Raw genomic sequence first — 72089 nt, 5'->3', positions numbered from 1 at the left:
TTTAGTATTTAATTCCGATGCAATTTCTGTGTTTCATCGTCACTAAGGAGGTCCAAGGGATACAGTAAACCTGAAGTGAAGCATCGGAATCTATAACGAGAGTCACAGGAATGGTTCAAAACATAGACAGTAGGAAGAGTCAGTCTTCTTGTACTTAAGTCGGCATTGTACTTTTTTTTATTTAATTCCGATGCAATTTCTGTGTTTCATCGTAAATAAGAAGGTGGAAGGGATACAGTAAACATATAGTGAAGCATCGGAATCTAAAACTGGTCTCACAGGAAATGTTCACAACATAGTCAGTTAGAAGAGTCAGTCTTCAAGTACTTCAGTTGGCATTGTGCCGTTTGTATGTAATTCCGATGCAATTTCTGTGTTTCATCGTCAATAAGAATGTCAGAGGGATACAGTAAACCTGAAGCGAAGCATCGGAATCTATAACTAGTGTCACAGGAATGGTTCAAAACACAGACAGAAGGTAGATTAAGTCTTCTTGTACTTAAGTCGGCATTGTGCCTTTTCTATTTAATTCAAATGCAATTTCTGTGTTTCGTCGTCAATACGAAAGTCAGAGGGATACAGTAAACCTGAAGTGAAGCATCGGAATCTATATCTAGTGTCACAGGAAAGGTTCAAAACATTGACAGTAAGAAGAGTCAGTCTTCTTGGACATGAGTCGGCATTTTGCCTTTTCTATTTAATTCCGATGCAATTTCTGTGTTTCGTCGTCAATGAGAAGGTCCGAGGGATACAATAAACCAGAAGTGAAGCATCGTTATCTATAACTAGTGTCTCAGAAAAGGTTCAGAACATAGGCTGTAAGAAGAGTCAGTCGTATTGTACTTAAGTCGGCGTTGTGCCTTTTGTATTTAATTGCGATCCAATTTCTGTGTTTCATCGTCAATAAGAAGGTCCAAGGGATACAGTAAACCTGAAGTGAAGCATCGGAATCTATAACTAGAGTCACAGGAATGGTTCAAAACATAGACATTAGGAAGAGTCAGTCTTTTTGTACTTAAGTCGGCATTGTGCCTTTCCTATTTAATTCCAATGCAATTTCTGTGTTTCGTCGTCAATAAGAAGGTCAGAGGGATACTGTAAACCTGAAGTAAACCATCGGAATCTATAATTAGTGTCACAGGAATGGTTCAAAACATAGACAGTAAGAAGAGTCAGTTTTCTTGTACTTAATTCGGCATTTTGCCTTTTGTATTTAATTCCGATGCAATTTCTGTGTTTCATCGTCAATAAGAAGGTCAGAGGGATACAGTAAACCTGAAGTGAAGCATCGGAATGTGTAACTAGTATGTCAGGAATGGTTCAAAACTTAGACCGTAAGAAGAGTCAGTTTTCTTGTACTTAAGTCGGCATTGTGCCTTTTCTATTTTATTCCGATGCAATTTCTGTGTTTCATCGTCGATAAGAACGTCCAAGGGATACAGTAAACATATAGTGAAGCATCGAAATGTAAAACTGGTCTCACAGGAAATGTTGAAATCATAGTCAGTAGGAGGAATCAATCTTCATGTACTGAAGTCGGCATTGTGCCTTTTGTATTTAATTCTGATGCAATTTCTGTGTTTCATCGTCAATAAGAAGGTCCAAGGGATACAGTAAACATATAGTGAAGCATCGGAATCTAAAACTGGTCTCACAGAAAATGTTCAAAACACAAACAGTAAGAAGACTCAGTCTTCTTGTACTTTAGTCGGCATTGTGCGTCTTGTATTTAATTCCGATGCAATTTCTGTGTTTCATCGTCAATAAGAAGCTCCAAGGAATACAGTAAACATATAGTGAAGCATCGGAATCTAAAACTGGTCTCACAGGAAGTGTTCAAAAGATGGTCAGTAAGAAGAGTCAGTCTTGTTGTACTTAAGTCGACATTGTGCCTTTTGTATTTAATTCCGATGCAATTTCTGTGTTTCATCGTCAATAAGAAGGTCCAAGGTATACAGTAAACATATAGTGAAGCATCAGAATCTAAAACTGGTCTCACAGGAAATGTTCAAAGCATAGTCAGTAAGAAGAGTCAGTCTTCTTGTACTTAAGTCGGCATTGTGCCTTTTATATTTAATTCCGATGCAATTTCTGTGTTTCATCGTTAATATGGAAGGTCCATGGGATACAGTAAAACTGAAATGAAGCATCGGATTCTAAAACTGGTATCACAGGAAAGGTTCAAAACATAGACAGTAAGAAGAGTTAGGTTTTTTGTACTTAAGTCAGCATTGTGTATTTTCCATTTAATTTTGATTCAATTTCTGTGTTTCGTCGTCAGTAAGAAGGTCCAAGGGATACAGTAACCCTAATGTGAAGCATCGGAATCTGAAACCGGTCTCACAGGAAAGCTTTATAACATAGACAGTAAGAAGAGACAGTCTACTTGTACTTGAGTAGGCATTGTGCCTTGTCTATTTAATTCCGATGCAATTTCTGTCTTTCTTCGTCAATAAGAAGGTCAGAGGGATACAGAAAACCTGAAGTGAAGCACCGGAATCTATAACTAGTGTCACAGGAATGGTTCAAAACATAGACAGTAAGAAGAGTCAGTCTTCTTGTACTAAAGTTGGCATTGTGCCTTTTCTATTTAATTCCGATGCAATTTCATTGTTTCGACGTCAATAAAAAGGTCCATGGGATACAGTAAACCTGAAGTGAAGCATCGGAATATAAAACCGGTCTCACAGGAAAGGTTCAAAACATAGTCAGTAAGAAGAGTCAGTCTTCTTGTACTTAAGTTGGCATTGTGCCTTTTCTATTTAATACCGATGCAATTTCTGTGTTTCGTCGTCAATAAGAAGGACCAAGGGATACAGTAAACCTGAAGTGAAGCATCGGAATCTATAACGAGTGTCACAGGAATGGTTCAAAACATAGAGAGTAGGAAGAGTTAGTCTTCTTGAACTTAAGTCGGCATTGTGCCTTTTCTATTTAATTCCGATGCAATTTCTGTATTTCATCGTCAAAAAGAAGGTCAGAGGGATACAGTAAACCTGAAGTGAAGCATCAGAATCTATAACTAGTGTCACAGTAATGGTTAAAACATAGACAGTAGGAAGAGTCAGTCATTAGTACTTAAGTCGGCATTGTGTCTTTTGTATTTCATCCCGATGCAATTTCTGTGTTTCGTCGTCAATATAAAGGTCCAAGGGATACAGTAGACCTGAAGTGAAGCATCGGAATCTATATCTAGTGTCACAGGAATGGTATAAAACATAGACACGGAAGAGTCAGTCTTCTTGTACTTAAGTCGGCATTTTGCCTTTTCTATTTAATTCCGATGCTATATCTGTGTTTCGTCGTCAATAAGAAGGTCCAAGGGATACATTAAACCTGAAGTGAAGCATCGGAATCTACAAGAAGTGTCACAGAAAAGGTTCGAAACATATACAGTAAGAAGAGTCAGTCTTATTGTACTTAAGTCGGCGTTGTGCCTTTTGTATTTAATTCCGATGCATTTCCTGTGTTTCATCGTCACTATGAAGGTCCAAGGGATACAGTAAACCTGAAGTGAAACATCGTAATCTATAACTAGAATCACAGGAATGGTTCAAAACATAGACAGTAGGAAGATTCAGTCTCCTTGTACTTAAGTCGGCATTGTGCTTTGTTTATTTAATTCCGATGCAATTTCTGTGTTTCATCGTAAATAAGAAGGTGCAAGGGATACAGTAAACATATAGTGAAGCATCGGAATCTAAAACTGGTCTCACAGGAAATGTTCACAACATAGTCAGTAAGAAGAGTCAGTCTTCATGTACTTCAGTTGTGCATTGTTCCGTTTGTATGTAATTTCGATGCAATTTCTGTGTTTCGTCGTCAATAAGAATTTCAGAGGGATACAGTAAACCTGAAGCGAAGCATCGGAATCTATAACTAGTGTCACAGGAATGGTTCAAAACATAGACAGTAGGAAGATTCAGTCTTCTTGTACTTAAGTCGGCATTGTGCCTTTTCTATTCAATTCAAATGCAATTTCTGTGTTTCGTCGTCAATACGAGGGTCAGAGGGATACAGTAAACCTGAAGTGAAGCATCGGAATCTATATCTGGTGTCACAGGAAAAGTTCAAAACATAGACAGTAAGAAGAGTCAGTCTTCTTGGACATGAGTCGGCATTTTGCCTTTTCTATTTAATTCCGATGCAATTTCTGTGTTTCGTCGTCAATGAGAAGGTCCAAGGGATACAGTAAACCAGAAGTGAAGCATCGGAATCTATAACTAGTGTCTTAGAAAAGGTTCAAACATAGACTGTAAGAAGAGTCAGTCGTATTGTACTTAAGTCGGCATTGTGCCTTTTGTATTTAATTCCGATCCAATTTCTGTGTTTCATCGTCAATTAGAAGGTCCAAGGCATACAGTAAACCTGAAGTGAAGCATCGGAATCTATAACTAGAGTCACAGGAATAGTTCAAAACATAGACAGTAGGAAGAGTCAGTCTTCTTGTACTTAAGTCGGCATTGTGCCTTTTCTATTTAATTCCGATGCAATTTCTATGTTTCGTCGTCAATAAGAAGGTCAGAGTAATACAGTATACCTGAAGTAAAGCATCGGAATCTATAATTAGTGTCACAGGAATGCTTCAAAACATAGACAGTAAGAAGAGTCAGTCTTCTTGTACTTAATTCGGCATTGTGCCTTTTGTATTTAATTCCGATGCAATTTCTGTGTTTCATCGTCACTAAGAAGGTCCAAGGGATACAGTAAACCTGAAGTGAAGCAACGTAATCTATAACTAGAATCACAGGAATGGTTCAAAACATAGACAGTAGGAAGATTCAGTCTTCTTGTACTTAAGTCGGCATTGTGCTTTGTTTATTTAATTCCGATGCAATTTCTGTGTTTCATCGTGAATAAGAAGGTGCAAGGGATACAGTAAACATATAGTGAAGCATCGGAATCTAAAACTGGTCTCACAGGAAATGTTCACAGCATAGTTAGTAAGAAGAGTCAGTCTTCATGTACTTCAGTTGAGCATTGTTCCGTTTGTATGTAATTCCGATGCAATTTCTGTGTTTCATTGTCAATAAGAATTTCAGAGGGATACAGTAAACCTGAAGCGAAGCATCGGAATCTATAACCAGTGTCACAGGAATGGTTCAAAACATAGACAGTAGGAAGATTCAGTCTTTTTGTACTTAAGTCGGCATTGTGCCTTTTCTATTCCATTCAAATGCAATTTCTGTGTTTCGTCGTCAGTACGAAGGTCAGAGGGATACAGTAAACCTGATGTGAAGCATCGGAATCTATAACTAGTGTCTCAGGAATGGTTCAAATCATAAACAGTAGGAAGAGTCAGTCTTCTTTACTTAAGTCGGCATTGTGCCTTTTCTATTTAATTCCGATGCAATATCTGTGTTTCATCGTCAATAAGAAGGTCCAAGGGAAATAGTAAACATATAGTGAAGCATCGGAATCTTAAACTGGTCTCACAGGGAATGTTCAAAACATAGTCAGTAAGAAGAGTCGGTCTTCTTGTACTTAAGTCGGCAATGTGACTCTTCTATTTAATTCCGATGCAATTTCTGTTTTTCGTCGTCAATAAGAAGGTCCATGGGATACAGTAAACCTGAAGTGAAGCAACGGAATCTAAAACCGGTCTCACAGGAAAGGCTCAAATCATAGAGAGTAAGAAGAGCCAGTCATCTTGTATTTCAGTCGGCATTGTGCGTTTGTATTTAAATCCGATGCAATTTCTGTGTTTCATCGTCAATAAGAAGGTCACAGGGATACAGTAAACCTGAAGTGAAGCATCGGAGTCTACAACTAGTGTCACAGGAATGGATAAAACATAGACAGTAGGAAGAGTCAGCCTTCTTGTACTTAAGTCGGCACAGTGCCGTTTGTATTTACTTCCGATGCAATTTCTGTGTTTCATCGTCAATAAGAATGTCAGAGGGATACAGTAAACCTGAAGCGAAGCTCGGAATCTGTAACTAGTGTCACAGGAATGGTTCAAAACATAGACAGTAGGAAGATTCAGTCTGCTGGTACATGTGTCGGCATTGTGCATTTTGTATTTAGTTCCGATGCAATTGCTGTGTTTCATCGTCAATAAGAAGGTCAGAGGCATACAGTAAACCTGAAGTGAAGCATCGGAATCTATAACTAGTGTCACAGGAATGGTTAAAACATAGACAGTAGGAAGAGTCAGTCTTCTTGTACTTAAGTCGGCATTGTGATATAAGCATTTAATTCCGATGCAATTTCTGTGTTTCATCGTCAATAAGAAGGTCCAAGGGATACAGTAAACATATAGTAAAGCATCGGAATCTAAAACTGGACTCACAGTAATGTTTAAATCATAGTCAGTAAGAAGAGTCGGTCCCCTTATACTTAAGTCGGCATTGTGCCTTTTGTATTTAATTCCGATGCAATTTCTGTATTTCATCGTCAACAAGAGGGTCCAAGGGATACAGTAAAAAAATTGCGAGCATCCGAATCAAAAACTGGTCTCACAGGAAATGTTCAAATCATAGTCAGTAAGAAGAGTCAATCTTCTTGTACTTATGTCGGCATTGTGCCTTTTCTATTTAATTCCGATGCAATTTCTGTGTTTCGTCGACATTAAGGTCCATGGGATACAGTAATCCTGAAGTGAAGCATCGGAATCTATAACCAGTCTCACAGGAAAGGTTCAAAACACAGTGAGTAAGAAGTGCCAGTCATCTTGTATTTGAGTCGGCATTGTGCCTTTTGTATTTAATTCCGATGCAATTACTGTGTTTCATCGTCAATAAGAAGGTCAGAGGGATATAGTAAACCTGAAGTGAAGCATCGGAATCTATAACTAGTGTCACAGGAATGGTTAAAACATAGACAGTAGGAAGAGTCAGTCTTCTTGTACTTAAGTCGGCATTGTGCCTTTTGTATTTAATCCCGATTCAATTTCTGCGTTTCGTCGTCAATTAGAAGGTCAGAGAGATACAGTAAACCTGAAGTAAGGCATCGGAATCTATAATTAGTGTCACAGGAATGGTTCAAAACATAGACAGTAAGAAGAGTCAGTCTTCTTGTACTTAATTCGGCATTGTGCCTTTTGTATTTGATTTTGATGCAATTTCTGTGTGACATCATCGATAAGATGGTCAGAGGGATACAGTAAACCTTAAGTGAAGCATCGAAATCCATAACTAGTGTCACAGGAATGGTTCGAAACAAAGACAGTGAGAAGAGTCAGTTTTCTTGTACTTAAGTCGGCATTTTGCCTTTTGTGTTTAATTCCGATGCTATTTCTGTGTTTCGTCGTCAATATGAAGGTCCAAGGGATACATTAAACCTCAAGTGAAGCATCGGAATCTAAAACTGGTCTCACAGAAAATGTTCAAAACATAATCAGTAAGAAGACTCAGTCTTCTTGTACTTAAGTCGACATTGTGCGTCTTGTATTTAATTCCGATGCAATATCTGTGTTTCATCGTCAATAAGAAGCTCCAAGGTATACAGTAAACATATAGTGAAGCATCGGAATCTAAAACTAGTCTCAAAGGAAGTGTTCAAAAGATGGTCAGTAAGAGGAGTCAGTCTTGTTGTACATAAGTCGGCATTGTGCCTTTTGTGTTTAATTCCGATGTAATTTCTGTGTTTCATCGTCAATAAGATGGTCCAAGGGATACAGTAAACATATAGTGAAGCATCAGAATCTAAATCTGGTTTCACAGGATATGTTCAAATCATAGTCAGTAAGAAGAGTCAGTCTTCTTGTATATAAGTCGGCATATTGCCTTTTATATTTAATTCCGATGCAAATTCTGTGTTTCATCGTCAATAAGAAGGTCAGAGGGATACAGAAAACCTGAAGTGAAGCATCGGAATCTATATCTAGTGTCACAGGAAAGGTTCAAAACATAGACAGTAAGAAGAGTCAGTCTTCTTGGACATGTGTCGGCATTTTCCCTTTTCTATTTAATTCCGATGCAATTTCTGTGTTTCGTCGTCAATGAGAAGGTCCAAGGGATACAGTAAACCAGAAGTGAAGCATCGGAATCTATAACTAGTGTCTCAGAAAAGGTTCAAATCATAGACTGTAAGAAGAGTCAGTCGTATTGTACTTAAGTCGGCATTGTGCCTTTTGTATTTAATTCCGATCCAATTTCTGTGTTTCATTGTCAATAAGGAGGTCCAAGGGATACAGTAAACCTGAAGTGAAGCATCGGAATCTATAACTAGAGTCACAGAAATGGTTAAAAACATAGACAGTAGGAAGAGTCAGTCTTCTTGTACTAAAGTCGGCATTGTTCCTTTTCTACTTAATTCCGATGCATTTTCTATGTTTTGTCGTCAATAAGAAGGTCAGAGGGATACAGTAAACCAGAAGTAAAGCATCGGAATCTATAATTAGTGTCACAGGAATGGTTCAAAACATAGACAGTAAGAAGAGTCAGTCTTCTTGTACTTGATTCGGCATTGTGCCTTTTGTATTTAATTCCGAAGCTATTTCTGTGTTTCATCGTCAGTACGATGGTCAGAGAGATACAGTAAACCTGAAGTGAATCATCGGAATCTGTAACTAGTGTCACAGGAATGGTTCAAAACATAGACAGTAAGAAGAGTCAGTTTTCTTGTACTTAATTCGGCATTGTGCCTTTGTATTTAATTCCGATACAATTTCTGTGTTTCATCGTCAATAAGAAGGTCAGAGCGATACAGTAAACCTGAAGTGAAGCATCGGAATCTAAAACTAGTGTCACAGGAATGGTTCAAAACATACACAGCAAGAAGAGTCAGTCTTGTTGTACTTAAGTCGGCATTGTGCCTTCTGTATTTAATTCCGATGCAATTTCAGTGTTTCGTCGTCAATAAGAAGGTGCAAGGGATACAGTAAACATATAGTGAAGCATCTGAACCTAAAACGGGTCTCACAGGAAATGTTCAAAACATAGTCAGTAACAAGAGTCAGTCTTCTTGTACTTAAGTCAGCATTGTGCCTTTTCTATTTAATTCCGATGCAATTTCTGTGTTTCGACGTCAATAAGAAGGTCCAGGGGATACAGTGAACCTGAAGTGAAGTATCGGAATCTATAACTAGTGTCACAGGAATGGTTCAAAATATAGACAGTAAGAAGATTTAGTCTACTTGTACTTAAGTCGGCACTGTGCATTTTCTGTTTAATTCCGATGCAATATCTGTGTTTCATCGTCAATAAGAAGGTCCATGGGAAATAGTAAACATATAGTGAAGCATCGGAATCTAAAACTGGTCTCACAGGGAATGTTCAAAACATAGTCAGTAAGAAGAGTCGGTCTTCTTGTACTTAAGTCGGCAATATGACTTTTCTATTTAATTCCGATGCAATTTCTGTTTTTCGTCGTCAATAAGAAGGTCCATGGGATACAGTAAACCTGAAGTGAAGCAACGGAATCAAAAACCGGTCTCACAGGAAAGGCTCAAATCATAGAGAGTAAGAAGAGCCAGTCATCTTGTATTTGAGTCGGCATTGTGCGTTTGTATTTAAATCCGATGAAATTTCTGTGTTTCATCGTCAATAAGAAGGTCAAAGGGATACAGTAAACCTGAAGTGAAGCATCGGAGTCTACAACTAGTGTCACAGGAATGGTTAAAACATAGACAGTAGGAAGAGTCAGTCTTCTTGTACTTAAGTCGGCATTGTGCCTTTTCTATTTATTTCCGATGCAAATTCTGTGTTTCATCGTCAGTAAGAAGGTCCAAAGGATACAGTAAACCTGAAGTGAAGCTTCGGAATCTATAACTAGTGTCACAGGAATGGTTTAAAACATAGACAGTAAGAAGTGTGAGTCTTCTTGTACTTAAGTCGGTATTGTGGCTTTTGTAGTTATTTCCGATGCAATTTCTGTGTTTCATCGTCAATAACAAGGTCCAAGGGATACAGTAAACCTGAAGTGAAGCATCGGAATCTATAACTAGTGTCACAGTAATGGTTCAAAACATAGACAGTAAGAAGAGTCTGTCTTCTTGCACTTAAGTCGGCATTGTGCCTTTTGTATTTAATTCCGATGCAATTTCTGTGTTTCTTCGTCAATAAGAAGGTGCAAGGGATACAGTAAACATATAGTGAAGCATCGGAATCTAAAACTGGTCTCACAGGAAAAGTTCAAATCATAGTCAGTAAGAAGAGTCAGTCTTCTTATACTTAAGTCGGCATTGTGCCTTTTGTATTTAATTCCGATGCACTTTCTGTGTTTCATCATCAATAAGAAGGTCCAAGGGATACAGTAAACATATAGTGAAGCATCGGAATCTAAAACTGGTCTCACAGGAAAAGTTCAAATCATAGTCAGTAAGAAGAGTCCGTCTTCTTATACTTAAGTCGGCATTGTGCCTTTTTTATGTTATTACGATGCAATTTCTGTGTTTCATCGTCAGCAAGAACGTCCAAGAGATACAGTAAACATATAGTGAAGCATCGGAATCTAAAACTGGCCTCACAGGAAATGTTTAAATCATAGTCAGTAAGAAGAGTCAGTCTTTTTGTACTTATGTCGGCATTGTGCCTTTTCTATTTAATTCAGATGCAATTTCTGTGTTTCGTCGTCAATAAAGAGGTCCAAGGTATACAGTAATCCTGAAGTGAAGCATCGGAATCTAAAACCGGTCTCACAGGAAAGGTTCAAAACATAGAGAGTAAGTAGAGCCAGTCATCTTGTATTTGAGTCGGCACTGTGCCATTTGTATTTAATTCCGATGTAATTTCTGTGTTTCATCGTCAATAAGAAGGTCAGAGGGATGCAGTAAACTTGAAGTGAAACATCGGAATCTATAACTAGTGTCACAGGAATGGTTAAAACATAGACAGTAGGAAGAGTCAGTCTTCTTAAACTTAAGTCGGCATTGTGCCTTTTGTATTTAATCTTGATTCTATTACTGTGTTTCGTCGTCAATAAGAAAGTCCAAAGGATACAGTAAACCTGAAGTGAAGCATCGGAATCTATAACTAGTGTCACAGGAGTGGTTCAAAACATAGACAGTAAGAAGAGTCAGTCTTCTTGTACTTAAGTCTGCATTGTGCCTTTTGTCTTTAATTGCGATGCTATTTCTGTGTTTCATCGTCGATAAGAAGGTCCAAGGGATACAGTACACCTAAAGTGAAGCATCGGAATCTATAACTAAAGTCAATGGAATTTCTCAAAACATAGACAGTAAGAAGAGTCAGTCTTCTTGTACTTAAGTCGGCATTGTGCCTTTTCTATTTAATTCCGATGCTATTTCAGTGTTTTGTCGTCAATACGAAGGTAAGAGGGATACAATAAACCTGATGTGAAGCATCGGAATCTATATCTAGTGTCACAGGAAAGGTTCAAAAAATAGACAGTAAGAAGAGTCAGTCTTCTTGTACATAGTCGGCATTGTGCCTTTTGTATTTAATTACGATGCAATTACTGTGTTTCATCGTCAATAAGAAGGTCAGAGGGATACAGTAAATCTGAAGTGAAGCATCGGAATCTATAACTAGTGTCACAGGAATGGTTCAAATCATACACAGCATGAAGAATCGGTCTTCTTGTGCTTAAGTCGGCACTGTGCCCTTTGTATTTAATTCCGATGGAATTTCTGTGTTTCATCGTCAGAAAGGAGGTCCAAGGGATACAGTAAACATATAGTGAAGCATCGGAATCTAAAACTGGTCTCACAGGAAATGTTCAAATCATAGTCAGTAAGATGAGTCAGTATTGTTGTACTTATGTCGGCATTGTGCCTTTTCTATTTAATTCCAATGCAATTTCTGTGTTTCGTCGTCAATAAGAAGGTCAGAGGGATACAGTAACCCTGAAGTGAAGCATTGGAATCTAAAACCGGTCCCACAGGAAAGGTTCAAAGCATAGAGAGTAAGAAGAGCCAGTCATCTTGTATTTGAGATGGCATTGTGCCTTTTGTATTTGATTCCGTTGCAATTTCTGTGTTTCATCGTCTATAAGAAGGTCAGAGGGATACAGTAAACCTGAAGTGAAGCATCGGAATCTATAACTAGTGTCACAGGAATGGTTAAACCATAGACAGTAGGAAGAGTCAGGCTTCCTGTACTTAAGTCGACATTGTGCCTTTTGTATTTAATCCCGATGCAATTTCTGTGTTTCGTCGTCAATGAGAAGGTCCAAGGGATACAGTAAACCTGAAGTGATGCATCGGAATCCATAACTAGTGTCACAGCTATGGTTCAAAACATAGACAGTCGGAAGAGTCAGTCGTCTTGTACTTAAGTCGGCATTGTGCTTTTTGTATTTAATTCCGATGCAATTTCTGTATTTCATCGTCAATAACAAGGTCCAAGGGATACAGTAAACCTGAAGTGAAGCATCGGAATCCATAACTAGTGTCACAGAATTGGTTCAAAACATAGACAGTAAGAAGAGTCAGTCCTCGTGTACTTAAGTCGGCACTGTGCCGTGTGTATTTAATTCCGATGCAATTTCTGTGTTTCATCGTCAATAAGAATGTCAGAGGGTTACAGTAAACCTGTAGTGAAGCATCGGAATCTATAACTAGTGTCACAGGAATGGTTCAAAACATAGACAGTAGGAAGAGTCAGTCTTCTTGTACTTAAGTCGGCATTGTGCCTTTTTTATTTGATTCCGATGCAATTTCTGTGTTTCGTCGTCAATAAGAATGTCCAAGGGATACAGTAAACCTGAAGTGGAGCATCGGAATCTATATCTAGTGTCACAGGAATGGTTCTAAACATAGACACGGAAGAGTCAGTCTTCTTATACTTAAGTCGGCATTGTGCCTTTTCTATTTAATTCCGTCGCAATATCTGTGTTTCGTCGTATATAAGAAGGTCCAAGAGATACAGCAAACCTGAAGTGAAGCATCGGAATCTGTAACTAGTATCAGAGAAAAGGTTCAAAACATAGACAGTAAGAAGAGTCAGTCTTCTTGTACTTAAGTCTGCATTTGGCCTTTTGTATTTAATTCCGATGCAATTTCTGTGTTTCATCGTCAACAAGAAGGTCCAAAGGATGCAGTAAACATAAAGTGAAGCATCGGAATCTAAATCTGGTCTCACAGGAAATGTTCAAATCGTAGTCAGTAAGAAGAGTCAGTCTTCTTGTATTTATGTCGGCATTGTGCCTTTTCTATTTAATTCCGATGCAATTTCTGTGTTTCGTCTTCAATACGATGGTCCAAGGGATACAGTAAACCTGAAGTGAAGCATCGGAATCTAAAACCGGTCCCACAGGAAAGGTTCAAAACTTAGAGAGTAAGAAGAGCCGATCATCTTGTATTTGAGTCAGCATTGTGCCTTTTGTATTTAATTCCGATGCAATTTCTGTGTTTCATCATCAATAAGAAGGTCCAAGGGATACAATAAACCTGAAGTGAAGCATCGGATTCTATATCTAGTGTCACAGGAATGGTTCAAAACATAGACAGTAAGAAGAGTCAGTCTTCTTGTACATGAGTCGGCATTGTGCATTTTGTATTTAATTCCGATGCAATTACTGTGTTTTATCGTCAATAAGAAGGTCAGAGGGATACAGTAAACCTGAAGTGAAGCATCGAAATCTATAACTAGTGTCACAGGAATGGTTAAAACATAGGCAGTAGGAAGAGTCAGTCTTCTTGTACTTAAGTCGGCATTGTGCCTTTTCTATTTAATTCCGATGCAATTTGTGTGTTTCGTCGTCAATTACAAGGGCCAAGGGATACAGTAAACCTGAAGTGGAGCATCGGAATCTATATCTAGTGTCACAGGAATGGTTCTAAACATAGACACGGAAGAGTCAGTCTTCTTATACTTAAGTCGGCATTGTGCCTTTTCTATTTAATTCCGTCGCAATATCTGTGTTTCGTCGTATATAAGAAGGTCCAAGGGATACAGCAAACCTGAAGTGAAGCATCGGAATCTGTAACTAGTATCAGAGAAAAGGTTCAAAACATAGACAGTAAGAAGAGTCAGTCTTCTTGTACTTAAGTCTGCATTTGGCCTTTTGTATTTAATCCCGATGCAATTTCTGTGTTTCATCGTCAATAAGAAGGTCCAAGGGATACAGTAAACCTGAAGTGAAGCATCGGAATCTATAACTAGCGTCACAGGATTGGTTCAAAACATACACAGCAAGAAGAGTCAGTCTTGTTGTACTTAAGTCGGCATTGTGCCTTTTGTATTTAATTCCGATGTAATTTCAGTGTTTCATCGTCAATAAGATGGTCCATGGGATACAGTAAACCTGAAGTGATGCAGCGGAATCCATAACTAGTGTCACAGGAATGGTTCAAAACATAGACAGTAGGAAGAGTCAGTCGTCTTGTACTTAAGTCGGCATTGTGATTTTTGTATTTAATTCCGATGCAATTTCTGTGTTTCATCGACAATAACGAGGTCCAAGGGATACAGTAAACCTGAAGTGAAGCATCGGAATCTATAACTAGTGTCACAGAATTGGTTCAAAACATAGACAGTAAAAAGAGTCAGTCTTCTTGTACTTAAGTCGGCATTGTGCCTTTTGTATTTAATTCCGATGCAATTTCTGTGTTTCTTCGTCAATAAGAAGGTCCAAGAGATACAGTAAACATATAGTGAAACATCGGATTCTAAAACTGGTCTCACAGGAAATATTCAAATCATAGTCAGTAAAAAGTGTCAGTCTTCTTATACTTAAGTCGGCATTGTGATTTTTGTATTTAATTCCGATGCACTTTCTGTGTTTCATCATCAATAAGAAGGTGCAAGGGATACAGTAAACATATAGTGAAGCATCGGAATCTAAAACTGGTCTCACAGGAAATGTTTACAACATAGTCAGTAAGAAGAGTCAGTCTTCTTGTACTTAAGTCGCCACTGTGTCGTTTGTATTTAATTCCGATGCAATTTTTGTGTTTCATCGTCAAAAAGAATGTCAGAGGGTTACAGTAAACCTGAAGTGAAGCATCGGAATCTATAACCAGTGTCACAGGAATGGTTCAAAACATAGACAGTAGGAAGAGTCAGTCTTCTTGTATTTATGTCGGCATTATGGCTTTTCTATTTAATTCCGATGCAATTTCTATGTTTGGTCGTCAATAAGAATGTCCAAGGGATACAATAAACCTGATGTGAAGCATTGGAAACTATATCTAGTGTCAGAGGAAAGGTTCAAAAAATAGACAGTAAGAAGAGTCAGTTTTCTTGTACATGAGTCGGCATTGTGCCTTTTGTATTTAATTCCGATGCAATTTCTGTGTTGCTTCGTCAATATGAAGGTCCAAGGGATACAGAAAACATATAGTGAAACATCGGAATCTAAAACTGGTCTCACAGGAAATGTTCAAAACATAGACAGTAAGAAGAGTCAGTATTCTTGTACTTAAGTCGGCATTGTGCCTTTTCTATTTAATTCCGATGCAATTTCTGTGTTTCGTCGTCAATAAGAATGTCCAAGGGATACAGTAAACCTGAAGTGAAGTATCGGAATCTATATCTAGTGTCACAGGAAAGGTTCAAAGCATAGACAGTAAGAAGAGTCAGTCATCTTGTACTTATGTCGGTATTCTGCCTTTTCTATTTACTTCCAATGCATTTTCTGTGTTTCGTCGTCAATATGGAGGTCCAAGGGATACTGTAATTCTGAAGTGAAGCATCGGAATCTAAAACCGGTCTCACAGGAAAGGTTCAAAACATAGAGAGTAAGAAGAGCCAGTCATCTAGGATTTGAGTCGGCATTGTACTTTTGTATTTAATTCCGATGCAATTTCTGTGTTTCATCGTCAATAGGAAGGTCAGAGGGATACAGTAAACCTGAAGTGAAGCATCGGAATCTATAACAAGTGCCACAGGAATGGTTAATACATAGACAGTAGGAACAGTCAGTCTTCTTGTACTTAAGTCGGCATTGTGCCTTATGTATTTAATCCCGATTCAATTTCTGTGTTTCGTCGTCAATAAGATGGTCCAAGGGATACAGTAAACCTGAAGTGAAGCATCGGAATCAATAACTAGTGTCACAGGAATGGTTCAAAACATAGACAGTAAGAAGAGTCAGTCTTCTTGTACTTAAGTCGGCATTGTGCCTTTTGTATTTAATTCCGATGCTATTTCTGTGTTTCATCGTCGATAAGATGGTCCAAGGGATGCAGTAAACCTGAAGTGAAGCATCGGAATCTATAATTGGCGCCAATGGAATTGGTCAAAACATAGACAGTAAGAAGAGTCAGTCTTCTTGTACTTATGTCGGCATTGTACTTTTTGTATTTGATTCCGATGCAAATTCTGTGTTTCATCGTCAATAAGAAGGTCCAAGGGATACAGTAAACCTGAAGTGAAGCTTCGGAATCTATAACTAGTGTCACAGGAATGGTTCAAAACATAGACAGTACGAAGAGTCAGTCTTCTTGTACCTAAGTCGGCATCGTGCCTTTTGTATTTAATTACGATGCAATTTCTGTGTATCATCGTCAACAGGAGTGTCAGAGGGATACAGTAAACCTGAAGTGAAGCATCGGAATCTATAACTAGTGTCACAGGAATGGTTCATAACATAGACATTTGGAAGAGTCAGTCTTCTTGTACTTAAGTCGGCATTGTGCCTCTTGTATTTAATTCCGATGCAATTTCTGTGTTTCATCGTCAATAAGAGTACCAGTGGGATACAGTAAACCTGATGTGAAGCATCAGAACTTATAACTAGTGTCACAGGAATGGTACAAAACATAGACAGTAGGAAGAGTCAGTCTTCTTGTACTTAAGTCGGCATTGTGCCTTTTGTTTTTAATTCCGATGCAATTTCTGTGTTTAATCGTCAATAACAGTGTCAGAGGGATACAGTAAACCTGAAGTGAAGCATCGGAATCTATAACTAGTGTCACAGGAATGGTTCATAACATAGACATTTGGAAGAGTCAGTCTTCTTGTACTTAAGTCGGCATTGTGCCTCTTCTATTTAATTCCGATGCAATTTCTGTGTTTCGTCGTCAATAAGATGGTCCAAGGGATACAGTAAAAATGAAGCGAAGCATCGGAATCTATAACTAGTGTCACAGAAAAGGTTCAAAACATACACTGTAAGAAGAGTCAGTCTTCTTGTACTTAAGTCGGCATTGTGCCTTTTGTATTTAATTCCGATGCAATTTCTGTGTTTCATCGTCAATAAGAAGGTCAGAGGGATACAGAAAACCTGAAGTGAAGCTTCGGAATCTATAACTAATATCACAGGAATGGTTTAAAACATAGACGGTAATAAGAGTGAGTCTTCTTGTACTTAAGTCGGCATTGTGCTTTTTGTATTTAATTCCGATGCAATTTCTGTGTTTTTTCGTCAATAAGAAGGTCCAAGGGATACAGAAAACATATAGTGAAACATCGGAATCTAAAACTGGTCTCACAGGAAATGTTCAAAACATAGACAATAAGAAGAGTCAGTCTTTTTGTACTTAAGTCCGCACTGTGCCGTTTGTATTTAAATCCGATGCAATTTCTGAGTTTCATCGTCAATAAGAATGTCAGAGGGATACAGTAAACCTGAAGTGAAGCATCGGAATCTATAAGTAGTGTCACAGGAATGGTTCAAAACATAGACAGTAGGAAGAGTCAGTCTACTTGTACTTAAGTCGGCATTGTGCCTTTTCTATTTAATTCCGAAGCAATTTCTGTGTGTCGTCGTCAATAAGAATGTCCAAGGGATACAATAAACCTCAAGTGAAGCATCGAAATCTATAACTAGTGTCACAGGAATGGTTCAAACTATACACAGCAAGAAGAGTCAGTCTTCTTGTACTTAAGTCGGCATTGTGCCTTTTGTATTTAATTCCGATGCAATTTCTGTGTTTCGTCGTCAATGAGAAGGGCCAAGGGATACAGTAAACCTGAAGCGGAGCATCGGAATCTATATCAAGTGTCACAGGAATGGTTCTAAACATAGACACGGAAGAGTCAGTCTTCTTGTACTTAAGTCGGCATTGTGCCTTTTCTACTTAATTCCGATGCAATTTCTGTGTTTCGTCGTAAATAAGAAGGTCCAAGGGATACAGTAAACCTGAAGTGAAGCATCGGAATCTGTAACTAGTATCAGAGAAAAGGTTCAAAACATAGACAGTAAAAAGAGTCAGTCTTCTTGTACTTAAGTCGGCATTTTGCCTTTTGTATTTAATTCCGATGCAATTTCTGTGTTTCATCGTCAATAAGAATGTCAGAGGGTTACAGTAAACCTGAAGTGAAGCATCGGAATCTATAACTCGTGTCACAGGAATGGTTCAAAACACAGACAGTAGGAAAAGTCAGTCTTCTTGTACTTATGTCAGCATTATGCCTTGTCTATTTAATTGCGAAGCATTTTCTGTGTTTCGTCGTCAATAAGAATATCCAAGGGATACAATAAACCTGAAGTGAAGCATTGGAATCTATATCTAGTGTCACAGGAAAGGTTCAACAAATAGACAGTAAGAAGAGTCAGTCTTCTTGTACTTAAGTCGGCATTGTGCCTTTTGTATTTAATTCCGATGCAATTTCTGTGTTTCATCGTCAACAAGAGGGTCCAAGGGATACAGTAAACATATAGTGAAGCATCGTAATCTAAAACTGGTCTCACAGGAAATGTTCAAATCGTAGTCAGTAAGAAGAGTCAGTCTTCTTGTACTTATGTCGGCATTCTGCCTTTTCTATTTAATTCCGATGCAATTTCTGTGTTTCGTCGTCAATAAGATGGTCCAAGGGATACAGAATACCTGAAGTTAAGCATCGGAATCTGTAACTAGTATGAGAGAAAAGGTTCAAAAGATAGACAGTAAGAAGAGTCAGTCATCTTGTACTTTAGTCGGCATTGTGCCTTTTGTATTTAATTCCGATGCAATTTCTGTGTATCAGCGTTAATAAGAAGGTCCAAGGGATACAGTAAACCTGAACTGAAGCATCGGAATCTATAACTAGAGTCACAGGAATGGTTCAAAACATAGACTGTAGGAAGAGTCAGTCTTCCTGTACTTAAGTCGGCATTGTGCTTTTTCTATTTAATTCCGAAGCAATTTCTGTGTTTCGTCGTCAATAAGAAGGTCAGAGGGATACAGTAAACATGAAGTGAAGCATCGGAATCTATAACTAGTGTCACAGGAATGGTTCAAAACATAGACACGGACGAGTCAGTCTTCTTGAACTTAAGTCGGCATTGTGCCTCTTCTATTTAATTCCGATGCAATTTCTGTGTTTCGTCGTCAATAAGATAGTCCAAGGGGTACAGTAAAAATGAAGTGAAGCATCGGAATCTATAACTACTGTCACAGAAAAGGTTCAAAACATACACTGTAAGAAGAGTCAGCCTTCTTGTACTTAAGTCGGCATTGTGCCTTTTGTATTTAATTCCGATGCAATTTCTGTGTTTCATCGTCAATAAGAAGGTCAGAGGGATAGAGAAAACCTGAAATGAAGCTTCGGAATCTATAACTAGTGTCAAAGGAATGGTTTAAAACATAGACGGTAATAAGAGTGAGTCTTCTTGTACTTAAGTCGGCATTGTGCTTTTTGTATTTATTTCCGATGCAATTTCTGTGTTTCTTCGTCAATAAGAAGGTCCAAGGGATACAGAAAACATATAGTGAATCATCGGAATCTAAAATAGGGTCTCACAGGAAATGTTCAAATCATAGTCAGTAAGAAGAGTCAGTCTTCTTGTACTTATGTCGGCATTGTGGCTTTTCTATTTAATTCCGGTGCAATTTCTGTGTTTCGTCGTCAATAAGATGGTCCAAGGGATACAGTAAACCTGAAGTGAAGCATCGGAATCTAAAACCGGTCTCACAGGAAAGGTTCAAAACACAGAGAGTAAGAAGAGCCGATCATCTTGTATTTGAGTCAGCATTGTGCCTTTTGTATTTAATTCCGATGCAATTTCTGTGTTTCATCGTCAATAAGAAGGTCAGAGGGATACAGTAAACCTGAAGTGAAGCATCGGAATCCATAACTAGTGTCACAAGAATGGTTAAAACATAGACAGTAGGAGGAGTCATTCTTCTTGTACTTAAGTCGGCATTGTGCCTTTTGTATTTAATTCCGATGCAATTTCTGTGTTTCGTCGTCAATGAGAAGGGCCAAGGGATACAGTAAACCTGAAGTGGAGCATCGGAATCTATATCAAGTGTCACAGGAATGGTTCTAAACGTAGACACGGAAGAGTCAGTCTTCTTGTACTTAGGTCGGCATTGTGCCTTTTCTACTTAATTCCGATGCAGTTTCTGTGTTTCGTCGTAAATAAGAAGGTCCAAGGGATACAGTAAACCTGAAGTGAAGCATCGGAATCTTTAACTAGTATCAGAGAAAAGGTTCAAAACATAGACAGGAAAAAGAGTCAGTCTTCTTGTACTTAAGCCGGCATTGTGCCTTTTGTATTTAATTCCGATGTAATTTCTGTGTTTCATCGTCGATAAGAAGGTCCAAGGGATACAGTAAACCTGAAGTGATGCATCGGAATCCATAACTAGTGTCACAGGAACGGTTCAAAACATAGACAGTAGGAAGAGTCAGTCGCCTTGTACTTAAGTCGCCATTGTGATTTTTGTATTTAATTCCGATGCAATTTCTGTGTTTCATCGACAATAACAAGGTCCAAGGGATACAGTAAACCTGAAGTGAAGCATCGGAATCTATATCTAGTGTCACAGAATTGGTTCAAAACATAGAGAGTAAGAAGAATCAGTCTTCTTGTACTTAAGTCGGCATTGTGGCTTTTGTATTTAATTCCGATGCAATTTCTGTGTTTCTTCGTCAATAAGAAGGTCCAAGGGATGCAGTAAACATATAGTGAAACATCGGATTCTAAAACTGGTCTCACAGGAAATGTTCAAAGTATAGTCAGTAAGAAGAGTCAGTCTTCTTATACTTAAGTCGGCATTGTGCCTTTTTTTTTAATTCCGATGCACTTTCTGTGTTTCATCATCAATAAGAAGGTCCAAGGGATACAGTAAACATATAGTGAAGCCTCGGAATCTAAAACTGGTCTCACAGGAAATGTTTACAACATAGTCAGTAAGAAGAGACAGTCTTCTTGTACTTAACTCGGCACTGTGGCGTTTGTATTTAATTCCGTTGCAATTTCTGCGTCTCATCGTCAATAAGAATGTCAGAGGGTTACAGTAAACCTGAAGTGAAGCATCGGAATCTATAACTCGTGTCACAGGAATGGTTCAAAACATAGACAGTAGGAAAAGTCTGTCTTCTTGTACTTATGTCGGCATTATGCCTTTTCTATTTAATTCCGAAGCATTTTCTGTATTTCGTCGTCAATAAGAATATACAAGGGCTACAATAAACCTGAAGTGAAGCATTGGAATCTATATCTAGTGTCACAGTAAATGTTCAACAAATAGACAGTGAGAAGTGTCAGTCTTCTTGTACTTAAGTCGGCATTGTGCCTTTTGTATTTAATTCCGATGCAATTTCTGTGTTTCATCGTCAACAAGAAGGTCCAAGGGATACAGTAAACATATAGTGAAGCATCGTAATCTAAAACTGGTCTCACAGGAAATGTTCAAATCGTTGTCAGTAAGAAGAGTCAGTCTTCTTGTACTTATGTCGGCATTCTGCCTTTTCTATTTAATTCCGATGCAATTTCTGTGTTTCGTCGTCAATAAGGTGGTCCAAGGGATACAGAATACCTGAAGTTAAGCATCGGAATCTGTAACTAGTATGAGAGAAAAGGTTCAAAAATAGACAGTAAGAAGAGTCAGTCATCTTGTACTTTCGTCGGCATTGTGCCTTTTGTATTTAATTCCGATGCAATTTCTGTGTATCATCGTTAATAAGGAGGTCCAAGGGATACAGTAAACCTGAACTGAAGCTTCGGAATCTATAACTAGAGTCACAGGAATGGTTCAAAACATAGACAGTAGGAAGAGTCAGTCTTCCTGTACTTAAGTCGGCATTGTGCTTTTTGTATTTAATTCCGATGCAACTTCTGTGTTTCTTCGTCAATAAGAAGGTCCAAGGGATACAGAAAACATATAGTGAAACATCGGAATCTAAAACTGGTCTCACAGGAAATGTTCAAAACATAGACAGTAAGAAGAGTCAGTCTTCTTGTACTTAAGTCGGCACTGTGCCGTTTGTATTTAAATCCGATGCAATTTCTGAGTTTCATCGTCAATAAGAATGTCAGAGGGATACAGTAAACCTGAAGTGAAGCATCGTAATCAATAAGTAGTGTCACAGGAATGGTTCAAAACATAGACAGTAGGAAGAGTCAGTCTTCTTGTTTTAAGTCGGCATTGTGCCTTTTCTATTTAATTCCGATGCAATTTCTGTGTTTCGTCGTCAATATGGAGGTCCAAGGGATACAGTAATCCTGAAGTGAAGCATCGGAATCTAAAACCGGTCTCACAGGAAAGGTTCAAAACATAGAGAGTAAGAAGAGTCAGTCTTCTTGTGCATGAGTCGGCATTGTGCATTTTGTATTTAATTCCGATGCAATTATTGTGTTTTATCATCAATACGAAGGTCAGAGGGATACAGTAAACCTGAAGTGAAGCATCGAAATCTATAACTAGTGTCACAGGATTGGTTCAAAACATACACAGCAAGAAGAGTCAGTATTCTTGTACTTAAGTCGGCATTGTGCCTTTTGTATTTAATTCCGATGCAATTTCTGTGTTTCATCGTTAACAAGATGGTCCAAGGGATACAGTTAACATATAGTGAAGCATCGGAATCTAAAACTGGTCTCACAGGAAATGTTCAAATCATAGTCAGTAAGAAGAGTCAGTCTTCTTGTACTTATGTAGGCATTGTGCCTTTTCTATTTAATTCCGATGCAGTTTCTGTGTTTCGTCGTCAATAAGATGGTCCAAGGGATACAGTAAACCTGAAGTGAAGCATCGGAATCTATAACCGGTCTCACAGGAAAGGTTCAAAACATAGAGAGTAAGAAGAGCCGATCATCTTGTATTTGAGTCAGCATTGTGCCTTTTGTATTTAATTCCGATGCAATTTCTGTGTTTCATCGTCAATAAGAAGGTCAGAGGGATACAGTAAACCTGAAGTGAAGCTTCGGAATCCATAACTAGTGTCACAGGAATGGTTAAAACATAGACAGTAGGAGGAGTCAGTCTTCTTGTACTTAAGTCGGCATTGTGCCTTTTGTATTTAATTCCGATGCAATTTCTGTGTTTCGTCGTCAATTACAAGGGCCAAGGGATACAGTAAACCTGAAGTGGAGCATCGGAATCTATATCAAGTGTCACAGGAATGGTTCTAAACGTAGACACGGAAGAGTCAGTCTTCTTGTACTTTAGTCGGCATTGTGCCTTTTCTACTTAATTCCGATGCAATTTCTGTGTTTCGTCGTAAATAAGAAGGTCCAAGGGATACAGTAAACCTGAAGCGAAGCATCGGAATCTGTAACTAGTATCAGAGAAAAGGTTCAAAACATAGACAGTAAAAAGAGTCAGTCTTCTTGTACTTAAGTCGGCATTTTGCATTTGTATTTAATTCCGATGCAATATCTGTGTTTCATCGTCAATAAGAAGGTCCAAGGGATACAGTAAACCTGAAGTGAAGCATCGGAATCTATAACTAGCGTCACAGGATTGGTTCAAAACATACACAGCAAGAAGAGTCAGTCTTGTTGTACTTAAGTCGGCATTGTGCCTTTTGTATTTAATTCCGATGTAATTTCTGTATTTCATCGTCAATAAGAAGGTCCAAGGGATACAGTAAACCTGAAGTGATGCATCGGAATCCATAACTAGTGTCACAGGAACGGTTCAAAACATAGACAGTAGGAAGAGTCAGTCGCCTTGTACTTAAGTCGGCATTGTGATTTTTGTATTTAATTCCGATGCAATTTCTGTGTTTCATCGACAATAACAAGGTCCAAGGGATACAGTAAACCTGAAGTGAAGCATCGGCAACTATAACTAGTGTCACAGAATTGGTTCAAAAATTAGACAGTAAGAAGAATCAGTCTTCTTGTACTAAAGTCGGCATTGTGGCTTTTGTATTTAATTCCGATGCAATTTCTGTGTTTCTTCGTCAATAAGAAGGTCCAAGGGATACAGTAAACATATAGTGAAACATCGGATTCTAAAACTGGTCTCACAGGAAATGTTCAAAGCATAGTCAGTAAGAAGAGTCAGTCTTCTTATACTTAAGTCGGCATTGTGCCTTTTGTATTTAATTCCGATGCACTTTCTGTGTTTCATCATCAATAAGAAGGTCCAAGGGATACAGTAAACATATAGTGAAGCCTCGGAATCTAAAACTGGTCTCACAGGAAATGTTTACAACATAGTCAGTAAGAAGAGTCAGTCTCCTTGTACTTAACTCGGCACTGTGGCGTTTGTATTTAATTCCGTTGCAATTACTGTGTTTCATCGTCAATAAGAATGTCAGAGGGTTACAGTAAACCTGAAGTGAAGCATCGGAATCTATAACTCGTGTCACAGGAATGGTTCAAAACATAGACAGTAGGAAAAGTCTGTCTTCTTGTACTTATGTCGGCATTATGCCTTTTCTATTTAATTCCAAAGCATTTTCTGTGTTTCGTCGTCAATAAGAATATCCAAGGGATGCAATAAACCTGAAGTGAAGCATTGGAATCTATATCTAGTGTCACAGGAAAGGTTCAACAACTAGACAGTAAGAAGAGTCAGAATTCTTGTACTTAAGTCAGCATTGTGCCTTTTGTATTTAATTCCGATGCAATTTCTGTGTTTCATCGTCAACAAGAAGGTCCAAGGGATACAGTAAACATATAGTGAAGCATCGTAATCTAAAACTGGTCTCACAGGAAATGTTCAAATCGTAGTCAGTAAGAAGAGTCAGTCTTCTTGTACTTAAGTCGGCATTCTGCCTTTTCTATTTAATTCCGATGCAATTTCTGTGTTTCGTCGTCAATAAGATGGTCCAAGGGATACAGAATACCTGAAGTTAAGCATCGGAATCTGTAACTAGTATGAGAGAAAAGGTTCAAAAGATAGACAGTAAGAAGAGTCAGTCATCTTGTACTTTAGTCGGCATTGTGCCTTTTGTATTTAATTCCGATGCAATTTCTGTGTATCATCGTTAATAAGAAGGTCCAAGGGATACAGTAAACCTGAACTGAAGCATCGGAATCTATAACTAGAGTCACAGGAATGGTTCAAAACATAGACAGTAGGAAGAGTCAGTCTTCCTGTACATAAGTCGGCATTGTGCTTTTTCTATTTAATTCCGAAGCAATTTCTGTGTTTCGTCGTCAATAAGAAGGTCAGAGGGATACAGTAAACCTGAAGTGAAGCATCGGAATCTATAACTAGTGTCACAGGAATGGTTCAAAACATAGACACGGACGAGTCAGTCTTCTTGAACTTAAGTCGGCATTGTGCCTCTTCTATTTAATTCCGATGCAATTTCAGTGTTTCGTCGTCAATAAGATGGTCCAAGGGATACAGTAAAAATGAAGTGAAGCATCGGAATCTATAACTAGTGGCACAGAAAAGGTTCAAAACATACACTGTAAGAAGAGTCAGTCTTCTTGTACTTAAGTCGGCATTGTGCCTTTTTTATTTAATTCCGATGCAATTTCTGTGTTTCATCGTCAATAAGAAGGTCAGAGGGATAGAGAAAACCTGAAATGAAGCTTCGGAATCTATAACTAGTGTCACAGGAATGGTTTAAAACATAGACGGTAATAAGAGTGAGTCTTCTTGTACTTAAGTCGGCATTGTGCTTTTGGTATTTATTTCCGATGCAATTTCTGTGATTCTTCGTCAATAAGAAGGTCCAAGGGATACAGAAAACATATAGTGAAACATCGGAATCTAAAACTGGTCTCACAGGAAATGTCCAAATCATAGACAGTAAGAAGAGTCAGTCTTCTTGTACTTAAGTCGGCACTGTGCCATTTGTATTTAAATCCGATGCAATTTCTGAGTTTAATCGTCAATAAGATTGTCAGAATGATACAGTGAACCTGAAGTGAAGCATCGGAATCTATAAGTAGTGTCACAGGAATGGTTCAAAACATAGAGAGTAAGAAGAGCCTGTCAACTAGTATTTGAGTCGGCATTGTACCTTTTGTATTTAATTCCGATGCAATTTCTGTGTTTCATCGTCAATAAGAAGGTCCAATGGATACAGTAAACCTGAAGTGAAGCATCGGAATCTATAACTAGGGTCACAGGAATGGTTCAAAACATAGACAGTAAGAAGAGTCAGTCTTCTTGTACTTAAGTCGGCATTGTGCCTTTTGTATTTAATTCCCATGCTATTTCTGTGTTTCATCGTCGATAAGAAGGTCCAAGGGATACAGTAAACCTGAAGCATCGGAATCTATAACTAGTGTCAATGTAATTGCTCAAAACATAGACAGTAATAAGAGTGAGTCTTCTTGTACTGAAGTCGGCATTGTGTTTTTTGTATTTAATCCGGATTCAATTTCTGCGTTTCGTCGTCAATAAGATGGTCCAAGGGATACTGAAGACCTGAAGCATCGGAATCTATATCAAGTGTCACAGGAATGGTTCTAAACATAAACACGGAAGAGTCAGTATTTTTGTACTTAAGTCGGCATTGTGAATTCTCTATTTAATTCCGATGCACTTTCTGTGTTTCATCATCAATAAGAAGGTCCAAGGGATACAGTAAACATATAGTGAGGCATCGGAATCTAAAACTGGTCTCATAGGAAATGTTCACAACATAGTCAGTAAGAAGAGTCAGTCTTCTTGTACTTAAGTCGGCACTGTGCCGTTTGTATTTAATTCCGATGCCATCTCTGTGTTTCATCGTCAATAAGAATGCCAGACGGATACAGTAAACCAGAAGTGAAGGATCGGAAACTATAACAAGTGTCACAGGAATGGTTCAAAGCATAGACAGTAGGAAGAGTCAGTCTTCTTGTACTTAAGTCGGCATTGTGACTTTTCTATTTAATTCCGATGCAATTTCTGTGTTTCGTTGTCAATAAGAAGGTCCATGGGATACAGTAAACCTGAAGTGAGGCATCGGAAAATATAACTATTGTCACAGGAAAGGTTCAAAACATAGACAGTAAGAAGAGTCAGTCTTCTTGTACATGAGTCGGCATTGTGCATTTTGTATTTAATTCCGATGCAATTATTGTGTTTCATCGTCAATAAGGAGGTCAGAGGAATACAGTAAACCTGAAGTGAAGCAACGGAATCTATAACTAGTGTCACAGGAATGGTTAAAACAAAGACAGTAGGAGGAGTAAGTCTTCTTGTACTTACGTCGGCATTGTGCATTTTGTATTTTATCCCGATTCAATTTCTGTGTTTCGTCGTCAATATGGAGGTCCAAGTGATACACTAAACCTAAAGTGAAGCATCGGAATCTATATCTAGTGTCACAGGAATAGTTAAAACATACACAGTAGGAAGAGTAAGTCATCTTGTACTTACGTCGGCATTGTGCATTTTGTATTTTATCCCGATTCAATTTCTGTGTTTCGTCGTCAATAAGAAGGTCCAAGGGATACAGTAAACCTGAGGTGAAGCATCGGAATCTAAAACTAGTGTCACTGGAATGGTTCAAAGCATAGACAGTAAGAAGAGTCAGTCTTCTTGTACTTAAGTTGAAATTGTACCTTTTGTATTTAATTGCGATGCTATTTCTGTGTTTCATCGTCGATAAGAAGGTCCAAGGGATACAGTAAAGATATAGTGAAACATCGGAATCTAAAACTGGTCTCACAGGAAATGTTCAAATCATAGTCAGTAAGAAGAGTCAGTCTTCTTGTACTTAAGTCGGCACTGTGCCGTTTGTATTTATTTCCGATGATATTTCTGTGTTTGATCGTCAATAAGAATGTCAGATGGTTACAGTAAACCTGAAGTGAAGCATCGGAATCTATAACTAGTGTCACAGGAATGGTTCAAAACATAGACTGTAGGAATAGTCAGTCTTCTAGTACATGAGTCGGCATTGTGCATTTTGTATTTAATTCCGATGCAATTACTGCGTTTCATCGTCAATAAGAAGGTCAGAGGGATACAGTAAACCTGAAGTGAAGCATCGGAATCTATAACTAGTGTCACAGGAATAGTTCAAAGCATACACAGCAAGAAGATTCAGTCTTCTTGTACTTAAGTCGGCATTGTGCCTTTTCTATTTACTTCCGATGCAATTTCTGTGTTTCGTCGTCAATAAGGAGGTCCAAGGGATACAGTAATCCTGAAGTGAAGCATCGGAATCTGAAACCGGTCTCACAGGAAAGGTTCAAAACTTAGAGAGTAAGAAGAGCCATCCATCTTGTATTTGAGTCGGCATTGTACCTTTTGTATTTAATTCCGATCAAATTTCTGTGTTTCATCGTCGATAAGAAGGTCCAAGGGATAGAGTAAACCTGACGTGACATATCGGAATCTCTAACTAGTGTCATTGGAATTGCTCAAAGGATAGACAGTAAGAAGAGTCAGTCTTCTTGTACTTAAGTCGGCATTGTACCTTTTGTATTTATTTCCGATGCAAATGCTGTGTTTCATCGTCAATAAGAATGTCCAAAGGATACAGTAAACCTGAAGTGAAGCTTCGGAATCTATAACTAGTGTCACAGGAATGGTTTAAAACATAGACAGTAAGAAGAGTCAATCTTCTTGTACTTAAGTCGGCATTGTGCCGTTTGTATTTAATTCCGATGCAATTTCTGTGTTTCATCGTCAATAAGAATGTCAGAGGGATACAGTAAACCTGAAGTGAAGCATCGGAATCTATAACTAGTGTCACAGGATTGGTTCAAAACGTAGACATTTGGAAGAGTCAGTCTTCTTGTACTTAAGTCGGCATTGTGCCTTTTGTATTTAATTCCGATGCAATTTCTGTGTTTCATCGTCAATAAGAGTGTCAGAGGGATACAGTAAACCTGAAGTGAAGCATCGGAATCTATAACTAGTGTCACAGGAAGGGTTCAAAACATAGACACGGACGAGTCAGTCCTCTTGTACTTAAGTCGGCATTGTGCCTTTTCTATTTAATTCCGATGCAAATTCTGTCTTTCGTCGTCAATAAGGTGGTCCAAGGGATACAGTAAACCTGAAGTGAAGCATCGGAATCAATAACTAGTGTCACAGAAAAGGTTCAAAACATAGACAGTAAGAAGAGTCATTCTTCTTGTACTTAAGTCGGCGTTGTGCCTTTTGTATTTAATTCCAATGCAATTTCTGTGTTTCATCGTCAATAAGAAGGTCAGAGGGATACAGTAAACCTGAAGTGAAGCATCAGAATCTATAACTAGTGTCACAGGAATGGTTTAAAACATAGACAGTGAGAAGAGTGAGTCTTCTTGTACTTAAGTCGGCATTGTGCCTTTTGTATTTAATCCCGATTCAATTTCTGTGTTTCGTCGTCAATAAGAAGGTCCAAGGGATACAGTAAACCTGAAGTGAAGCATCGGAATCTAAAACTAGTGTCACAGGAATATTTCAGAACAAACACAGCAAGAAGAGTCAGTCTTCTTGTACTTAAGTCGGCATTGTGCCTTTTCCATTTAATTCCGATGCAATTTCTGTGTTTCGTCGTCAATAAGAAGGTCCAAGTGATACAGTAAACCTGAAGTGTAGCATCGGAATCTATAACTAGAGTCACAGGAATGGTTCACAACATAGACAGTAGGAAGTGTCAGTCTTCCTGTACTTAAGTCGGCATTGTGCCTTTTCTATTTCATTACGATGCAATTTCTGTGATTCGTCGTCAATAAGAAGGTCAGAGGGATACAGTAAACCTGAGGTGAAGCATCGGAATCTAAAACTAGTGTCACAGGAATATTTCAGAACATACACAGCAAGAAGAGTCAGTCTTGTTGTACTTAAGTCGGCATTGTGCCTTTTGTATTTAATTCCGATGCAATTTCTGTGTTTCATCGCCAATAACAAGGTCCAAGGGATACAGTAAACCTGAAGTGAAGCATCGGAATCTATAACTAGTGTCACAGTTATGGTTCAAATCATAGACAGTAAGAAGAGTCAGTCATCTTGTACTTAAGTCGGCATTGTGCCTTTTCTATTTAATTCCGATGCAATTTCTGTGTTTCGTCGTCAATAAGAAGGTCCAAGGGATACAGTAAACCTGAAGTGAAGCATCGGAATCTATATCTAGTGTCACAGGAAAGATTCAAAACATAGACAGTAACAAGAGTCAGTCTTCTTGTACATGAGTCGGCATTGTGCATTTTGTATTTAATTCCGATGCAATTACTGTGTATCATCGTCAATAAGAAGGTCAGAGGAATACAGCAAACTTGAAGTGAAACATCGGAATCTATAACTAGTGTACCAGGAAGGGTTCAAAACATACACAGCAAGAAGAGTCAGTCTTCTTGTACTTAAGTCGGCATTGTGCCTTTTGTATGTAATTCCGATGCAATTTGTGTGTTTCATGGTCAACAAGAAGGTCCGAGGGATACAGTAAACATATAGTGAAGCATCGGAATCTAAAACTGGTCTCACAGGGAATGTTCAAATCATAGTCAGTAAGAAGAGTCAGTCTTCTTGTACTTATGTCGGAATTGTGCCTTTTCAATTTAATTCCGATGCATATTCTGTGTTTCATCGTCAATAAGGAGGTCCAAGGGATACAGTAATCCTGAAGTGATGCATCGGAATCTAATACCGGTCTCACAGGAATGGTTCAAAACATAGAGAGTAAGAAGAGCCAGTCATCTTGTATTTGGGTCGGCATTGTGCCTTTTGTATGTAGTTCCGATGCGATTTCTGTTTTTCATCGTCGATAAGAAGGTCCAAGAGATACAGTAAACCTGAAGTGAAGCATCGGAATCTATAACTAGTGTCAATGTAATTGCTCAAATATAGACAGTAGGAAGAGTCAGTCTTCTTGTACTTAAGTCGGCATTGTACCTTTTGTATTTAATTCCGATGCAAATTATGTGTTTCATCGTATAAGAAGGTCCAAAGGATACAGCAATCCTGAAGTGAAGCTTCGGAATCTATAACTAGTGTCACAGGAATGGTTCAAAACAGAGACAGTAAGAAGAGTGAGTCTTCTTGTACTTATGTCGCCATTGTGCCTTTTGTATTTAATTAAGATGCAATTTCTGTGTTTCATCGTCAATAAGAGTGTCAGGGGGATACAGTAAACCTGAAGTGAAGCATCGGAATCTGTAACTAGTGTCACAGGAATGGTTCAAAACATAGACACGGACGACTCAGTCTTCTTGTACTTAAGTCGGCATTGTGCCTCTTCTATTTAATTCCGATGCAATTTCTGTGTTTCGTCGTCAATAAGATGGTCCAAGGGATACAGTGAACCTAAAGCGAAGCATCGGAATCTATAACAAGTGTCACAGAAAAGGTACAAAACATAGACAGTAAGAAGAGTCAGTCTTCTTGTACTTAAGTCGGCGTTGTGCCTTTTGTATTTAATTCCGGTGCAATTTCTGTGTTTCGTCGTCAATAAGAAGGTCCATGGGATACAGTAAACCAGAAGTGAAGCATCGGAATCTGTAACTAGTGACAGAGAAAAGGTTCTAAACATAGACAGTAAGAACTGTCAGTCTTCTTGTACTTAAGTCGACATTGTGCCTTTTGTATATTAATTTCGATGCAATTTCTGTGTTTCATCGTCAATAGGAAGGTCCAAGGGATACAGTAAACCTGAAGTGTAGCATCGGAATCTGTAACTAGAGTCGCAGGACTGGTTCAAAACATAGACAGTAGGAAGAGTCAGTCTTCCTGTTCTTAAGTCGGCATTGTGCCTTTTCTATTTATTTACGATGCAATTTCTGTGTTTCATCGCCAATAAGAAGGTCAGAGGGATACAGTAAACCTGAAGTGAAGCATCGGAATCTAAAACTAGTGTCACAGAATTGGTTCAAAGCATACACAGCAAGAAGAGTCAGTCTTGTTGTACTTCAGTCGGCATTGTGCCTTTTGTATTTAATTCCGATGCAATTTCAGTGTTTCATCGTCAATAGCAAGGTCCAAGGGATACAGTAAACCTGAAGTGAAGCATCGGAATTTATAACTAGTGTCACAGGAATGGTTCAAATCATAGACAGTAGGAAGAGTCAGTCTTTTTGTACTTAAGTCGGCATTGTGCCTTTTCTTTTTAATTCCGATGCAATTTCTGTGTTTCGTCGTCAATAAGAAGGTCCAAGGGATACACTAAACCTGAAGTGAAGCATCGGAATCTGTATCTAGTGTCACAGGAAAGGTTCTAAACGTAGACAGTAAGAAGAGTCAGTCTTCTTGTACATGAGTCGGCATTGTGCATTTTGTATTTAATTCCGATGCAATTACTGTGTTTCAACGTCAATAAGAAGGTCAGAGGAATACAGTAAACCTGAAGTGAAGCATCGGAATCTATAACTAGTGTCACAGGAATGGTTCAAAACATACACAGCAAGAAGAGTCAGTCTTCTTGTACTTAAGTCGGCATTGTGCCTTTTGTATGTAATTCCGATGCAATTTCTGTGTTTCATCGTCAACTAGAAGGTCCAAGGGATACAGTAAACATATAGTGAAGCATCGGAATCTAAAACTGGTCTCACAGGTAATGTTGAAATCATAGACAGTAAGAAGAGTCAGTCTTCTTGTACTTATGTCGGCATTGTGCCTTTTCTATTTAATTCCAATGCAATTTCTGTGTTTCGTCGTCAATAAGGAGGTCCAAGGGATACAGTAATCCTAAAGTGAAGCATCAGAATCTAAAACCGGTCTCACAGGAAATGTTCAAAACATAGAGAGTAAGAAGAGCCAGTCATCTTGTATTTGAGTCGGCATTGTGCCTTTTGTATTTATTTCCGATGCATTTTCTGTGTTTCGACGTCAATAAGAAGGTCAGAGGGATACAGTAAACCTGAAGTGAAGCATCGGAATCTATAACTAGTGTGACAGGAATGGTTAAAACATGGACAGTAGGAAGAGTCAGTCTTCTTGTACTTAAGTCGGCATTGTGCCTTTTGTATTTAATCCCGATTCAATTTGTGTGTTTCGTCGTCAATAAGAAGGTCCAAGGGATACAGTAAACCTGAGGTGAAGCATCGGAATCTGTTACTAGTGTCAAAGGAATGGTTCAAAACATAGACAGTAAGAAGAGTCAGTCTTCTTGTACTTAAGTCGACATTGTGCCTTTTGTATTTGATTGTGATGCAAATTCTGTGTTTCATCGTCAATTAGAAGGTCCAAAGGATACAGTAAACCTGAAGTGAAGCTTCGGAATCTATAACTAGTGTCACAGGAATGGTTCAAAACATAGACAGTAAGAAGAGTGAGTCTTCTTGTACTTAAGTCGGCATTGTGCCTGTTGTATTTAATTCCGACGCAATTTCTGTGTTTGATCGTCAATAAGAGTGTCAGAGGGATACAGTAAACCTGAAGTGAAGCATCGGAATCTATAACTAGTGCCACAGGAATGGTTCAAAACATAGACAGTTGGAAGAGTCAGTCTTCTTGTACATGAGTCGGCATTGTGCCTTTTGTATTTAAATCCGATGCAATTACTGTGTTTCATCGTCAATAAGAAGGTCCAAGGGATACAGTAAACCTGAAGTGAAGCATCGGAATCTGTAACTAGTATCAGAGAAAAGGTTCAAAACATAGACAGTAGGAAGTGTAAGTCTTCCTGTACTTATGTCGGCATTGTGCCTTTTGTATTTAATGCCGATGCAATTTCTGTGTTTCATCGTCAATAACAAGATGCAAAGGATACAGTAAACCTGAAGTGAAGGATAGGAATCTATAACTAGTGTCACAGAAATGGTTCAAAACATAGACAGTAAGAAGAGTCAGTCTTCGTGTACTTAAGTCTGCATTGTGCCTTTTGTATTTAATTCCGATGCAATTTCTGTGTTTCTTCGTCAATAAAATGGTCCAAGGGATACAGTAAACATATAGTGAAACATCGGAATGTAAAACTGCTCTCACAGGAAATGTTCAAATCATAGTCAGTAAGAAGAGTTAGTCTTCTTATACTTAAGTCGGCATTGTGCCTTTTGTATTTAATTCCGATTCACTTTCTGTGTTTCATCATCAATAAGAAGGTCCAAGGGATAGCGTAAACATACAGTGAAGCATCGGAATCTAAAACTGGTCTCACAGGAAATATTTACAACATAGTCAGTAAGAAGAGTCAGTCTTCTTGTACATAAGTCGACATTGTGCCTTTTCTTTGTAGTTACGATGAAATTTCTGTGTTTCATCGTCAATAAGAAGGTCCAAGGGATACAGTAAACCTAAAGTGATGCATCGGAATCCTTAACTAGTGTCACAGGAATGGTTCAAAACATAGACAGTAGGAAGAGTCAGTCTTCTTGTACTTAAGTCGGCATTGTGCCTTTTGTATTTAATGCCGATGCAATTTCTGTGTTTCATCGTCAATAACAAGATGCAAGGGATACAGTAAACCTGAAGTGAAGGATCGGAATCTATAACTAGTGTCACAGAAATGGTTCAAAACATAGACAGTAAGAAGAGTCAGTCTTCGTGTACTTAAGTCTGCATTGTGCCTTTTGTATTTAATTCCGATGCAATTTCTGTGTTTCTTCGTCAATAAAAAGGTCCAAGGGATAGCGTAAACATACAGTGAAGCATCGGAATCTAAAACTGGTCTCACAGGAAATATTTACAACATAGTCAGTAAGAAGAGTCAGTCTTCTTGTACTTAAGTCAGCACTGTGCCGTTTGTATTTAATTCCGATGCAATTTCTGTGTTTCATCGTTAATAAGAACGTCAGAGGGTTACAGTAAACCTGAAATGAACCATCGGAATCTATAACAAGTGTCACAGGAGTGGTTCAAAACATAGACAGCAAGAAGAGTCAGTCTTCTTGTACTTAAGCCGGCATCGTGCCTTCTGTATTTAATTCCGATGCAATTTCTGTGTTTCATCGTCGATAAAAAGGTCCAAGGGATACAGTAAACCTGAAGTGGAGCATCGGAATCTATAACTAGTGTCACAGGAATTTTCGAAAACATAGACAGTTGGAAGAGTCAGTCTTCTTGTACTTAAGTCGGCGTTTTGGCTTTTCTATTTTATTCCGATGCAATTACTGTGTTTCGTCGTCTATAAGAAGGTCACAGGGATACAGTAAACCTGAAGCGAAGCATCGTAATCTATAACTAGTGTCACAGGAATGGTTCAAAACATAGAGAGTAAGAAGAGTCAGTCTTCTTGTACTTAAGTCGGCATTGTGACTTTTGTATTAAATTCCGATGCTATTTCTGTTTCATCGTCGATAAGAAGGTCCAAGGGATACAGTAAACCTGAAGTGAAGCAACTTAATCTATAACTAGTGTCACAGGAATTGCTCAAAACATAGAAAGTAAGAATTGTCATTCTTCTTGTACCTAAGTCGGCATTGTGAATTTTTTATATAATTCAGATGCAAATTCTGTGTTTCATCGTCAATAAGAAGGTCCAAAGGATACAGTAAACCTGAAGTGAAGCTTTGGAATCTATAACTAGTTTCACAGGAATGGTTGAAAACATAGACAGTAATAAGTGTCAGTCTTCTTGTACTATAGTCGGCACTGTGCCCTTTGTATTTAATTCCGATGCAATATCTGTGTTTCATCCTCAATAGGAAGGTCAGAGGGATACAGTAAACGTGAAGTGAAGCATCGGAATCTATAACTAGAGTCACAGCAATGGTTCAAAACATAGACAATAGGAAGAGTCAGTCTTCTTGTACTTAAGTCGGCATTGTGCCTTTTCTATTTAATTCCGATGCAATTTCTGTGTTTCGTCGTCAATAAGAGGGTCAGGGAGATACAGTAAACCTGAAGTGAAGCATCGGAATCTATAACTAGTGTCACAGGAATGGTTCAAAACATAGACAGTAAGAAGCGTCAGTCTTCTTGTACTTAAGTCGGCATTGTGCCTTTTGTATTTAATTCCGATGCAATTTCTGTGTTTCATCGTCAATAAGAGTGTCAGAGGGATACAGTAAACCTGAAGTGAAGCATCGGAATCTATAACTAGTATCACAGGAATGGTTCAAAACATAGACAGTTGGAAGTGTCAGTCTTCTTGTACTTAAGTTGGCATTGTGCCTTTTCTATTTAATTCCGATGCAATTTCTGTGTTTCGTCGTCAATATGAAGGTCCAAGGGATACAGTAAACCTGAAGTGAAGCATCGGAATTTATAACTAGTGTCACAGGAAATGTTCATATCATAGTCAGTAAGAAGAGTCAGTCTTCTTATACTTAAGTCGGCTTTGTGCCTTTTGTATTCAGTTCCGAAGCAATTTCTGTGTTTCATCGTCAGTAAAAAGGTCTAAGGGATACAGTAAACGTATAGTGAAGCATCGGAATCTAAAACTGGTCTCACTGGAAATGTTCACAACATAGTCAGCTAGAAGAGTCAGTCTTCTTGTACTTAAGTCGGCACTGTGCCGTTTGCATTTAATTCCGATGCAATTTCTGTGTTTCATCGTCAAAAAGAATGTCAGAGGGATACAGTAAACCAGAAGTGAAGCATCGGAATCTACAACTAGTGTCTCAGGAATGGTTCAAAACATACACAGCAAGAAGAGTCAGTCTTCATGTACTTAAGTCGACATTGTGCCTTTTCTATTTAATTCCGATGCAATTTGTGTATTTCGTCGTCAAGAAGAAGGTCAGAGGGATACAGTAAACCTGAAGTGAATCATCGGAATCTATAACTAGTTTCACAGGAATGGTTCAAAACATACACAGCTAGAAGAGTCAGTCTTCTTGTACTTAAGTCGGCATTGTGCATTTTGTATTTAATTCCGATGCAACTTCTGTGTTTCATCGTCAATAGGAAGGTCCAAGGGATACAGTAAACCTGAAGTGATGCATCGGAATCTATAACTAGTGTCACAGGAATGGTTCAAAACACAGACAGTCGGAAGAGTCAGTCTTCTTGTATTTAAGTCGGCATTGTGCCTTTTGTATTTAATTCCGATGCAATTTCTGTGTTTCATCGTCAATAACAAGGTTCAAGGGATACAGTAAACCTGAAGTGAAGCATCGGAATCTATAACTAGTGTCACAGGATTGGTGCAAAACATAGACAGTAAGAAGAGTCAGTCTTGTTAAACTTAAGTCAGCTTTGTGCCTTTTGTATTTAATTCTGAAGCAATTTCTGTGTTTCATTGTCAATAAGAAGGTCAGAGGGATACAGTAGATTTGAAGTGAAGCATCGGAATCTATAACTATTGTTACAGGAATTTTTCAAAACATAGACTGTAAGAAGAGTCAGTCTTCTTGTACTTAATACGGCATTGTGCCTTTTCTATCTAATTCCGATGCAATTTCTGTGTTTCATCGACAATAAGAATGTCAGAGGGATACAGTAAACCTGAAGTGAAGCATCGGAATCTATAACTAGTGTCACAGGAACGGTTCAAAACATAGACACTAGGATGCGTAGGTCTTCTTGTACTTATGTCGGCATTGTGCCTTTTCTTTTTGATTCCAATGCAATTTCTGTGATTCATCGTCAATACGAAGGTCCAAAGGACAAAGTAAACCTGAAGTGATGCTTCGGAATCTATAACTAGTGTCACAGGAATGGTTCAAAACATAGACAGTAAGAAGAGTCAGTCTTCTTGTACTTAAGTCGGCACTGTGCATTTTGTATTTAATTCCGATGCAATTTCTGTGTTTCATCGTCAGTAAGAGTGTCAGAGGGATACAGTAAACCTGAAGTGAAGCCTCGGAATCTATAACTAGTGTCACAGGAATTTTTCAAAACATAGACAGTTGGATGAGTCAGCCTTCTTGTACTTAAGTCGGCATTGTGCCTTTTGTACTTAATTCCGATGCTATTTCTGAGTTTCATCGTCGATAAGAAGGTCCAAGGGATACAGTAAACCTGGAGTGAAGCATCGGAATCTATAACTAGTGTCACAGGAATTGCTCATAACATAGACAGTAAGAAGAGTCAGTCTTCTTATACTTCAGTCGGCATTGTGCCTTTTGTATTTAATTCCGATGCAAATTCTGTGCTTCATCGTCAATGAGAAGGTGCAAAGGATACAGTAAACCTGAAGTGAAGTTTCGGAATCTATAACTTGTGTCACAGGAATGGTTCAAAACATAGACAGTAAGAAGCGTCAGTCTTCTTGTACTTAAGTAGGCATTGTGCTTTTTGTATTTAATTCCGATGCAATTTCTGTGTTTCATCGTCAATAAGAGTGTCAGAGGGATACAGTAAACCTGAAATGAAGCATCGGAATCTATAACTAGTATGACAGGAATGGTTGAAATATAGACAGTTGGAAGAGTCAGTCTTCTTGTACTTAAGTCGGCATTGTGCCTTTTCTATTTAATTCTGATGCAATTTCTGTGTTTCGTCGACAATACGAAGGTCCAAGGGATACAGTAAACCTGAAGTGAAGCATTGGACCTATACCTAGTGTCACAGGAATGGTTGAAAGCATAGACACGGAAGAGTCAGTCTTCTTGTGCTTATGTTGGCATTGTGCATTTGTATTTAATTCCGATGCAATTTCTGTGTTTCGTCGTCAATATGAAGGTCCAAGGGATACAGTAAACCTGAAGGGAAGCATCGGAATCAATAACTAGTGTCACAGAAATGGTTCAAAACATAGACAGTAAGAAGAGTCAGTCATCTTGTACTTAAGTCGGCATTGTGCCTTTTGCATTTAATTCCGATGCAATTTCTGTGTTTCATCGTCAATAAGAAGGTCAGAGGGATACAGTAAACCTGAAGAGATGCATCGGAATCTATACCTAGTGTCACAGGAATGGTTCAAATCATAGACAGTCAGAAGAGTCAGTCTCCTTGTACTTAAGTCGGCATTGTGCCTTTTGTATTTAATTCCGATGCAATTTCTGTGTTTCATCGACTATAACGAGGTCCAAGGGATACAGTAAACCTGAAGTGAAGCATCGGAATCTATAACTAGTGTCACAGGAATGGTTCAAACATAGACAGTAAGAAGAGTCAGTTTTCTTGTACCTCAGTCGGCCATGTGCCATTTGTATTTAATTCCGATGCTCTTTCTGTGTTTCATCGTCATTAAGAAGGTCCGAGGGATACAGTAAACATATAGTGAAGCATCGGAATCTAAAACTGGTCTCTCAGGAAATGTTCAAATCATAGTCAGTAAGAAGAGTCAGTCTTCTTATACTTAAGTCGGCTTTGTGCCTTTTGTATTCAATTCCGAAGCAATTTCTGTGTTTCATCGTGAATAAGAAGGACTAAGGGATACAGTAAACGTATAGTGAAGCATCGGAATCTAAAACTGGTCTCACTGGAAATGTTCACAACTTAGTCAGTAAGCAGAGTCAGTCTTCTTGTACTTATGTCGGCACTGTGCCGTTTGCATTTAATTTCGATGCAATTTCTGTGTTTCATCGTCAATAAGAATGTCAGAGGGATACAAGTAAACCTGAAGTGAAGCATCGGAATCTATAACTAGTGTCACAGGAATGGTTCAAATCATAGACAGTAAGAAGAGTCAGTCTTCTTGTACTTAAGTCGGCAATGTGCCTTTTGTATTTAATTCCGATGCTATTTCTGTGTTTCATCGTCGATAAGAAGATCCAAGGGATACAGAGAGCCTGAAGTGGGGCATCGGAATCTATAACTAGTGTCACAGGAACTTTTAAAATCATAGACAGTTGGAAGAGTCAGTCTTCTTGTACTTAAGTCGGAATTTTGCCTTTTCTATTTAATTAGGATGCAATTTCTGTGTTTCGTCGTCAATAAGAAGGTCACAGGGATACAGTAAACCTGAAGTGAAGCATCGGAATCTATAACTAGTGTCACAGGAATGGTACAAAACATAGACACTAAGGAGAGTCAGTCTTCTTGTACTTAAGTCGGCATTGTGCCTTTTATATTTAATTCTGATGCAATTTCTGTGTTTCATTGTCAATAAGAGTGTCAGAGGGATACAGTAAACCTGAAGTGAAGCATCGGAATCTATAACTAGTATCGCAGGAATGGGTCAAAACATTTACAGTTGGGAGACTCACTCTTCTTGTACTTAAGTCGGTATTGTGACTTTTGTATTTAATTCCGATGCAAATTCTGTGTTTCATCCTCAATAAGAAGGTCAGAGGGATACAGTAAACCTGAAGTGAAGCATCGGAATCTATAATTAGTGTCACAGGAATGGTTCAAAACATACACAGCAAGAAGAGTCAGTCTTCTTGTACTTAGGGCGGCATTGTGCCTTTTGTATTTAATTCCGATGCAATTTCTGTGTTTCATCGTCAATTCGAAGGTCCAAGGGATACAGTAAACCTGAAGTGATGCATCGGAATCCATAACTAGTGTCACAGGAATGGTTCAAAACATAGACAAGCGGAAGAGACAGTCTTCTTGTACTTAAGTCGGCATTGTGCCTTTTGTATTTAATTCCGATGCAATTTCAGTGTTTCATCGTCAATAACAAGGTCCAAGGGATACAGTAATTCTGAAGTGAAGCATCGTAATCTATAACTAGTGTCACAGGAATGGTTCAAAACATAGGAAGTAAGAAGAGTCAGTCTTTTTGTACTTAAGTCGGCCTTGTGCCTTATGTATTTAATTCCAATGCAATTTCTGTGTTTCATCGTCAATAAGAAGGTCCAAGGGATAAAGTAAAAATATAGTGAAGCATCGGAATCTAAAACTGGTCTCACAGGAAATGTTCAAATCATAGTCAGTAAGAAGAGTCAGTCTACTTATACTTAAGTCGGCTTTGTGCCTTTTCTACATAATTCCGATGCAATTGCTGTGTTTCATCGTCAATAAGAAGGTCAGAGGCATACAGTAAACGTGAAGTGAAGCATCGGGATCTATTACTAGAGTCTCAGGAATGGTTCAAAACATAGACAGTCGGAAGAGTCAGTCTTCTTGTACTTAAGTCGGCATTGTGCCTTTTGTATTTAATTCCGATGCTATTTCTGTGTTTCATCGTCCATAACAAGGTCCAAGGGATACAGTGAACCTGAAGTGAAGCATCGGAATCTATAACTAGTGTCACTGGAATGGTTCAAAAAACATAGACAGTAAGAAGAGTCAGTCTTCTTGTACCTAAGTCGGCCTTGTGCCTTTTGTATTTAATTCCGATGCAATTTCTGTGTTTCATCGTCAATAAGAAGGTCCAAGGGATAAAGTAAAAATATAGTGAAGCATCGCAATCTAAAACTGGTCTCACAGGAAATGTTCAAATCAAAGTCAGTAAGAAGAGTCAGTCTACTTATATTTAAGTCGGCTTTGTGCCTTTTCTACATAATTCCGATGCAATTGCTGTGTTTCGTCGTCAATAAGAAGGTCAGAGGGATACAGTAAACCTGAAGTGAAGCATCGGAATCTACAACTAGTTTCACAGGAATGGTTCAAAACATACACAGTAATAAGAGTCAGTCTTCTTGTACTTAAGTCGGCAGTGTGAATTTTGTATTTAATTCCGACGCAATTTCTTTGTTTCATCGTCAATAAGAAGGTCCAAGGGATACACTAAACATATAGTGAAGCATCGGAAGCTAAAACTGGTCTCACAGGAAGTGTTCAAATCATAGTCAGTAAGAAGAGTCAGTCTTCTTATACTTAAGTCGGCTTTGTGCCTTCTGTATTTATTTCCGAAGCAATTTCCGTGTTTCATCGTCAATAAGAAGGTCCAAGGGATAGAGTAAACGTATAGTGAAGCATCGGAATCTAAAACTGGTCTCACAGGAAATGTTCAAAACATAATCAGTAAGAAGAGTCAGTCTTCTTGTACTTAAGTCGGCACTGTGCCGTTTGCATTTAATTCCGATGCCATTTCTCTGTTTCATCGTCAATAAGAATGTCAGAAGGATACAGTAAACCTGAAGTGAAGCATCGGAATCTATAACTAGTGTCACAGGAATGGTTCAAAACATAGACAGTAAGAAGAGTCAGTCTTCTTGTACTTAAGTCGTCATTGTGCCTTTTGTATTTAATTCCGATGCTATTTCTGTGTTTCATCGTCGAGAAGAATGTCCAAGGGATACAGTAAACCTGAAGTGGAGCATCGGAATCTATAACTAGTGTCACAGGAATTTTTCAAACATAGACAGTTGGAAGAGTCAGTCTTCTTGTACTTAAGTCGGCATTTTGCCATTTCTATTTAATTCCGATGCAATTTCTGTGTTTCGTCGTCAATAAGAAGGTCACAGGGATACAGTAAGCCTGAAGTGAAGCATCGGAATCTATAACTAGTGTCACAGGAATGGTTCAAAACATAGAGAGTAAGAAGAGTCAGTCTTCTTGTACTTAAGTCGGCATTGTGCCTTTTGTATTAAATTCCGATGCTATTTCTGTTTCATCGTCGATAAGAAGGTCCAAGGGATACAGTAAACCTGAACTGTAGCAACGTAATCTATAACTAGTGTCACAGGAATTGCTCAAAACAAACACAGTAAGAAGAGTTATTCTTCTTGTACTTAAGTCGGTATTGTGCCTTTTTTACATAATTCAGATGCAAATTCTGTGTTTCATCGTCAATAAGAAGGTCCAAAGGATACAGTAAACCAGAAGTGAAGCTTCGGAATCTTTAACTAGTGTCACAGGAATGGTTCAAAACATAGACAGTAAGAAGAGTCAGTCTTCTTGTACTTAAGTCGGCATTGTGCCTTTCGTATTTAATTCCGATGCAATTTCTGTGTTTCATCGTCAATAAGAGTGTCAGAGGGATACAGTAAATCTGAAGTGAAGCATCGGAATCTATAACTAGTTTCACAGGAATGGTTCAAAACATACACAGCTAGAAGAGTCAGTCTTCTTGTACTTAAGTCGGCATTGTGCATTTTGTATGTAATTCCGATGCAATTTCTGTGTTTCATCGTCAATAGGAAGGTCCAAGGGATACAGTAAAACTGAAGTGATGCATCGGAATCTATAACTAGTGACATAGGAATGGTTCAAAACACAGACAGTCGGAAGAGTCAGTCTTCTTGTATTTAAGTCGGCATTGTGCCTTTTGTATTTAATTCCGATGCAATTTCTGTGTTTCATCGTCAATAACAAGGTTCAAGGGATACAGTAAACCTGAAGTGAAGCATCGGAATCTATAACTAGTGTCACAGGAATGGTTCAAAACATAGACAGTAAGAAGAGTCAGTCTTGTTAAACTTAAGTCAGCTTTGTGCCTTTTGTATTTAATTCTGAAGCAATTTCTGTGTTTCATTGTCAATAAGAAGGTCAGAGGGATACAGTAGATTTGAAGTGAAGCATCGGAATCTGTAACTATTGTTACAGGAATTTTTCAAAACATAGACTGTAAGAAGAGTCAGTCTTCTTGTACTTAGTACGGCATTGAGCCTTTTCCATCTAATTCCGATGCAATTTCTGTGTTTCATCGACAATAAGAATGTCAGAGGGATACAGTAAACCTGAAGTGAAGCATCGGAATCTATAACTAGTGTCACAGGAACGGTTCAAAACATAGACACTAGGAAGCGTAGGTCTTCTTGTACTTATGTCGGCATTGTGCCTTTTCTTTTTGATTCCAATGCAATTTCTGTGTTTCATCGTCAATACGAAGGTCCAAAGGTCAAAGTAAACCTGAAGTGATGCTTCGGAATCTATAACTAGTGTCACAGGAATGGTTCAAAACATAGACAGTAAGAAGAGTCAGTCTTCTTGTACTTAAGTCGGCACTGTGCCTTTTGTATTTAATTCCGATGCAATTTCTGTGTTTCATCGTCAGTAAGAGTGTCAGAGGGATACAGTAAACCTGAAGTGAAGCCTCGGAATCTATAACTAGTGTCACAGGAATTTTTCAAAACATAGAGAGTTGGATGAGTCAGCCTTCTTGTACTTAAGTCGGCATTGTGCCTTTTGTACTTAATTCCGATGCTATTTCTGAGTTTCATCGTCGATAAGAAGGTCCAAGGGATACAGTAAACCTGGAGTGAAGCTTCGGAATCTATAACTAGTGTCACAGGAATTGCTCAAAACATAGACAGTAAGAAGAGTCAGTCTTCTTATACTTCAGTCGGCATTGTGCCTTTTGTATTTAATTCCGATGCAAATTCTGTGCTTCATCGTCAATAAGAAGGTGCAAAGGATACAGTAAACCTGAAGTGAAGTTTCGGAATCTATAACTTGTGTCACAGGAATGGTTCAAAACATAGACAGTAAGAAGCGTCAGTCTTCTTGTACTTAAGTAGGCATTGTGCTTTTTGTATTTAATTCCGATGCAATTTCTGTGTTTCATCATCAATAAGAGTGTCACAGGGATACAGTAAACCTGAAGTGAAGCATCGGAATCTATAACTAGTATGACAGGAATGGTTCAAATATAGACAGTTGGAAGAGTCAGTCTTCTTGTACTTAAGTCGGCATTGTGCCTTTTCTATTTAATTCTGATGCAATTTCTGTGTTTCGTCGACAATACGAAGGTCCAAGGGATACAGTAAACCTGAAGTGAAGCATTGGACCTATACCTAGTGTCACAGGAATGGTTGAAAGCATAGACACGGAAGAGTCAGTCTTCTTGTGCTTATGTTGGCATTGTGCATTTGTATTTAATTCCGATGCAATTTCTGTGTTTCGTCGTCAATATGAAGGTCCAAGGGATACAGTAAACCTGAAGTAAAGCATCGGAATCAATAACTAGTGTCACAGAAATGGTTCAAAACATAGACAGTAAGAAGAGTCAGTCATCTTGTACTTAAGTCGGCATTGTGCTTTTTGCATTTAATTCCGATGCAATTTCTGTGTTTCATCGTCAATAAGAAGGTCAGAGGGATACAGTAAACCTGAAGAGATGCATCGGAATCTATACCTAGTGTCACAGGAATGGTTCAAATCATAGACAGTCAGAAGAGTCAGTCTCCTTGTACTTAAGTCGGCATTGTGCCTTTTGTATTTAATTCCGATGCAATTTCTGTGTTTCATCGACTATAACCAGGTCCAAGGGATACAGTAAACCTGAAGTGAAGCATCGGAATCTATAACTAGTGTCACAGGAATGGTTCAAACATAGACAGTAAGAAGAGTCAGTTTTCTTGTACCTCAGTCGGCCATGTGCCATTTGTATTTAATTCCGATGCACTTTCTGTGTTTCATCGTCATTAAGAAGGTCCGAGGGATACAGTAAACATATAGTGAAGCATCGGAATCTAAAACTGGTCTCTCAGGAAATGTTCAAATCATAGTCAGTAAGAAGAGTCAGTCTTCCTATACTTAAGTCGGCTTTGTGCCTTTTCTACATAATTCCCTTGCAATATCTGTGTTTCGTCGTCAATAAGAAGGTCAGAGGGATACAGTAAACCTGAAATGAAGCATCGGAAACTATAACTAGTTTCACAGGAGTGGTTCAAAACATACACAGCAATAAGAGTCAGTCTTCTTGTACTTAAGTCGGCAATGTGCTTTTTGTATTTAATTCCGATGCAATATCTGTGTTTCATCGTCAATAAGAAGGTCCAAGGGATACAGTAAACATATAGTGAAGCATCGGAATCTAAAACTGGTCTCACAGGAAATGTTCAAATCATAGTCAGTAAGAAGAGTCAGTCTTCTTATACTTAAGTCGGCTTTGTGCCTTTTGTATTCAATTCCGAAGCAATTTCTGTGTTTCATCGTCAATAAGAAGGACTAAGGGATACAGTAAACGTATAGTGAAGCATCGGAATCTAAAACTGGTCTTACTGGAAATGTTCACAACTTAGTCAGTAAGCAGAGTCAGTCTTCTTGTACTTATGTCGGCACTGTGCCGTTTGCATTTAATTTCGATGCAATTTCTGTGTTTCATCGTCAATAAGAATGTCAGAGGGATACAAGTAAACCTGAAGTGAAGCATCGGAATCTATAACTAGTGTCACAGGAATGGTTCAAAACATAGACAAGCGGAAGAGACAGTCTTCTTGTACTTAAGTCGGCATTGTGCCTTTTGCATTTAATTCCGATGCAATTTCTGTGTTTCATCGTCGATAAGAAGTTCCAAGGGATACAGGAAACCTGAACTGAAGCATCGGAATCTATAACTACTGCCACAGGAATGGTTCAAAACATAGACAATGAGAAGAGTCAGTCTTTTTGTACTTAAGTCGGCATTGTGCCTTTTGTATTTAATCCGATGCAATTACTGTGTTTCATCGTCAATATGAAGGCCAGAGGGAAACAGTAAATTTGAAGTGAAGCATCGGAATCTATAACTATTGTTACAGGAATTTTTCAAAACATAGACTGTAAGAAGAGTCAGTCTTCTTGTACTTAATACGGCATTGTGCCTTTTCTATCTAATGCCGATGCTAATTCTGTGATTCATCGACAATACGAATGTCAGAGGGATACAGTAAACACGAAGTGAAGCATCGGAATCTATAATTAGTGTGACAGGAACGGTTCAAAACATAGACACTAGGAAGAGTCAGTCTTCTTGTACTTATGTCGGCATTGTGCCTTTTCTTTTTGATTCCGATGCAATTTCTGTGTTTCATCGTCAATAAGAAGATCCACAGGACACAGTATACCTGAAGTGAAGCTTCGGAATCTATAACTAGTGTCACAGGAATGGTTCGAAACATAGACAGTTGGATGAGTCAGTCTTCTTTTACTTAATTCGGCATTGTGCCTTTTCTATTTAATGCCGATGCAATTTCTGTGTTTTGTCGTCAATAAGAAGGTCCAAGGGATACAGTAAACCTGAAGATAAGCATCGGAATCAAAAACCGATCTCACAGGAAAGGTTCAAAACATAGAGAGTCAGATGAGCCAGTCATCTTGAATTTGAGTCGGCATTGTGCCTTTTGTATTTGATTCAGATGCAATTTCTGTGTTTCATCGTCAATAAAAAGGTCAGAGGGATACAGTAAACCTGAAGTGAAGCATCGGAATCTATAACTAGTGTCACAGGAATGGTTAAAATATAGACAGTAGGAAGAGTCAGTCTTCTTGTACTTAAGTCTGCATTGTGCCTTCTGTATTTATTCCCGATGCAATTTGTGTGTTTCGTCGTCAATATGAAGGTCCAAGGGATACAGTAAACCTAATGTGAAGCATCGGAATCTATAACTAGTGTCAAAGAAAAGCTTCAAAACATAGACAGTAAGAAGAGTCAGTCTTCTTGTACTTAGGTCGGCATTGTGCCCTTTGTATTTAATTCCGATGCCATTTCTGAGTTTCATCGTCAATAAGAAGGTCAGAGGCATACAGTAAACGTGAAGTGAAGCATCGGGATCTATTACTAGTTTCACAGGAATGGTTCAAAACATACACAGTAATAAGAGTCAGTCTTCTTGTACTTAAGTCGGCAGTGTGAATTTTGTATTTAATTCCGACGCAATTGCTTTCTTTCATCGTCAATAAGAAGGTCCAAGGGATACACTAAACATATAGTGAAGCATCGGAATCTAAAACTGGTCTCACAGGAAGTGTTCAAATCATAGTCAGTAAGAAGAGTCAGTCTACTTATACTTAAGTCGGCTTTGTGCCTTTTCTACATAATTCCGAAGCAATTGCTGTGTTTCGTCGTCAATAAGAATGTCAGAAGGATACAGTAAACCTGAAGTGAAGCATCGGAATCTATAACTAGTCTCACAGGAATTTTTCAAACATAGACAGTTGGAAGAGTCAGTCTTCTTGTACTTAAGTCGGCATTTTGCCATTTCTATTTAATTCCGATGCAATTTCTGTGTTTCGTCGTCAATAAGAAGGTCACAGGGATACAGTAAGCCTGAAGTGAAGCATCGGAATCTATAACTAGTGTCACAGGAATGGTTCAAAACATAGAGAGTAAGAAGAGTCAGTCTTCTTGTACTTAAGTCGGCATTGTGCCTTTTGTATTAAATTCCGATGCTATTTCTGTTTCATCGTCGATACGAAGGTCCAAGGGATACAGTAAACCTGAACTGTAGCAACGTAATCTATAACTAGTGTCACAGGAATTGCTCAAAACAAACACAGTAAGAAGAGTTATTCTTCTTGTACTTAAGTCGGTATTGTGCCTTTTTTACATAATTCAGATGCAAATTCTGTGTTTCATCGTCAATAAGAAGGTCCAAAGGATACAGTAAACCAGAAGTGAAGCTTCGGAATCTTTAACTAGTGTCACAGGAATGGTTCAATACATAGACAGTAAGAAGAGTCATTCTTCTTGTACTTAAGTCGGCATTGTGCCTTTTGTATTTAATTCCGATGCAATTTCTGTGTTTCATCGTCAATAAGAGTGTCAGAGGGATACAGTAAATCTGAAGTGAAGCATCGGAATCTATAACTAGAGTCACAGGAATGGTTTAAAACATAGACAGTAGGAAGAGTCAGCCTTCTTGTACTAAAGTCGGCATTGTGCCTTTTCAATTTAATTCCGATGCAATTTCTGTGTTTCGTCGTCAATAAGAAGGTCAGAGGGATACAGTAAACCTGAAGTGAAGCATCGGAATCTATAACTAGTGTCACAGGAATGGTTCAAACATACACAGCAAGAAGACTCAGTCTTCTTGTACTTAAGTCGGCATTGTGCCTTTTGTATTTAATTCCGATTCATTTTCTGAGTTTCATCGTCAATACGAAGGTCCAAGGGATACAGTAAACCTGAAGTGATGCATCGGAATCTATAACTAGTGTCACAGGAATGGTTCAAAACATAGACAGTCGGATGAGTCAGTCTTCTTGTACTTAAGTCGGCATTGTGCCTTTTGTATTAAATTCCGATGCTATTTCTGTTTCATCGTCGATAAGAAGGTAGAAGGGATACAGTAAACATGAATTGAAGCAACGTAATCTATAACTAGTGTCACAGGAATTGCTCAAAAGAAATAAATTAAGAAGAGTCATTCTTCTTGTACTTAAGTCGGCATTGTGCCTTTTCTACATAGTTCCGATGCAATTTCTGTGTTTCGTCGTCAATAAGAAGGTCAGAGGGATACAGTAAACCTGAAGTGAAGCATCGGAATCTACAACTAGTTTCACAGGAATGGTTCAAAACATACACAGCAATAAGAGTCAGTCTTCTTGTACTTAAGTCGGCAGTGTGCATTTTGTATTTAATTCCGACGCAATTTCTGTGTTTCATCGTCAGTAAGAAGGTCCAAGGGATACAGTAAATATATAGTGAAGCATCGGAATCTAAAACTGGTCTCACAGGAAATGTTCAAATCATAGTCAGTAAGAAGAGTCAGTCTTCTTATACTTAAGTCAGCTTTGTGCCTTTTGTATTTAATTAACTAGCAATTTCTGTGTTTCATCGTCAATATGAAGGTCCAAGGGATACTGTAAACGTATAGTGAAGCATCGGAATCTAAAACTGGTCTCACAGGAAATGTTCGAAACATAGTCAGTAAGGAGAGTCAGTCTACTTGTACTTAAGTCGGCACTGTGCCGTTTGCATTTAATTCCGATGCTATTTCTGTGTTTCATCGTCGATGAGAAGGTCCAAGGGATACAGTAAACCTGAAGTGGAGCATCGGAATCTATAACTAGTGTCACAGGAATTTTTCAAAAGCATAGACAGTTGGAAGAGTAAGTCTTCTTGTACTTAAGTCGGCATTTTGCCTTTTCTATTTAATTCCGATGCTGTTTCTGTGTTTCGTCGTCCATAAGAAGGTCACAGGGATACAGTAAACCTGAAGTGAAGCATCGGAATCTATAACTAGTGTCACAGGAATGGTTCAAACATAGACAGTAAGAAGAGTCAGTCTTCTTGTACTTAAGTCGGCATTGTGCCTTTTGTATTTAATTCCGATGCTATTTCTGTGTTTCATCGTCGATGAGAAGGTCCAAGGGATACAGTAAACCTGAAGTGGAGCATCGGAATCTATAACTAGTGTCACAGGAATTTTTCAAAAGCATAGACAGTTGGAAGAGTCAGTCTTCTTGTACTTAAGTCGGCATTTTGCCTTTTCTATTTAATTCCGATGCTGTTTCTGTGTTTCGTCGTCCATAAGAAGGTCACAGGGATACAGTAAACCTGAAGTGAAGCATCGGAATCTATAACTAGTATCACAGGAATGGTTCAAAACATAGACAGTAAGAAGAGTCAGTCTTCTTGTACTTAAGTCGGCATTGTGCCTTTTGTATTAAATTCCGAGGCTATTTCTGTTTCATCGTCGATAAGAAGTTCCAAGGGATACAGTAAACCTGAAGTGAAGCAACGTAATCTATAACTAGTGTCACAGGAATGGTTCAAAACATAGACACTAAGAAGAGTCAGTCTCCTTGTACATTAGTCGGCATTGTGCCTTTTGTATTTAATTCCGATGCAATTTCTGTGTTTCATCCTCAATAAGAAGGTCAGAGGGATACAGTAAACGTGAAGTGAAGCATCGGAATCTATAACTAGAGTCACAGGAATGGTTCAAAACATAGACAGTAGAAAGAGTCAGCCTTCTTATACTAAAGTCGGCATTGTGTCTTTCAATTTAATTCCGATGCAATTTCTGTGTTTCGTCGTCAATAAGAAGGTAAGAGGGATACAGTAAACCTGAAGTGAAGCATCGGAATCTATAACTAGTGTCACAGGAATGGTTCAAACATACACAGCAAGAAGAGTCAGTCTTCTTGTACTTAAGTCGGCATTGTGCCTTATGTATTTATTTCCGATGCAATTTCTGAGTTTCATCGACAATACGAAGGTCCAAGGGATACAGTAACCCTGAAGTGATGCATCGGAATCCATAACTAGTGTCACAGGAATGGTTCAAAACGTAGGCAGTCAGATGAGTCAGTCTTCTTGTACTTAAGTCGGCATTGTGCCTTTTGTATTCAATTCCGATGCAAATTCTGTGTTTCATCGTCAATAATAAGGTCCAAGGGATACAGTAAATCCGAAGTGAATCATCGTAATCTATAACTAGTGTCACAGGAATGGTTCAAAACATAGACACTAAGAAGAGTCAGTCTTCTTGTACTTAAGTCGGCCTTGTGCATTTTGTATTTAATTCCGATGCAATTTCTGTGTTTCATCGTCAATAGGAAGGTACAAGGGATACAGTACACTTATAGTGAAGCATCAGAATCTAAAACTAGTCTCACAGGAAATGTTCAAATCATGGTCAGTAAGAAGAGTCAGCCTTATTATACTTAAGTCGGCACTGTGCATTTTGTATTTAAGTCCGATGCAATTTCAGTGTTTCATCGTCAATAACAAGGCCCAAGGGATACAGTAAACCTGAAGTGAAGCATCGGAATCTAAATTCGGTCTCACAGGAAAGGTTCAAAGCATAGAGAGTAAGAAGAGCCAGTCATTTTGTATTTGAGTCGGCATTGTGCCTTTTGTATTTAATTCCGATGCAATCTCTGTGTTTCATCGTCAATAAGAAGGTCCAAGGGATACAGTAAACGTATGGTGAAGCATCGGAATCTAAAACTGGTCTCACAGGAAATGTTCAAAACATAGTCAGTAAGAAGAGTCAGTCTTCTTGTACTTAAGTCGGCACTGTGGCGTTTGCATTTAATTCCGATGCAATTTCTGTGTTTCATCGTCAATAAGAATGTCAGAGGGATTCAGTAAACCTGAAGTGAAGCATCGTAATCGATAACTAGTGTCACAGGAATGGTTCAAAACAAAGACAGTAAGAAGAGTCAGTCTTCTTGAACTTAAGTCGGCATTGTGCCTTATGTATTTAATTCCGATCCTATTTCTGTGTTTCATCGTCGATAAGAAGGTCCAAGGGATACAGTAAACCTGACGTGGAGAATCGGAATCTATAACTAGTGTCACAGGAATTTTACAAAACATAGACAGTTGGAAGAGTCAGTCTTCTTGTACTTAAGTCGGCATTTTGCCTTTTCTATTTAATTCCGCTGCAATTTCTGTGTTTCGTCGTCAATATGAAGGTCACAGGGATACAGTAAACCTGAAGTAAAGCATCGGAATCTATAACTAGTGTCACAGGAATCGTTCAAAACATAGAGAGTAAGAAGAGTCAGTCTTCTTTTACTTAAGTCGGCATTGTGCCTGTTGTTTTAAATTCCGATGCTATTTCTGTTTCATCGTCGATTAGAAGGTCCAAGGGATACAGTAAACCTGAAGTGAAGCAACGTAATGTATAACTTGTGCAACAGGAATTGCTCAAAGCAAAGACAGTAAGAAGGGTCATTCTTCTTGTACTTAAGTCGGCATTGTGCCTTTTTTATATAATTCAGATGCAAATTCTGTGTTTCATCCTCAATAAGAAGGTCAGAGGGATACAGTAAATGTGAAGTGAAGCATCGGAATCTATAATTAGAGTCACAGGAATGGTTCAAAACATAGACAGTAAGAAGAGTCAGCCTTCTTGTACTAAAGTTGGCATTGTGCCTTTTCAATTTAATTCCGATGCAAATTCTGTGTTTCATCGTCAATAAGAAGGTCCAAAGGATACAGTAATCCTGAAGTAAAGCTTCGGAATCTGTAACTAGTGCCACAGGAATGGTTCAAAACATAGACAGTAAGAAGAGTCAGTCTTTTTGTACATAAGTCGGCATTGTGCCTTTTCTATTTAATTCCGATGCAATTTCTGTGTTTCAGCCTCAATAAGAAGGTCAGAGGCATACAGTAAACGTGAAGTGAAGCATCGGAATCTGTAACTAGAGTCACAGGAATGGTTCAAAACATAGACAGTAGGAAGAGTCAGCCTTCTTATACTAAAGTCGGCATTGTGCCTTTTCAATTTAATTCCGATGCAATTTGTGTGTCTCGTCGTCAATAAGAAGGTCAGAGCGATACAGTAAACCTGAAGTGAAGCATTGGAATCTATAACTAGTGTCACAGGAATGGTTCAAACATACACAGCAAGAAGAGTCAGTCTTCTTGTACTTAAGTCGGCATTGTGCCTTATGTATTTATTTCCGATGAAATTTCTGAGTTTCATCGTCAATACGAAGGTCCAAGGGATACAGTAACCCTGAAGTGATGCATCGGAATCTATAACTAGTGTCACAGGAATGGTTCAAAACATAGACAGTCGGATGAGTCAGTCTTCTTGTACTTAAGTCGGCATTGTGCCTTTTGTATTTAATTCCGATGCAAATTCTGAGTTTCATCGTCAATAACAAGGTCCAAGGGATACAGTAAATCTGAAGTGCAGCATCGTAATCTATAACTAGTGTCACAGGAATGGTTCAAAACATAGACAGTTAGAAGAGTCAGTCTTCTTGTACTTAAGTCGGCCTTGTGCATTTTGTATTTAATTCCGATGCAATTTCTGTGTTTCATCGTCAATAGGAAGGTACAAGAGATACAATACACTTACAGTGAAGAATCAGAATCTAAAACTGGTCTCACAGGAAATGTTCAAATAAAGGTCAGTAAGAAGAGTCAGACTTATTATACTTTAGTCGGCACTGTGCATTTTGTATTTAAGTCCGATGCAATTACAGTGTTTCATCGTCAATAACAAGGCCCAAGGGATACAGTAAACCTGAAGTGAAGCATCGGAATCTATAACTAGTGTCACTGGAATGGTTCAAAACATAGACAGTAAGAAGAGTCAGTCTTCTTGTACTTAAGTCGGCATTGTGCCTTTTGTATTTAATTCCGATGCTATTTCTGTGTTTCATCGTCGATAAGAAGGTCCAAGGGATACAGTAAACCTGACGTGGAGAATCGGAATCTATAACTAGTGTCACAGGAATTTTTCAAAACATAGACAGTTGGAAGAGTCAGTCTTCTTGTACTTAAGTCGGCATTTTGCCTTTTCTATTTAATTCCGATGCAATTTCTGTGTTTCGTCGGCAATAAGAAGGTCACAGGGATACAGTAAACCTGAAGTGAAGCATCGGAATCTATAACTAGTGTCACAGGAATGGTTCAAAACATAGAGAGTAAGAAGAGTCAGTCTTCTTTTACTTAAGTCGGCATTGTGCCTTTTGTATTAAATTCCGATGCTATTTCTGTTTCATCGTGGATACGAAGGTCCATGGGATACAGTAAACCTGAAGTGAAGCAACGTAATCTATAACTAGTGTCACAGGAATTGCCCAAAGCAAAGACAGTAAGAAGGGTCATTCTTCTTGTACTTAAGTCGGCATTGTGCCTTTTTTATATAATTCAGATGCAAATTCTGTGTTTCATCCTTAATAAGAAGGTCAGAGGGATACAGTAAATGTGAAGTGCAGCATCGGAATCTATAACTAGAGTCACAGGAATGGTTCAAAACATAGACAGTAAGAAGAGTCAGCCTTCTAGTACTAAAGTTGGCATTGTGCCTTTTCAATTTAATTCCGATGGAAATTCTGTGTTTCATCGTCAATAAGAAGGTCCAAAGGATACAGTAATCCTGAAGTAAAGCTTCGGAATCTGTAACTAGTGCCACAGGAATGGTTCAAAACATAGACAGTGAGAAGAGTCAGCCTTCTTGTACATAAGTCGGCCTTGGTGCCTTTTGTATTTAATTCCGATGCAATTTCTGTGTTTCATCCTCAATAAGAAGGTCAGAGGGATACAGTAAAAGTGAAGTGAAGCATCGGAATCTATAACTAGAGTCACAGGAATGGCTCAAAACATAGACAGTAGGAAGAGTCAGACTTCTTGTACTAAAGTCGGCATTGTGCCTTTTCAATTTAATTCCGATGCAATTTCTGTGTTTCGTCGTCAATAAGAAGGTCAGAGGGATACAGTAAACCTGAAGTGAAGCATTGGAATCTGTAACTAGTGTCACAGGAATGGTTCAAACATACACAGCAAGAAGAGTCAGTCTTCTTGTACTTAAGTCGGCATTGTGCCTTATGAATTTATTTCTGATGCAATTTCTGAGTTTCATCGTCAATACGAAGGTCCAAGGGATACAGTAACCCTGAAGTGATGCATCGGAATCTATAACTAGTGTCACAGGAATGGTTCAAAACATAGACAGTCGGATGAGTCAGTCTTCTTGTACTTATGTCGGCATTGTGCCTTTTGTATTTAATTCCGATGCAAATTCTGTGTTTCATCGTCAATAACAAGGTCCAAGGATACAGTAAACCTGAAGTGAAGCATCGGAATCTATAACTAGTGTCACAGGAATGGTTCAAAACATAGACAGTAAGAAGAGTCAGTCTTCTTGTACTTAAGTCGGCATTGTGCCTTTTGTATTAAATTCCGATGCTATTTCTGTTTCATCGTCGATAAGAAGGTCCAAGGGATACAGTAAACCTGACGTGGAGAATCGGAATCTAAAACTAGTGTCACAGGAATTTTTCAAAACATAGACAGTTGGAAGAGTCAGTCTTCTTGTACTTAAGTCGGCATTGTGCCTTTTTTATATAATTCAGATGCAAATTCTGTGTTTCATCCTCAATACTAAGGTCAGAGGGATACAGTAAATGTGAAGTGCAGCATCGCAATCCATAACTAGAGTCACAGGAATGGTTCAAAACAAAGACAGTAAGAAGAGTCAGCCTTCTTGTACTAAAGTTGGCATTGTGCCTTTTCAATTTAATTCCGATGCAAATTCTGTGTTTCATCGTCAATAAGAAGGTCCAAAGGTTACAGTAATCCTGAAGTAAAGCTTCGGAATCTGTAACTAGTGCCACAGGAATGGTTCAAAACTTAGACAGTAAGAAGAGTCAGTCTTCTTGTACATAAGTCGGCATTGTGCCTTTTGTATTTAATTCCGATGCAATTTCTGTGTTTCATCCTCAATATGAAGGTCAGAGGGATACAGTAAACGTGAAGTGAAGCATCGGAATCTATAACTAGAGTCACAGGAATAGCTCAAAACATAGACAGTAGGAAGAGTCAGCCTTCTTGTACTAAAGTCGGCATTGTGCCTTTTGTATTTAATTCCGATGCAATTTCTGTGTTTCATCGTCAATAACAAGGTCCAAGGGATACAGTTAATCTGAAGTGAAGCATCGTAATCTATAACTAGTGTCACAGGAATTGTTCAAAACATAGACAGTAAGAAGAGTCAGTCTTCTTGTACTTAAGTCGGCCTTGTGCCTTTTGTATTTAATTCCGATGCAATTTCTGTGTTTCATCGCCAATAATAAGGTACAAGGGATACAGTACACTTATAGTGAAGCATCAGAATCCAAAACCGGTCTCACAGGAAATGTTCAAATCATAGTCAGTAAGAAGAGTCAGACTTCTTATACTTAAGTCGGCACTGTGCATTTTGTATTTAATTCCGATGCAATTTCTGTGTTTCATACTCAATAAGAAGGTCAGAGAGATACAGTAAACGTGATGTGAAGCATTGGAATCTGTAGCTAGAATCACTGGAATGGTTCAAAACATAGACAGTAGGAAGAGTCAGCCTTCTTCTACTAAAGTCGACATTGTGCCTTTTCAATTTAATTCCGATGAAATTTCGGTGTTTCGTCGTCAATAAGAAGGTCAGAGGGATACAGTAAACCTGAAGTGAAGCATCGGAATCTATAACTAGTGTCACAGGAATGGTTCAAACATACACAGCAAGAAGAGTCAGTCTTCTTGTACTTAAAACGGCATTGTGCCTTATGTATTTATTTCCGATGCTCTTTCTGAGTTTCATCGTCAATACGAAGGTCCAAGGGATACAGTAACCCTGATGTGATGCATCGGAATCTATAACTAGTGTCAGAGGAATGGTTCAAACATAGACAGTCGGATGAGTAAGTCTTCTTGTACTTAAGTCGGCATTGTGCCTTTTTTATTTAATTCTGATGCAAATTCTGCGTTTCATCGTCAATAACAAGGTCCAAGGGATACAGTAAATCTGAAGTGAAGCATCGTAATCTATAACTAGTGTCACAGGAATGGTTCAAAACATAGACAGTAAGAAGAGTCAGTCTTCTTGTACTTAAGTCGGCCTTGTGCATTTTGTATTTAATTCCGATGCAATTTCTGTGTTTCATCGTCAATAGGAAGGTACAAGGGATACAGTACACTTATAGTGAAGCATCAGAATCTAAAACTGGTCTCACAGGAAATGTTCAAATCATGGTCAGTAAGAAGAGTCAGACTTACTATACTTAAGTCGGCACTGTGCATTTTGTATTTAAGTCCGATGCAATTTCAGTGTTTCATCGTCAATAACAAGGCCCAAGGGATACAGTAAACCTGAAGTGAAGCATCGGAATCTATAACTAGTGTCATAGGAATGGTTCAAATCATAGACAGTAAGAAGAGTCAGTCTTCTTGTACATAAGTCGGCATTGTGTCTTTTGCATTTAATTCCGATGCAATTTCTGTGTTTCATCGTCGATAAGAAGGTCGAAGGGATACAGGAAACCTGAATTGAAGCATCGGAATTTATAACTAGTGCCACGGGAATGGTTCAAAACGTAGACAATAAGAAGAGTCAGTCTTCTTGTACTTAAGTCGGCGTTGTGCCTTTTGTATTTAATTCCGATGCAATTACTGTGTTTCATGGTCAATATGAAGGTCAGAGGGATACAGTAAATTTGAAGTGAAGCATCGGGATCTATAACTATTATTACAGGAATTTTTCAAGACATAGACTGTAAGAAGAGTCAGCCTTCTTGTACTTATTACGGCATTGTGCCTTTTCTATCTAATTCCGATGCAATTTCTGTGTTTCATCGACAATAAGAATGTCAGAGGCATACAGTAAACGTGAAGTGAAGCATCGGAATCTATAACTAGTGTCACAGGAACGGTTCAAGACATAGACACTAGGAAGAGTCAGTTTTCTTGTACTTATGTCGGCATTGTGCCTTTTCATTTTGATTCCGATGCAATTTCTGAGTTTCATCGTCAATGAGAAGGTCCAAAGGACACAGTAAACCTGAAGTGAAGCCTCGGAATCTATAACTAGTGTCACAGGAATTTTTCAAAACATAGACAGTTGGATGAGTCAGTCTTCCTGTACTGAAGTCGGCATTGTGCCTTTTCTATTTAATGCCGATGCAATTTCTGTGTTTCGTCGTCAATAAGAAGGTCCAAGGGATACAGTAAACCTGAAGTGAAGCATCGGAAACTAAAACCGGTCTCACAGGAAAGGTTCAAAACATAGAGAGTAAGAAGAGCCAGTCATATTGTAATTCAGTCGGCATTGTGCCTTTTGTATTTAATTCCGATGCAATCTCTGTGTTTCATCGTCAATAAGAAGGTCCAAGGGATACAGTAAACGTATAGTGAAGCATCGGAATCTAAAACTGGTCTCACAGGAAATGTTCAAAACATAGTCAGTAAGAGGAGTCAGCCTTCTTGTACTTAAGTCGGTATTTTGCCTTTTCTATTTAATTCCGATGCAATTTCTGTGTATCGTCGTCAATAAGAAGGTCACAGGGATACAGTAAACCTGAAGTGAAGCAGCGGAATCTATAACTAGTGTCACAGGAATGGTTCAAAACATAGACAGTAAGAAGAGTCAGCCTTCTTGTACTAAAGTCGGCATTGTGCTTTTTTAATTCAATTCCGATGCAATGTCTGTGTTTCATCGTCAATAAAAAGGTCCAAAGGATACAGTTATCCTGAAGTAAAGCTTCGGAATCTGTAACTAGTGTCACGGGAATGGTACAAAACATAGGCAGTAAGAAGAGTCTGTCTTCTTGTACTTAAGTCGGCCTTGTGACTTTTGTATTTAATTCCGATGCAATTTCTGTGTTTTATCGTCAATAACAAGGTCCAAGGGATACAGTAAATCTGAAGTGAAGCATCGTTATCTATAACTAGTGTCACAGGAATGGTTCAAATCATAGACAGTAAGAAGAGTCAGTCTTCTTGTACTTAAGTCGGCATTGTGCCTTTTGTATTTAATTCCGATGCAATTACTGTGTTTCATCGTCAATATGAAGGTCAGAGGAATACAGTAAATTTGAAGTGAAGCATCGGAATCTATAACTATTGTTACAGGAATTTTTCAAAACATAGACTGTAAGAAGAGTCAATCTTCTTGTACTTAAGTCGGCATTGTGCCTTTTTTATATAATTCAGATGCAAATTCTGTGTTTCATCGTCAATAAGGAGGGCCAAAGGATACAGTAAACCTGAAGTGAAGCTTCGGAATCTATAACTAGTGTCACAGGAATGGTTCAAAACATAGACAGTAAGAAGAGTCAGCCTTCTTGTACTAAAGTCGGCATTGTGCTTTTTCAACTCAATTCCGATGCAATGTCTGTGTTTCATCGTCAATAAGAAGGTCCAAAGGATACAGTTATCCTGAAGTAAAGCTTCGGAATCTGTAACTAGTGTCACAGGAATGGTACAAAACATAGGCAGTAAGAAGAGTCTGTCTTCTTGTACTTAAGTCGGCCTTGTGCTATTTGTATTTAATTCCGATGCAATTTCTGTGTTTTATCGTCAATAATTAGGTCCAAAGGATACAGTAAACCTGAAGTAAAGCTTCGGAATCTGTAGCTAGTGTCACAGGAATGGTTCAAACATACACAGCAAGAAGAGTCAGTCTTCTTGTACTTAAGTCGGCATTGTGCCTTATGAATTTATTTCTGATGCAATTTCTGAGTTTCATCGTCAATACGAAGGTCCAAGGGATACAGTAACCCTGAAGTGATGCATCGGAATCTATAACTAGTGTCACAGGAATGGTTCAAAACATAGACAGTCGGATGAGTCAGTCTTCTTGTACTTATGTCGGCATTGTGCCTTTTGTATTTAATTCCGATGCAAATTCTGTGTTTCATCGTCAATAACAAGGTCCAAGGATACAGTAAACCTGAAGTGAAGCATCGGAATCTATAACTAGTGTCACAGGAATGGTTCAAAACATAGACAGTAAGAAGAGTCAGTCTTCTTGTACTTAAGTCGGCATTGTGCCTTTTGTATTAAATTCCGATGCTATTTCTGTTTCATCGTCGATAAGAAGGTCCAAGGGATACAGTAAACCTGACGTGGAGAATCGGAATCTAAAACTAGTGTCACAGGAATTTTTCAAAACATAGACAGTTGGAAGAGTCAGTCTTCTTGTACTTAAGTCGGCATTGTGCCTTTTTTATATAATTCAGATGCAAATTCTGTGTTTCATCCTCAATACTAAGGTCAGAGGGATACAGTAAATGTGAAGTGCAGCATCGCAATCCATAACTAGAGTCACAGGAATGGTTCAAAACAAAGACAGTAAGAAGAGTCAGCCTTCTTGTACTAAAGTTGGCATTGTGCCTTTTCAATTTAATTCCGATGCAAATTCTGTGTTTCATCGTCAATAAGAAGGTCCAAAGGATACAGTAATCCTGAAGTAAAGCTTCGGAATCTGTAACTAGTGCCACAGGAATGGTTCAAAACTTAGACAGAAAGAAGAGTCAGTCTTCTTGTACATAAGTCGGCATTGTGCCTTTTGTATTTAATTCCGATGCAATTTCTGTGTTTCATCCTCAATAAGAAGGTCAGAGGGATACAGTAAACGTGAAGTGAAGCATCGGAATCTATAACTAGAGTCACAGGAATAGCTCAAAACATAGACAGTAGGAAGAGTCAGCCTTCTTGTACTAAAGTCGGCATTGTGCCTTTTGTATTTAATTCCGATGCAATTTCTGTGTTTCATCGTCAATAACAAGGTCCAAGGGATACAGTTAATCTGAAGTGAAGCATCGTAATCTATAACTAGTGTCACAGGAATTGTTCAAAACATAGACAGTAAGAAGAGTCAGTCTTCTTGTACTTAAGTCGGCCTTGTGCCTTTTGTATTTAATTCCGATGCAATTTCTGTGTTTCATCGCCAATAATAAGGTACAAGGGATACAGTACACTTATAGTGAAGCATCAGAATCCAAAACCGGTCTCACAGGAAATGTTCAAATCATAGTCAGTAAGAAGAGTCAGACTTCTTATACTTAAGTCGGCACTGTGCATTTTGTATTTAATTCCGATGCAATTTCTGTGTTTCATACTCAATAAGAAGGTCAGAGAGATACAGTAAACGTGATGTGAAGCATTGGAATCTATAGCTAGAATCACTGGAATGGTTCAAAACATAGACAGTAGGAAGAGTCAGCCTTCTTCTACTAAAGTCGACATTGTGCCTTTTCAATTTAATTCCGATGAAATTTCGGTGTTTCGTCGTCAATAAGAAGGTCAGAGGGATACAGTAAACCTGAAGTGAAGCATCGGAATCTATAACTAGTGTCACAGGAATGGTTCAAACATACACAGCAAGAAGAGTCAGTCTTCTTGTACTTAAAACGGCATTGTGCCTTATGTATTTATTTCCGATGCTCTTTCTGAGTTTCATCGTCAATACGTAGGTCCAAGGGATACAGTAACCCTGATGTGATGCATCGGAATCTATAACTAGTGTCAGAGGAATGGTTCAAACATAGACAGTCGGATGAGTAAGTCTTCTTGTACTTAAGTCGGCATTGTGCCTTTTTTATTTAATTCTGATGCAAATTCTGCGTTTCATCGTCAATAACAAGGTCCAAGGGATACAGTAAATCTGAAGTGAAGCATCGTAATCTATAACTAGTGTCACAGGAATGGTTCAAAACATAGACAGTAAGAAGAGTCAGTCTTCTTGTACTTAAGTCGGCCTTGTGCATTTTGTATTTAATTCCGATGCAATTTCTGTGTTTCATCGTCAATAGGAAGGTACAAGGGATACAGTACACTTATAGTGAAGCATCAGAATCTAAAACTGGTCTCACTGGAAATGTTCAAATCATGGTCAGTAAGAAGAGTCAGACTTACTATACTTAAGTCGGCACTGTGCATTTTGTATTTAAGTCCGATGCAATTTCAGTGTTTCATCGTCAATAACAAGGCCCAAGGGATACAGTAAACCTGAAGTGAAGCATCGGAATCTATAACTAGTGTCATAGGAATGGTTCAAATCATAGACAGTAAGAAGAGTCAGTCTTCTTGTACATAAGTCGGCATTGTGTCTTTTGCATTTAATTCCGATGCAATTTCTGTGTTTCATCGTCGATAAGAAGGTCGAAGGGATACAGGAAACCTGAATTGAAGCATCGGAATTTATAACTAGTGCCACGGGAATGGTTCAAAACGTAGACAATAAGAAGAGTCAGTCTTCTTGTACTTAAGTCGGCGTTGTGCCTTTTGTATTTATTTCCGATGCAATTACTGTGTTTCATGGTCAATATGAAGGTCAGAGGGATACAGTAAATTTGAAGTGAAGCATCGGGATCTATAACTATTATTACAGGAATTTTTCAAGACATAGACTGTAAGAAGAGTCAGCCTTCTTGTACTTATTACGGCATTGTGCCTTTTCTATCTAATTCAGATGCAATTTCTGTGTTTCATCGACAATAAGAATGTCAGAGGCATACAGTAAACGTGAAGTGAAGCATCGGAATCTATAACTAGTGTCACAGGAACGGTTCAAGACATAGACACTAGGAAGAGTCAGTTTTCTTGTACTTATGTCGGCATTGTGCCTTTTCATTTTGATTCCGATGCAATTTCTGAGTTTCATCGTCAATGAGAAGGTCCAAAGGACACAGTAAACCTGAAGTGAAGCCTCGGAATCTATAACTAGTGTCACAGGAATTTTTCAAAACATAGACAGTTGGATGAGTCAGTCTTCCTGTACTGAAGTCGGCATTGTGCCTTTTCTATTTAATGCCGATGCAATTTCTGTGTTTCGTCGTCAATAAGAAGGTCCAAGGGATACAGTAAACCTGAAGTGAAGCATCGGAAACTAAAACCGGTCTCACAGGAAAGGTTCAAAACATAGAGAGTAAGAAGAGCCAGTCATATTGTAATTCAGTCGGCATTGTGCCTTTTGTATTTAATTCCGATGCAATCTCTGTGTTTCATCGTCAATAAGAAGGTCCAAGGGATACAGTAAACGTATAGTGAAGCATCGGAATCTAAAACTGGTCTCACAGGAAATGTTCAAAACATAGTCAGTAAGAGGAGTCAGCCTTCTTGTACTTAAGTCGGTATTTTGCCTTTTCTATTTAATTCCGATGCAATTTCTGTGTATCGTCGTCAATAAGAAGGTCACAGGGATACAGTAAACCTGAAGTGAAGCAGCGGAATCTATAACTAGTGTCACAGGAATGGTTCAAAACATAGACAGTAAGAAGAGTCAGCCTTCTTGTACTAAAGTCGGCATTGTGCTTTTTTAATTCAATTCCGATGCAATGTCTGTGTTTCATCGTCAATAAAAAGGTCCAAAGGATACAGTTATCCTGAAGTAAAGCTTCGGAATCAGTAACTAGTGTCACGGGAATGGTACAAAACATAGGCAGTAAGAAGAGTCTGTCTTCTTGTACTTAAGTCGGCCTTGTGACTTTTGTATTTAATTCCGATGCAATTTCTGTGTTTTATCGTCAATAACAAGGTCCAAGGGATACAGTAAATCTGAAGTGAAGCATCGTTATCTATAACTAGTGTCACAGGAATGGTTCAAATCATAGACAGTAAGAAGAGTCAGTCTTCTTGTACTTAAGTCGGCATTGTGCCTTTTGTATTTAATTCCGATGCAATTACTGTGTTTCATCGTCAATATGAAGGTCAGAGGAATACAGTAAATTTGAAGTGAAGCATCGGAATCTATAACTATTGTTACAGGAATTTTTCAAAACATAGACTGTAAGAAGAGTCAATCTTCTTGTACTTAAGTCGGCATTGTGCCTTTTTTATATAATTCAGATGCAAATTCTGTGTTTCATCGTCAATAAGGAGGGCCAAAGGATACAGTAAACCTGAAGTGAAGCTTCGGAATCTATAACTAGTGTCACAGGAATGGTTCAAAACATAGACAGTAAGAAGAGTCAGCCTTCTTGTACTAAAGTCGGCATTGTGCTTTTTCAACTCAATTCCGATGCAATGTCTGTGTTTCATCGTCAATAAGAAGGTCCAAAGGATACAGTTATCCTGAAGTAAAGCTTCGGAATCTGTAACTAGTGTCACAGGAATGGTACAAAACATAGGCAGTAAGAAGAGTCTGTCTTCTTGTACTTAAGTCGGCCTTGTGCTATTTGTATTTAATTCCGATGCAATTTCTGTGTTTTATCGTCAATAATTAGGTCCAAAGGATACAGTAAACCTGAAGTAAAGCTTCGGAATCTGTAACTAGTGTCACAGGAATGGTACAAAACATAGGCAGTAAGAAGAGTCTGTCTTCTTGTACTTAAGTCGGCCTTGTGCCTTTTGTATTTAATTCCGATGCAATTTCTGTGTTTTATCGTCAATAACAAGGTCCAAGGGATACAGTAAATCTGAAGTGAAGCATCGTTATCTATAACTAGTGTTACAGGAATGGTTCAAAACATAGACAGTAAGAAGAGTCAGTCTTCTTGTACTTATGTCGGCATTGTGCCTTTTGTATTTAATTCCGATGCGATTTCTGTGTTTCATCGACAATAAGAATGTCAGAGGGATACAGTAAACCTGAAGTGAAGCATGGGAATCTATAACTAGTGTCACAGGAACGGTTCAAAACATAGACACTAGGAAGAGTCAGTCTTCTTGTACTTATGTCGGCATTGTGCCTTTTCTATTTAATGCCGATGCAATTTCTGTGTTTCGTCGTCAATAAGAAGGTCCAAGGGATACAGTAAACCTGAAGTGAAGCATCGGAATCTAAAACCGGCCTCACAGGAGAGTTTCAAAACATAGAGAGTAAGAAGAGCCAGTCATCTTGTATTTGAGTCGGCATTGTGCCTGTTGTATTAAATTCCGATGCTATTTGTGTTTCATCGTCGATAAGAAGGTCCAATGGATACAGTAAACCTTAAGTGAAGCAACGTAATCTATAACTAGTGTCACAGTAATTGCTCAAAACACAGACAGTAAGAAGAGTCATTCCTCTTGTACTTAAGTCGGCATTGTGCCTTTTTTATATAATTCAGATGCAAATTCTGTGTTTCATCGTCAATAAGGAGGTCCAAAGGATACAGTAAACCTGAAGTGAAGCTTCGGAATCTATAACTAGTGTCACAGGAATGGTTCAAAACATAGACAGTAAGAAGAGTCACTCTTCTTGTACTTAAGTCGGCATTGTGCCTTTTGTATTTAATTTCGATGAAATTTCTGTGTTTCATCCTCAATAAGAAGGGCAGAGGGATACAGTAAACGTGAAGTGAAGCATTGGAATCTATAACTAGAGTCACAGGAATGGTTCAAAACATAGACAGTAGGAAGAGTCAGTCTTCTTGTACTTAAGTCGGCATTGTGCCTGTTCTATTTAATTCCGATGCAATTCCTGTGTTTCGTCGTCAATAAGAAGGTCAGAGGGATACAATAAACCTGAAGTGAAGCATCGGAATCTATAACTAGTGTCACGGGAATGGTTCACAACATACACAGCAGGAAGAGTCAGTCTTCTTGTCCTTAAGTCGGCATTGTGCATTTTGTATTTAATTCCGATGCAATTTCTGTGTTTCATCGTCAATACGAAGGTCCAAGGGATACAGTAAACCTGCAGTGATGCATCGCAATCTATAACTAGTGTCACAGGAATGGTTCAAAACATAGACAGTTGGAAGAGTCAGTCTTCTTGTACTTAAGTTGGCATTGTGCCTTTTGTATTTAATCCGATGCAATTTCTGTGTTTCTACGTCAATAACAAGGTCCAAGGGATACGGTAAATCTGTAGTGAAGCATCGTAATCTATAACTAGTGTCACAGGAATGGTTTAAAACATAGACAGTAAAGAGGAGTCAGTCTTCTTGTACATAAGTCGGCATTGTGCCTTTTGCATTAAATTCCGATGCAATTTCTGTGTTTCATCGTCGATAAGAAGGTCCAAGGGATACAGGAAACCCGAACTGAAGCATCGGAATCTATAACTAGTGCCACAGGAATGGTTCAAAACATAGACAATGAGAATAGTCAGTCTTCTTGTACTTAAGTCGGCACTGTGCATTTTGTATTTAATTCCGATGCAATTTCTGTGTTTCATCGTCAGTAAGAGTGTCAGAGGGATACAGTAAACCTGAAGTGATGCATCGGAATCTATAACTAGTGTCACAGGATTTTTTCAAAACATAGACAGTTGGATGAGTCAGTCTTCCTGTACTTAATTCGGCATTGTGCCTTTTCTATTTAATGCCGATGCAATTTCTGTGTTTCGTCGTCAATAAGAAGGTCCAAGGGATACAGTAAACCTGAAGTGAAGCATCGGAATCTATAACTGGAGTCACAGGAATGGTTCAAAACATAGACAGTAGGAAGAGTCAGCCTACTTGTACTAAAGTCGGCATTGTGCCTTTTGTCTTTAATTCCGGTGCAAATTCTGTGTTTCATCGTCAGTAAGAAGGTCCAAAGGATACAGTAAACCTGAAGTAAAGCATCGGAATCTGTAACTAGTGTCACAGGAATGGTTCAAAACATAGACAGTAAGAAGAGTCAGTCTTCTTGTACTTAAGTCGGCATTGTGCCTTTTGTAATTAATTCCGATAGAATTTCTGTGTTTCATCGTCAATTGGAAGGTGCAAGGGATAGAGTACACTTATAGTGAAGCATCGGAATCAAAAACTGGTCTCACAGGATATGTTCAAATCATAGTCAGTAAGAAGAGTCAGACTTCTTATACTTAAGTCGGCATTGTGCATTTTGTATTTAAGTCCGATGCAATTTCTGTGTTTCATCGTCAATAACAAGGCCCAAGGGATACAGTAAACCTGAAGTGAAGCATCGGAATCTATAACTAGTGCCACAGGAATAGTTCAAAGCATAGACTATAAGAATAGTCAGTCTTCTTGTACTTAAGTCGGCACTGTGCATTTTGTATTTAATTCCGATGCAATTTCTGTGTTTCATCGTCTGTAAGAGTGTCAGAGGGATACAGTAAACCTGAAGTGATGCATCGGAATCTTTAACTAGTGTCACAGGAATTTTTCAAAACATAGACAGTTGGATGAGTCAGTCTTCCTGTACTTAAGTCGGCATTGTGCCTTTTCTCTTTAATGCCGATGCAATTTCTGTGTTTCGTCGTCAATAAGAAGGTCCAAGGGATACAGTAAACCTGAAGTGATGCATCTGAATTTAAAACCGGTCTCACAGGAAAGGATCAAAACATAGAGAGTAAGAAGAGCCAGTCATCTTGTATTTGAGTCGGCATTGTGCCTTTTGTATTTAATTCCGATGCAATTTCTGTGTTTCATCGTCAATAAGAAGGTCAGAGGGATACAGTAAACCTGAAGTGAAGCATCGGAATCTGCAACTAGTGTCACAGGAATGGTTAAAACATAGACAGTAGGAAGAGTCAGTCTTCTTGTACTTAAGTCCGCATTGTGCCTTTTGTATTTAATCCCGATGCAATTTCTGTGTTTCGTCGTCAATAAGAAGGTCCTAGGGGTACAGCAAACCTGAAGTGAAGCATCGGAATCTATAACTAGTGTCACAGGAATTGCTCAAAAAATAGACAGTAAGTAGAGTCAGTCTTCTTGTACTTAAGTCGGCATTTTGCCTTTTGTATTGAGTTACGATGCAAATTCTGTGCTTCATCGTCAATAAGAAGGTGCAAAGGATACAGTAAACCTGAAGTGAAGCTTCGGAATCTATAACTAGTGTCACAGGAATGGTTCAAAACATAGACAGTAAGATGAGTCAGTCTTCTTGTACTTAAGTCGGCATTGGGCGTTTTGTATTCAATTCCGATGCAATTTCTGTGTTTCATCGTCAATAAGAGTGTCAGAGGGATACAGTAAACGTGAAGTGAAGCATCGGAATCTATAACTAGTATCACAGGAATGGTTCAAAACATAGACAGTTGGAAGAGTTAGTCTTCTTGTACTTTAGTCGGCATTGTGCGCTTTGTATTTAATTCCGATGCAATATCTGTGTTTCATCGTAAATAAGAAGGTCTGAGGGACACAGTAAACGCGAAATGAAGCATCGGAATCTATAACTAGAGTCTCAGGAATGGTTCAAAACATAGACAGTAGGCAGAGTCAGTCTTCTTGTTCTTAAGTCGGCATTGTGCCTTTTCTATTTAATTCCGATGCAATTTCTGTGTTACGTCGAAAATAAGACGGTCAGAGGGATACAGTAAATCTGAAGTGAAGCATCGGAATCTATAACTAGTGTCACTCGAATTGTTCAAAACATACACAGCAAGAAGAGTCATTCTTCTTGTACTTAAGTCGGCATTGTTACTTTTGTATTTAATTCCGATGCGATTTCTGTGTTTCATCGTCAGTACGAAGGTCCAAGTGATACAGTAAACCTGAAGTGATGCATCGGAATCTATAACTTGTGTCACAGGAATGGTTTAAAACATAGATAGTCGGAAGAGTCAGTCTTCTTGTACTTATGTCGGCATTGTGCCTTTTGTATCGAATTCCGATGCAATTTCTGTGATTAATCGTCAATAACAAGGTCCAAGGGATACAGTAAACATATAGTGAAGCATTGGAATCTAAAACTGGTCTCACAGGAAATGTTCAAATCATAGTCAGTAAGAAGAGTCAGTCTTCTTATACTTAAGTCGACATTGTGCCTTTTCTATTTAATTCCGATGCAACTTCTGTGTTTCATCGTCAATAAAAAGGTCCAAAGGATACAGTAAACCAGAAGTGAAGCATCGGAATCTATAACTAGTGTCACAGGAATTTTTAAAATCATAGACAGTTGGATGAGTCACTCTTCTTGTACTTAAGTCGGCATTGTGCCTTTTCTATTTAATTCCGATGCAATTTCTGTGTTTCGTCGTAATTAAGAAGGTCCAAGAGATACAGTAAACCTGAAGTGAAGCATCGGAATCTAAAACCTGTCTCACAGTAAAGATTCAAAACATAGAGTGTAAGAAGAGCCAGTCATCTTGTATATGAGTCGGCATTGTGCCTTTTGTATTTAATTCGGATGCAATTTCTGTGTATCATCGGCAATAAGAAGTTCAGAGGGATACAGTAAACCTGAAGTGAAGCATCGGAATCTATAACTAGTGTCACAGGAATGGTTAAAGCATAGACAGTAGGAAGAGTCAGTCTTCTTGTACTTAAGTCGGCCTTGTGCCTTTTGTATTTAATTCCGATGCAATATCTGCATTTCATCGTCAATAAGAAGGTCCAAGGGATACAGTAAACATATAGTGAAGCATCGGAATCTAAAACTGGTCTCACAGGAAATGTTCAAATCGTAGTAAGTAAGAAGAGTCAGTCTTCTTATACTTAAGTCGGCATTGTGCGTTTTCTACTTAATTCCGATGCAATTTCTGTGTTTCGTCGTCAATAAGAAGTCCCACGGGATACAGTAAACCTGAAGTGAAGCATCGGAATCTAAAACCGGTCTCACAGGAAAGGTTCAAATCATAGAGAGTAAGAAGAGCCAGCCATCTTGTATTTGAGTCGGCATTGTGCCTTTTGTATTTAATTCCGATCAAATTCTGTGTTTCATCGTCAATAAGAAGGTCAGAGGGATACAGTAAACCTGAAGTGAAGCATCGGAATCTATAACTAGTGTCACAGGAATGGTTAAAACATAGACAGTAGGAAGAGTCAGTCTTCTTGTACTTAAATCGGCATTGTGCCTTTTGTATTTAATTCCGATGCAATTTCTGTGTTTCATCGTTAATAAGAAGGTCCAAGGGATACAGTAAACATATAGTGAAGCATCGGAATCTAAAACTGGTCTCACAGGAAATGTTCACAACATAGTCAGTAAGAAGAGTCAGTCTTCTTGTACTTAAGTCAGCATTGTGCATTTTGTATTTAAGTCCGATGCAATTTCTGTGTTTCATCGTCAATAACAAGGTCCAAGGGATACAGTAAACCTGAAGTGAAGCATCGGAATCTATAACTAGTGTCACAGGAATGGTTCAAATCATGGACAGTATGAAGAGTCAGTCTTCTTGTACTTAAGTCAGCATTGTGCCTTTTGTATTTAATTCCGATGCAATTTCTGTGTTTCATCGTCAATAAGAAGGTCCAAATGATACAGGAAACCTGAAGTGAAGCATCGGAATCAATAACTAGTGTCACAGGAATGGTTCAAAACATAGACAGTAAGAAGAGTCAGTCTTCTTGTACTTAAGTCGGAATTGTGCCTTTTGTATTAAATTCCGATGCAATTACTGTGTTTCATCGTCAATAAGGCGGTCAGAGGGATACAGTAAATTTGAAGTGAAGCATCGGAATCTATAACTATTGTTACAGTAATTTTTCAAAACATAGACTGTATGAAGAGTCAGTCATCTTGTGCTTAATACGGCATTGTGCCTTTTATATTTCTCTCCGATGCAATTTCTGTGTTTCATCGACAATTAGAATGTCAGAGGGATACAGTAAACCTGAAGTGAAGCATCGGAATCTATAACTAGTGTCACAGGAATCGTTCAAAACATAGACAGTACGAAGAGTCAGTCTTCTTGTACTTTAGTCGGCATTGTGCCGTTTGTATTTAACTCCGATGCAATTTCTGTGTTTCATCGTCAATAAGAGTGTCAGAGGGATACAGTAAACCTGAAGTGAAGCATCGAAATCTATAAGTAGTATCACAGGAATGGTTCAAAACATACACAGCAAGAAGAGTCAATCTTCTTGTACTTAAGTCGGCCTTGTGCCTTTTGTATTTAATTCCGATGCAATTTCTGTGTTTCATCGTCAATAACAAGGTCCAATGGATACAGTAAACATATAGTGAAGCCTCGGTATCTAAAACTGGTCTCACAGGAAATGTTCAAATCATAGTCAGTAAGAAGAGTCAGTCTTCTTATACTTAAGTCGGCATTGTGCCTTTCCTACTTAATTCCGATGGAATTTCTGTGTTTCGTCGTCAATAAGAAAGTCCACGGGATACAGTAAACCTGAAGTGAAGCATCGGAATCTAAAATCGGTCTCACAGGAAAGGTTCAAACATAGGGAGCAAGAAGAGCCAGTCATCTTGTATTTGAGTCGGCATAGTGCCATTTGTATTTAATTCCGATGCAATTTCTGTGTTTCATCGTCAATAAGAAGGTCAGAGGGATACAGTAAAGCTGAAGTGAGGCATCGGAATCTGTAATTAGTGTCACAAGAATGGTTCAAAACATAGACAATAGGGAGAGTCAGTCTTCTTGTACTTAAGTCGGCATTGTGCCTTTTGTATTTAATTCCGATGCAATTTCTGTGTTTCATCGTCCATAAGAAGCTCAGAGGGATACAGTAAACGTGAAGTGAAGCATTGGAATCTATAACTAGAGTCACAGGAATGGTTCAAAACATAGACAGTAGGAAGAGTCAGTCTTCTTGTACTTAAGTCGGCATTGTGCCTTTTCTATTTAATTCCAATACAATTTCTGTGTTTCGACGTCAATACGAAGGTCAGAGGGATACAGTAAACCTGAAGTGAAGCATCGGAATCTATAACTAGTGTCACAGGAATGGTTCAAAACATACACAGCAGGAAGAGTCAGTCTTCTCGTACTTAAGTCGGCATTGTGCCTTTTGTATTTAATTCCGATGCAATTTCTGTGTTTCATCGTCAATACCAAGGTGCAAGGGATACAGTAAACCTGAAGTGATGCATCGGAATCTATAACTAGTGTCACAGGAATGGTTAAAAACATAGACAGTCGGAAGAGTCAGTCTTCTTGTACTTAAGTCGGCATTGTGCCTTTTGTATTTAATCCGATGCAATTTCTGTGTTTCTACGTCAATAACAAGGTCCAAGGGATACAGTATTTCTGAAGTGAAGCATCGTAATCTATAACTAGTGTCACAGGAATGGTTCAAAACATAGACAGTAGGAAGAGTCAGTCTTCTTGTACTTAAGTCGGCCTTGTGCCTTTTGTATTTAATTCCGATGCAATTTCTGTGTTTCATCGTCAATTGGAAGGTGCAAGCGATAGAGTACACTTATAGTGAAGCATCGGAATCAAAAACTGGTCTCACAGGATATGTTCAAATCATAGTCAGTAAGAAGAGTCAGACTTCTTATACTTAAGTCGGCATTGTGCAATTTGTATTTAAGTCCGATGCAATTTCTGTATTTCATCGTCAATAACAAGGCCCAAGGGATACAGTAAACCTGAAGTGAAGCATCGGAATCTATAACTAGTGCCACAGGAATGGTTCAAAGCATAGACAATAAGAATAGTCAGTCTTCTTGTACTTAAGTCGGCACTGTGCATTTTGTATTTAATTCCGATGCAATTTCTGTGTTTCATCGTCAGTAAAAGTGTCAGAGGGATACAGTAAACCTGAAGTGATGCATCGGAATCTATAACTAGTGTCACAGGAATGGTTAAAGCATAGACAGTAGGAAGAGTCAGTCTTCTTGTACTTAAGTCGGCCTTGTGCCTTTTGTATTTAATTCCGATGCAATATCTGCATTTCATCGTCAATAAGAAGGTCCAAGGGATACAGTAAACATATAGTGAAGCATCGGAATCTAAAACTGGTCTCACAGGAAATGTTCAAATCGTAGTAAGTAAGAAGAGTCAGTCTTCTTATACTTAAGTCGGCATTGTGCGTTTTCTACTTAATTCCGATGCAATTTCTGTGTTTCGTCGTCAATAAGAAGTCCCACGGGATACAGTAAACCTGAAGTGAAGCATCGGAATCTAAAACCGGTCTCACAGGAAAGGTTCAAATCATAGAGAGT

Source organism: Schistocerca americana, chromosome 4 (genome assembly GCF_021461395.2).
Source record: "Schistocerca americana isolate TAMUIC-IGC-003095 chromosome 4, iqSchAmer2.1, whole genome shotgun sequence".
Lineage (NCBI taxonomy): Eukaryota > Metazoa > Arthropoda > Insecta > Orthoptera > Acrididae > Schistocerca > Schistocerca americana.
The sequence above is the reverse complement of the archived record's forward strand: the minus strand, read 5'-3'. Positions refer to the sequence as shown.